This window comes from Zingiber officinale, chromosome 2B (genome assembly GCF_018446385.1).
Source record: "Zingiber officinale cultivar Zhangliang chromosome 2B, Zo_v1.1, whole genome shotgun sequence".
In the NCBI taxonomy this organism is placed as follows: domain Eukaryota; kingdom Viridiplantae; phylum Streptophyta; class Magnoliopsida; order Zingiberales; family Zingiberaceae; genus Zingiber; species Zingiber officinale.
In genome coordinates, this window is record NC_055989.1 from 10,484,976 (window position 1) to 10,557,064 (window position 72,089).

The 72,089-nt window shown below is 37.3% G+C and overlaps 2 protein-coding genes and 4 non-coding genes across 7 annotated transcripts; 4 read left to right on the plus strand and 2 right to left on the minus strand.

Moving 5' to 3' along the window:
* Positions 1-23,755: 23,755 nt before the first annotated feature.
* LOC122048984 (homeobox-leucine zipper protein HAT22-like) lies at positions 23,756-24,644 on the minus strand. Its single transcript, XM_042610490.1, has 3 exons — positions 24,291-24,644; positions 24,131-24,210; positions 23,756-24,055 (listed from the first exon to the last, which is right to left on the minus strand). Exons 1-3 carry the CDS (start codon positions 24,585-24,587, stop codon positions 23,866-23,868), a joined length of 567 nt encoding a protein of 188 aa, XP_042466424.1. The 5' UTR covers positions 24,588-24,644; the 3' UTR covers positions 23,756-23,865.
* Positions 24,645-37,557: 12,913 nt separating this feature from the next.
* LOC122050021 lies at positions 37,558-37,651 on the plus strand. Its single transcript, XR_006131241.1, has one exon. It is a non-coding gene; the product is annotated as a small nucleolar RNA U31b (small nucleolar RNA).
* Positions 37,652-37,719: 68 nt separating this feature from the next.
* Positions 37,720-37,808, plus strand: LOC122049991. The gene has a single exon (XR_006131216.1). It is a non-coding gene; the product is annotated as a small nucleolar RNA Z195/SNORD33/SNORD32 family (small nucleolar RNA).
* Positions 37,809-37,890: 82 nt separating this feature from the next.
* Positions 37,891-37,973, plus strand: LOC122049992. Its single transcript, XR_006131217.1, has one exon. It is a non-coding gene; the product is annotated as a small nucleolar RNA Z196/R39/R59 family (small nucleolar RNA).
* Positions 37,974-38,022: 49 nt separating this feature from the next.
* Positions 38,023-38,166, plus strand: LOC122050006. Its single transcript, XR_006131231.1, has one exon. It is a non-coding gene; the product is annotated as a small nucleolar RNA F1/F2/snoR5a (small nucleolar RNA).
* A 493-nt stretch (positions 38,167-38,659) lies between these two features.
* Positions 38,660-41,203, minus strand: LOC122045268 (cytochrome P450 724B1-like). Of its 2 annotated transcripts, XM_042605409.1 has the most exons (9): positions 40,981-41,203; positions 40,565-40,889; positions 40,343-40,495; positions 40,044-40,283; positions 39,897-39,980; positions 39,749-39,827; positions 39,535-39,644; positions 39,048-39,172; positions 38,660-38,960 (listed from the first exon to the last, which is right to left on the minus strand). In XM_042605409.1, the coding sequence occupies exons 1-9, from the start codon at positions 41,193-41,195 to the stop codon at positions 38,861-38,863; spliced, it is 1,431 nt and encodes a 476-aa protein (XP_042461343.1). In that variant the 5' UTR covers positions 41,196-41,203; the 3' UTR covers positions 38,660-38,860. The 2 variants fall into 2 exon arrangements, 1 of the variants encoding a protein (XP_042461343.1); XR_006129954.1 differs by lacking the exon at positions 38,660-38,960 and having other exon boundaries at positions 39,046-39,172; positions 39,444-39,644.
* Positions 41,204-72,089: the final 30,886 nt, after the last annotated feature.

Consider the following 72,089-nt stretch of genomic DNA (forward strand, 5'->3'; position numbering starts at 1 on the left):
AGCCTAAATTCAACCCTAACATGTTTATGTTCCTCCCCATGATATACTATGAAATTCATAAGGTACTCACATGCTTGTAAATTCTAGAAGAGGTATCAAGTATAAAGTTTCCACTAGATGTTGTGAATGTTCTCTTGATGTTTCATACTTGTAGGTTGCTTAGAACTAGTAGGACCCTATCACAAGGTTTCGGCCATTAAGGGATTTAATACCTTGATGAGGCTCAACCTCAAATCTAGCTTGCTTATGTTTTACCTTATGAAAAGATATGAAGATAACATTATGCACTTGAGATTTCATGTTGCTTAGGGTTATGTTTTTTTTTCACATGTTGAACATTCGGCCACCATGAAATGTAGGGCTTAGACAAGCCTAAATTCAACCCTAACATGTTTATGTCCCTCTCCATGATATGCTATGAAATTTATAGGGTACTCATATGTTTAGAATCCATGCTTTGTGGCATTCGACCACTTACACTTGGTGAACTTAGGAAGCTTGAACTTTAACCTAATATGCTCATGTGAATGCCTAGGATAAATGCATGGAAAAAATTTATTTAGATTCACATGCTTGCATGCTATTTGTAACCAAGTTTGGACCTTGTATGTTTCGTCCAAGGTGGGTTTAAAACCCTAGGAAGCATAAAACCTAAATCACATATGCTTATGATGTTCCTTATGTTAAATGTATGGAAATGAATGTGGGTTCATATGCTTGTATGATTTCATGAAATCTAAATGAGCCTATGCATGTTTCGGCCACCCTTAGTGGGTTGAGAATTTAGACCAAGTTATGACTCAATATGTACTTCCCTTGCCATGACTTGAATTGGAAGAAGTTAACTTGTGATCCATGCATGATTATGTTTTCTTTTTGTGTTAGATTGCTCATTTGAATATGTTTATGAACTATGCATGAGAATGATATCTAAATGGCTATGTGCCCAAATATGATGGCTATGTGCCCAAGACAAGTATGATGGCTATGTGCCCAAGTATGATGGCTTTGTGCCCAAGTATGCATGGCTATGTGCCCATTTATGCATACCTTATGAATGACATGAATGATATGAACATGATATGTCATGAATGACATGAATGAAATATGCTACGAATGACATGAATATGATATGCTATGAATGACATGAATATGAAATTTCATGAATGACATGAACATGATATGCTATGAATGACATGAATATGAGATGCTATGATTGACATGAATAAAATATGCTATGAACGACATGAATATGTTATGAAATGATAGAGATATGATATGGCATGTATTTTACTTTGAATGGCTTGTACCAAAAGGGTGGGCTCCTCATGCGCCCCTAGGTCGAATTACGGGCCTAGTAAAGAGTGGGCTTCTTACGTGCCCCTAGGTCGAGCTACGGGCCTAGTTTCCTAGTAGGTTCAAGACTAGCTACCTTGGGTCTACTTAGGATGCGCGCATTATGTATGTATGTGGTACTAAGCCGGGCCCCTTTCATGTTGAGATTATTTTCAAGTACTATATGATATTATTTTAAGACATCTCACACACGACATAAATCATGTTTTGAAAAGTATATTGCACATGACATTTACATTTTCCATGTTTTAAAGGACATCTTGCATCCATGCTCACGATATGATGAAAAGTAATGCTTACAAGATATGCTATGATATGATGCCTTGATGTTATGAAAAAAATTGTCATGATGTTTTTCATTATGCCATGATGTACACTTATGTTATGACATGATCTATACCATGATATGATGATTTCCTTATGTTATGATAGTACCTCCATGTTATGATATGATTTATACCATGATATAATGATTTCTTATGTTATGATGTGATTTATGCTATGATAGGATGTTACTTGTACCATGATAAGGTTTAGGCCATAATATGTTGTTTACTTTACCTTATGTCATTACTGAGATTCATGCCATGATTTGACATGTTTTAATTACATGATGATATGAGCATCAATTACTCTATAATGTATGATATGATGATGTTGCATGATACGTTGGTTTTTGTGAGTAGGAAAGGATCTCACTAAGCCTTGAGTGCTTACAGATACTTTTCCTTGTAACACAGATAAAGGTAAAGAATGGAGAAACTAGAGGCGCAGCAGGAAGGGGCAAGAGATGTGTGATGGTGACTTGGCTAAAGAAACAAAATAACCTGCTTAAGTGAACTTAGAATAATATGTTATGTTATGTGATGTCTTTTATGATTCTCTATGCATGAGTTAGAAATGAATACTATGACTATTTAAGTTGAACCATGTTATTTCTTATACATATGCTTACTATGTTACTCTATGCTTAGAAACATAGATATGCTTCCGTTGTATGTATGTATGAATGTTTAAGTTACTAAGTCTAAGAGTAAGGAAAGTAACCCCGCCCTCACTAGGCAGGAGTGTAGTAAAGGGGCGGGCGTTACAGGTTGGTATCAGAGCCATGTTAGCCATCTCACTACACACATCAAGCCTCCATCCTGCCGCTCCAAGTAAGAATTTTCTATGCTTACTTTATTTTATGTCTGATATGTTTATTTAAATATGCATGCCTATTTTATTGTGATGATTTTTAGTCTAGGGAATATATGATGGTAGGATAGGATTGACGATAACATATGCTAGGTCGTGTTAAGAATGATAACTACCTTATGTTATTCTAGTTGGGAACTATAACAACTTATGCTAGCATTGTTGTTATTTATGAAGATAATCATGGCTACTAGAAGACGCGGTGGTAGACCTGAGGAGACAGTAACTCCACCAGACCTGACTCAGGTAGTCACAGACCTCCAGCGTCAGATCACTGAACAACAACAATTGATTACTACTCTGATGGGTCAGCAAGGGAATCCGGTCACCCCGCCAGCAAATCAAAACACTATGCCAGTTATACCTGCAACTGCCCCGGTGCCACCGGTAGCCCCTATCCCAGTAGTCCGACAGGAAAATTTTCTGATACAGTGGCTGAGATTAAAGCCGGAGAATTTTACGGGCACATGTGAGCCATGGGACGCCCAGGCCTGGTTCAAGACGGTGGAAAATATCGTAGACCTACTAGATTGGCCCGTACCAGAAAAGATCAAGTGCGTGTCTTTCTATTTTTCTGGAGATGCAAGGATGTGGTGGGAAAGAGTTAAGGCCAAGAGACAAGTCAATCTGATGAACTGGGCAGATTTCGAAGCAGAATTTTTGGAGGAATATTTTCATATGCGAGTGACAAATCGGCATTATGACGAGTTCACCGAATTTCGGCAAGGCGATTTATCAGTTAGTGATGCTGTGAAGCGTTTCAACCGCCTCGCACGCCTATGTCCAGAGTTGGTCAACACGGAAAGAGAATGGGTCAGATTAATGTTGAAAATGCTCCGACTTGAAATAGCTTTGAATGTGGTCGGCGGAGTTAATAGACCGCAAACCACGGAAGAGCTAGTCAACAGTGCTTTGATCACCGAACATTATCAAAAGGTGATGAACGAAGGAAAGAATCCGGCACAGACGGAAGGACAGAAATCGCAGAGTACCAAGACGAACTGGAAAGGGAATTCCGCTGGAAAAATAAAACAATGGAGCAACAGTAAAAGTGGTCCAGGAAATAAGCAGCCGAGGTATCCTCTGTGTGCCACTTGTGGAAAGCAGCATTCCAGAGTATGCCATCAGGGTACGAGGAAGTGCTACAATTGTGGACAGGAAGGACATATGCTCAGAGATTGCCCTACTCAATTTCAGGTACCATCTCAGCAGTATGACCAGAATAGGAGTACCCCTACACAGCTACATCAGATGCAAGCAGCTTTAGAAGGGACTCTGATTAGCCAAGGGAGATTAGAAGCCCCACCAGTGACGATGAATGTCAGGGTTTTCTCTCTCACCAAAGAAGACGTGGCAAGTGCTTCTACTGTGGTCACAGGTCAGCTATCTATTTTTAGTCAGTATGCTACTGTATTATTTGATACCGGAGCAACCCACTCGTTTGTCTCCATACCCTTCATGAAAAAGTTAGAAGTACCACCACAAATCATAATGGGCAAATTCTTAACAACCTTACCTTCGGGAGAAGTGATGCCTTCCGATCAGATGTTGCGAGCCGTGCCTATCCGAATCACAGACAGAGAACTCTACTGCGATCTGATAATACTCGACATGCAGGATTTTGATATTATACTAGGCATGGATTTCCTGAGCAAGTACGGCGCTTCAATCGAGTGCCGTAAAAGAAAAGTAGTCTTCCAACCGGAAGCCGAATTGAAGTTCGAGTTTATTGGAGAACCCAAAAAAGAAATTGAGAGATTTCTATCAGTTATAAAGGCACGGAAGATGCTAGATCAAGGATGTACTGGCTTTCTAGCCCAAATGGTCGACGCAGATCAAATCAATGACCAGAAACTAGAAGATGTCCCAGTAGTATGCAAATATCCAGGGGTATTTCCCGATGAACTATCCGGATTAGCCCCTGATAGAGAGATAGAATTCGAGATTGAATTGATTCCTGGCACTAAACCGATCTCTAAAGCACCCTACCGAATGGCGCCGGCTGAGTTGAAGGAACTACAGGGACAACTATCAGAGTTACTTGACAAGGGACTTATCCGCCCTAGTCACTCCCCATGGGGAGCTCCGATACTGTTCGTAAAGAAGAAGGACGGAACCATGCGAATGTGTATAGACTACCGAGAATTAAATAAGGTGACAATCAAGAACCGGTACCCTCTTCCACGGATCGACGACTTGTTCGACCAATTGAAGGGTGCAACCGTCTTCTCAAAGATTGACTTGAGATCTGGCTATCATCAGGTGAAAGTGAAACAGGGTGATATTCCGAAGACGGCATTTCGATCAAGATACGGACACTATGAGTTTATAGTTATGCCCTTTGGCATAACTAATGCTCCTGCTACATTTATGGATCTGATGAATCGGGTGTTTACGGCGTATCTCGATAAATTTGTGATTGTCTTCATTGATGATATCCTCGTCTATTCCAGAACCCCAGAGGAACATGTTGAACACCTGAACACAGTGCTACAGATCCTTCAGGAGAAACAGCTATATGCAAAGTTTTCCAAATGTGAGTTCTGGCTTGATCGAATATCATTCTTGGGTCATGTCATCTCCAAAGACGGAGTAATGGTGGATCCAAGCAAGATCGAAGCTGTAAGTAACTGGAACAGGCCGAAGAATGCCAGCGAAGTCAGAAGCTTTCTCGGACTTGCAGGCTATTATAGGAAATTTGTAGAAGATTTTTCCAAAATTGCAGCCCCTATGACATGTCTCACCAAAAAGAACAAAAGGTATGAATGGACGGATGACTGCGAGAAGAGTTTCACGGAATTAAAAAGGAGACTGACTAGTGCGCCGATCCTTACTCTTCCGGAATGTGACAAGGGCTTCGATATGTACAGCGATGCCTCTATATTAGGATTGGGAGCTGTACTCATGCAAGACGGCAAGGTTATTGCCTACGCCTCTAGACAACTTAAGGAACATGAAAAGAATTACCCCACCCATGACCTGGAACTAGCAGCCATGGTCTTTGCGCTCAAAACATGGAGACATTATTTATATGGAGCTCAGTGTAAGATTTACACCGACCACCAGAGTCTGAAATACTTCTTCACACAGAAAGACCTGAATATGAGACAACGTAGATGGCTCGAACTAGTCAAGGACTATGACTGCGAGATCTTTTATCATCCAGGAAAGACAAACAAAGTGGCTGATGCACTCAGCAGGAAGTCTTGTGCCACCTGATGTCGCTATTCTAAAGTTCGAGGACGAACTTTTTATGAGGTATGGGGTACTGTAACACCCACGAATTCTTAAGTTAAGTAGGTGAAGTTTTCTTTTAGAATAAAAGAAGATAAGATAGAAAATATATATATATATATATAGAATTGGTCAAGGATTGAACCTTGAACCTTCTTAAGCTAAGAATTATAGAATTACCACTAGACCATCATGAGTTATTGTTAAATAGAGAATGAATATTGTAGATAAAGATAAAACCATGATTAAGAGAAGAAAGCAAGAAAACATCAAGTAGCTTTCTTCCTCCTTCTCTTGATTAAGAAAGCAAGACAAGTTGTTGTTTTTTTTTCTTCCTCACTCTTTTTCATTTTCGTGGATGACAAGAGAGAAGGAGAGGAGAGGAAGTAGGGGGATGAATGAAGACACTTCTTCATCATTAAGAGAATTAAAGATGAGTTAAGAGGAGGGGAAAGCAAAACCTCTTTTTGCTTCTTACTTCCACCTAGCATAAGAGGGAAAATCAAGAAGGGACTTCATTTTTCTTCCCTTCCCTCATCTTGCCGTGACCTAGAGCCTCCTCTCTTCTTTCCCAAAAAAATCCAACTAAGGTTTTCTCCCTAAGAAAACCAAACCACAAGAAGGAACCCTCAAGATCTACCTCTCACAAGCAAGAAAAACACAAAGGAGCACTAGGAGGAGGAGCTCTCTTCTTTCTTCTCACAAAAGGGTACCTTCTCTTAGGAAAAGACCAAGCAAGAGGATGTGAGTATCCCCTCACCTGTGGTACAAGTGGTTATTGTTGGTGCGGGTAGCACTAACGGTCTAACCCAAGTTTTGATGAATGACAAACGGGTTAAGTTAGTTGTGTTGTTGTCTGACACTTTGATCAAGTGTGCAGGAAAAGTCCAGCTAGGTCGACGGGCTGACCGGATAGTTGGCAAGAAGTCCAAGCGGGTCGACGGGCTGACCGGACGCTTGGCGAGAAGTCCAGCTAGGTCGACGGGCTGACCGGATAGCTGGCGAGAAGTCCAGACGGGTCGACGGGCTGACCGGACGTCTGGCAGGTAAGTAAGGTAAGTCACTGGAGGGGAGTGACTGCGAGGACGCGTTCCCGGGAAGGGAACATTAGGCGTCGATTCGGCTTAGATCCATTTCGGATATCTAAGTCGAGATCGTGACTAGATTCCGGTCTCGGAAAGACGGAATCTAAGTCATACTTTGCTTATCTATAAAACTGTGCTAACAATCTTTGCTGCAGGGTACATTTTGCCTCGGACTAACCTTTTCTGGCAGGAGAAGGACTTTCTGGAGAAGAGGGGTCCGGGCGCCCGGAGGGGATCCGGGCGCCCGGAGGTCCGGGCGCCCGGGAGGCAAGTTTTATCCCCAGGACGACGTTGACACTTGGAGCATGCTGGTTGGGAGTGTTACGTCACATTCCAGGCGCCCGGAGCAGCATATAAAAGAAGCCCCAGGCAGGAGCTTCAACATATCAGTCTTCTGAGAACTCTGAGTCCAATCACTCTGCTGCTCTGCGCTCCAACAACGTTCACAAAGCTCCGACGACTCACTCCGGCTCTCTTTTTAATTCATTGTTTGTCGGTTAGCTTTGTTTTCTTTCTTTTTCATTAGCAATATTTGTACGTAAATTGTAATTATCCGAATTGCTAGTGAATTGCCCAACGAAAGTACTCAAGGAGTACGGGCCTTCGAGTAGGAGTCGTCACAGGCTCCGAACGAAGTAAAAATCAACAGTGTTCATCTCTTTACTTCCTTACTTTTCCGCTGCGTTTTAACTCGAGATTTTCGAATCGATATTCACCCCCCCTCTATCGAATTCAACGGTCTTACAAGTGGTATCAGAGCAGGTACCGCTCTGATTTGGTGCAACCACCAATCAGACAAAGAGGGGGTCTTTTTAAAGAAAAATTATATATCGTTCGTTTTTAAAATAAAACCTTACGCCTTTCGTTTTTTCCCTCCAAAACTGGTTTTGAAAAATACATCGTCATCTTTTCACTATTATTTAGTATCGACAAAATATTACATTTTCAAAAATTTGAGATAATATTTTTTTAATATTTTAATAATATTTTATTATTTTTTAAAAAAAAAAATTAGTGAAATATTATTGTTTCCTGCACTGCTAATCCAAGACCAAGTCTTGGAATTTTGTCTTTGTTTCATTGTGTGCAAGAACAATGTCTTTTCAAGAAGGATGGAACCCCAATGAACCACCACCGTACGATGAAGATTTCAACTACTGGAGGCGAAGAATGGAATGCTTCTTAGGAAGCGTAGATATCGATTATATGCTAATATTGAAAAAACCTTCTCAGAACTCGGAGCTAAATAAAAACGTAAGTAAAATTATTTGTAATATTTTACCTAACAATATCATATGCAGACTAGAAAAATACAAGAATGCATATGAGCTGTGGACCCAGTTGATCAAGCTTCACGAGACGCCAATGGAGCTAGAAGATCAAGTTAAAGTCGAATCCGAACTCGAGTCAGATACAACGGAGAAGCCTGCTGAATTAGGGGTTGCGCTCAAGGTTAGTAATATTTACCAAAACACCCTTGCTAGTAGTAGTTTAAAATATGTGCATGTTAATTTGGATATATCTGAAAGTATATGTGAAAATAGTGTACATGACAATACTTGCGAAAATACCCCTGAGACATTTTCTGATAAAACAAATATAATTAATTCAGAAAATACAGAAAATACCCCTAGGATATTTTCTGATAAAACAAATATAATTAATTCAGAAAATACAGAAAATACCCCTAGGATATTTTCTGATAAAACAAATATAATTAATTTAGAAAATACAGAAAATCTGAAAATAATTAATAAATCTAAAAATTCGAATTTAAACCTAAACAAATTTGAAAATTCAAACAAAAAGGATGACAAGGTCAATATCAAATTGTTTAATAATCTAGACAATATCAATCTAGAAAATTCTATCCAAGATAATTTAATTAACAAAAAATTAAATTTTAATGATAAGACTTATTTAATAAATTCCACTAATTATATCAACTTAAAAGGTAAAGAAAATATAAGGATAAAATCAAACACTTTGATAAAATCAAAACGGAAGTTAACAAACTTAAAATTAAATGTTAAAGATAACATATTAAACAAAAATAATCTAGAAAATTCAAAATTAACAATTAATAAAAAGTTAAAAGATAAACCCTTAAAGATATATAATTCAAACAATTTAATTAACTCAAAAATAAATAAAAACCTAAACTTTAAAAATAAGCTACTAAAGAAAGATAAGTCAATTAACCCAATAAAATTAAAATTGAAAGAAAATTTAAATATTAAATATACTCTTTTAAAGAAAGATAATTTGACCAATTTAATTAATTCAAAATTAAAAACTTAAATTTAAATTACAAATTAAACATTAAAACTTAACTAAAACTAACTTTAATTATACAAGAAATCTTAAAAATCAACAATTTAGGGGAAGGCTCCAGAATAGCTGGCACCTCCAAAAATAATTTACCCGACAGGGTAACCGAAACAAACTTACCCGGTAGGGTACCCAAAAACTAACCTACCTGGCAGGGTAGTTAGGAATAGAATAAACAGGGACAAAAGTTTAACCTGACAAGTAGTACTGGTGAAGTTTTGGATGATAGTACGTTGGGGAAGCTTGGGCATCGCATGTCTAGAAAGATATGGCTTCGATCTGGTGCATTTGGCCAAGTGGAACTGACCGAAGCTACCCCTTACGGATCCTAACTAGGTAGACCAAGGTTTAGTACTAAGCTCCGTGGATAGGACTATTCGAAAAACCTCGAAGGGTTGGTTACTTCTAATGATGTCCAGGTGACTCACCAAGCTTAGAAGTTTATCCGAAGAATGCCTATTTGTTGAGACCAAAGCTAAACCTGAATCTAACACAAGTTAAACCAAACTCTGTAATTAAATCTAATTCATCTCAAAAAATTATAGAATTCCCTGATTGATAATCTAGATCGGGTGAGATGAATAAGGATCAAATTAATTTTCAAATTAAATTAAAATTAATTTTCAAATTTCAAATTAAATTAAAATTGATTAAAATTAAATTTCAAATTTCAAATTGAATTTCAAATTCAAATTATAATAACTTTAAAAACCATTTTAAAAATTCTTTAAAATCTTAAAAATTCTTTAAAAACTATTTTAAAAATTCCTTAAAAACTATTTTTCAAAATTCTTTAAAAACAATTTTTTAAAAATTTTTAAAAACTATTTTTAAAATTCTTTAAAAACTATTTTAAAAATTCTTTAAAAACTATTCTTTAAAATTTTAAAAATTCTTTAAAAACTATTTTTAAAACTCTTTAAAAACTATTTTTAAAATTCTTTAAAAACTATTTTTTAAAATTCTTTAAAAACTATTTTTAAAACTCTTTAAAAACAATTTTTAAAACTCTTTAAAAACTATTTTAAAAATTCGTTAAAAACTATTTTTAAAAATTCTTTAAAAACTATTTTTTAAAATTCTTTAAAAACTATTTTTAAAACTCTTTAAAAACTATTTTTAAAAACTCTTTAAAAACTATTTTTTAAAATTCTTTAAAAAAAGAAATTATTTTAAAAACTATTTAAAAAAATCATTTTAAAAACTTTTAAAAATTCTTTAAAAATTATTTTAAAAACTCTTTTAAAAATCATTTTAAAAACTTTAAAAAATTCTTTTAAAAATTCTTTTAAAACATTTTAAAAATTATTTTAAAAACTCTTTTAAAAATCATTTTAAAAACTTTAAAAAATTCTTTTAAAACATTTTAAAAATTATTTTAAAAACTCTTTTAAAAATCATTTTTAAAACTTTAAAAAATTCTTTTAAAAATTCTTTTAAAACATTTTAAAAATTATTTTAAAAACTCTTTTAAAAAATCATTTTAAAAACTTTTAAAAATTCTTTAAAAATTATTTTAAAAACTCTTTTAAAAATCATTTTAAAAACTTTAAAAAATTCTTTTAAAAATTCCTTTAAAACATTTTAAAAATTATTTTAAAAACTCTTTTAAAAATCATTTTAAAAACTTTAAAATTCTTTTAAAAATTCTTTTAAAACATTTTAAAAATTATTTTAAAAACTCTTTTATAAATCATTTTAAAAACTTTTAAAAATTCTTTTAAAACATTTTAAAAATTATTTTAAAAAACTCTTTTAAAAATCATTTTAAAAACTTTAAAATTCTTTTAAAAATTCATTTAAAACATTTTAAAAACTCTTTTAAAAATCATTTTAAAAACTTTAAAAATTCTTTAAAAAAAAAAAAATTTCTTTTAAAACCTTTTAAAAATTATTGTTATTTTAAAAATTATTTTAACTTAAAAATTATTTTAACTTAAAATCATTTTAATATAAAAATTATATTTTTAAAATTATTTTAACTTAAAAATTATTTCAAAAATTATTTTTTAAAAAAAAAACTTTTAAAAATCATTTAAAAATATTTGAAAAATCATTTTAAAACTATCTAAAAATTTTGTATCATTTTGAAAAATTCTTCTTATTTTTTTCACTATAATGAAATAGTAATAATAAATTGTTTCTATAGATTATTTTTTTGACTTTAAACGCATTTTTAATCTTAAACATCATTTTAACCTTAAAGTTAATTTTTAATTTGACTTAACTAAAAATTAAATCTTAAAATAAAACTTAATATTGAAATTACAATTAAAATTAAAAAATTTTAACTTAAACTTAAAATTAAACTTAAACTTAAATTAACCACTAATATTAATTTAAATATAAAATCAAAACTGAATCAAACATATGTTAATTGACATAAAACATATTATAAAAATCATTTTAAATTCCTTTTAACTGCTGTTTTAGAAATCCCTTTAAAATTTTTTTTAATAATAATAATAATTATAACTAACGCTTTCATTGACCAGCTCAATCAAGTAATATGAAATTTAAATTATTTCACTAAGTATTAAATTATTAAATCAAGTAAAAACTAATCAATAAATTATTGATAATGCTTAACTGTTATTGAATTAATAAAATCTTATCTTATTTAACCTTAAACTAAAGTTAAGCACCTGAATCTAAAATTAATTAATTAATCAAATTCAAATAAACAGTTATACCAAGGATACAGAGATAATAATATATGTATTAGACAAATGTGTTAGGGCTTTGAAATTTAACACAACCAAACTTTAGTATTAAAGGGGAGATATTAAATTAAGGGGAGTAACCAATTCAGGGGGAGGTTCAATTTCTTTTAAATCCCCTAGAAAAATTAATAAATAAGGAGGATTAATAAATTAAAGGAATATCAAATTAAAGGAATATCAAATTCAGGGGGAGGTTCATTTTTTAATTATCTCCTTAAGCGTTATTTTTTAATCTTCTCTTTAGAAAATTCTACCTCATTTAAAAAAAAAAAAATTACTTTGAACATTTTTAGCAAATATCTTCAAACTTTTAAGTATCAAGTTCAGGGGGAGAAATAAAACTAATTCAGTTTTTCAAATCGAATTTTAAACTTAATTTTGAAAATCAAAGTTTAAAAACAACTTGTTTAAAATTGTGAAATTTTTTACAAAAATTTGAAAGTTTGAAAGGTTTTGAATCTAATACTTTTAAACTTTGAAAATTTGATTTTGAAAAATAAATTTTACAAAAACATTCTAAAAATATGATCTTACTTTTACCAAACTCCTTTGAAAACTAAAAGTAAAGATTTAAATTTAATTTAACTTTACTTTGAAAATTGTCCTGAATCTAGTTCTTAAAATTTGATTTTACTTAGTTTTGACAATTTGATTTGAAGGTTAAATTTTACAAAAATTATTTTACAAACTAAGCTTCTCAAAATCATTTTCCTTGATTTTGAAAATTGAATCTTTTATAAACTTAGTGTTGAAAAATAAATTTCAATTAGTTTTGAAAAATAGATTTTTCAAACTTAGTTTTGAAATTTTGGTTTTGAAAACTTATGTTTGAAAAGCGTTTCAAAGTTGAAACTTGTTTTGAAAATTTAATCTTGAAATTTAGACCTTATACACTTATGTTTGAAAATTAAACTTATGTAATTATCCGAATTTCTTACAAACTTAGTGTTGAAAAATAAATTTCAATTTGTTTGGAAAAATAGAATTTTCAAACTTAGTTGAAACTTGTTTTGAAATTTTAATCTTGAAATTTAGACCTTATACACTTATGTTTCAAAATTAAAACTTAGCAATGTTTCTAAAAGCTAAAAGCTACTGCTTAATACAAGTTTTCAAAACTTTATACTCCCCCCAGTCAACTTGATTCTTTCTTGGATTTAAAAATTGTACTTTTGTCCTTGAATTCTGAACCAAACTCAGTTATTTTTTAACATTAAGTGTTATTATTTTCAGTAACTCTACACTATGATTGTTTCCCTTGTTTCTTTTGATGAATGCCAAAGGGGGAGGAGGGTTAGGTGGTTAAGTTAGCTAAACCAATTTGAAAACTCAAACTAACTTTAAAACCACACAAATGCATGTTGTTTCGTACATATGCTTTCACTAACTTAACCAGGTTGTCATTTCATCAAAAAGGGGGAGATTGTTGGTGCGGGTAGCACTAACGGTCTAACCCAAGTTTTGATGAATGACAAACGGGTTAAGTTAGTTGTGTTGTTGTCTGACACTTTGATCAAGTGTGCAGGAAAAGTCCAGCTAGGTCGACGGGCTGACCGGATAGTTGGCAAGAAGTCTAAGCGGGTCGACGGGCTGACCGGACGCTTGGCGAGAAGTCCAGCTAGGTCGACGGGCTGACCGGATAGCTGGCGAGAAGTCCAGACGGGTCGACGGGCTGACCGGACGTCTGGCAGGTAAGTAAGGTAAGTCACTAGAGGGGAGTGACTGCGAGGACGCGTTCCCGGGAAGGGAACATTAGGCGTCGATCCGGCTTAGATCCATTTCGGATATCTAAGTCGAGATCGTGACTAGATTCCGGTCTCGGAAAGACGGAATCTAAGTCATACTTTTTATCTATAAACTGTGCTAACAATTTGTTGCAGGTACATATTTACCTCGGACTAACCTTTTGCAGGAAAGCTACTTCTAGAGAAAGGGGTCCGGGCGCCCGGAGGCAAATTTTATCCGACGGCGTTGACACTTGGAGCATCGCTGGTTGGAGTGTTACGTCACATCCAGCGCCCGGAAGGGATCCAGCGCCCGAGCAAGATATAAAAGAAGGAGCTTCAACATATCAGTCTTCTGAGAACTCTGAGTCCAATCACTCTGCTGCTCTGCGCTCCAACAACGTTCACAAAGCTCCGACGACTCACTCTGGCTCTCTTTTTAATTCATTGTTTGTCGGTCAGCTTTGTTTTCTTTCTTTTCATTAGCAATATTTGTACGTAAATTGTAATTATCCGAATTGCTAGTGAATTGCCCAACGAAAGTACTCAAGGAGTACGGGCCTTCGAGTAGGAGTCGTCACAGGCTCCGAACGAAGTAAAAATCAACAGTGTTCATCTCTTTACTTCCTTACTTTTCCGTTGCGTTTTAACTCGAGATTTTCGAATCGATATTCACCCCCCCCTCTATCGAATTCAACGGTCTTACAGTTATATGGTTTTTGTTGAGTTTATATGAATTTTATAACCTAGAGTTTTCCCTTAGAAATTTCGGTTATGATACTTGTAAAGTTTATGGAAGCTTAAAAAAACCAAAACCAATATGTTTAAGTTTTCCTCATGATATGTTATGAATATGACTTTGATATTTCATGCTTGTATAAGGCTTGGAGTTAGGTAATACTCTACCTTAGGGTTCGGCCATGAAGAGGCTTAAAACCTAGAGAAGCTCAATTCAAAAACTAACATGTCTATGATCTCTTCTATGATGTTATATGAATATTTTCCTTGATGTTTATACTTGTATGTTGCTTAGAACTAGTAGGAACCTATCACAAAGTTTCGGCCATGAAGGGATTTAATACCTTAAGGAGGCTAAACCTCAAATCTAACTTGCTTATGTTTTACCTTATGAAAAGATATGAAAAATAACATAAAACACTTGAGATTCATGTTGCTTAGGGTTAGGTTTTTACATGGTAAACATTCGGCCACCATGAAATGTAGGGCTTAGGCAAGCCTAAATTCAACCCTAACATGTTTATGTTCCTCCCCATGATATACTATGAAATTCATAAGGTACTCACATGCTTGTAAATTCTAGAAGAGGTATCAAGTATAAAGTTTCCACTAGATGTTGTGAATGTTCTCTTGATGTTTCATACTTGTAGGTTGCTTAGAACTAGTAGGACCCTATCACAAGGTTTCGGCCATTAAGGGATTTAATACCTTGATGAGGCTCAACCTCAAATCTAGCTTGCTTATGTTTTACCTTATGAAAAGATATGAAGATAACATTATGCACTTGAGATTTCATGTTGCTTAGGGTTATGTTTTTTTTTCACATGTTGAACATTCGGCCACCATGAAATGTAGGGCTTAGACAAGCCTAAATTCAACCCTAACATGTTTATGTCCCTCTCCATGATATGCTATGAAATTTATAGGGTACTCATATGTTTAGAATCCATGCTTTGTGGCATTCGGCCACTTACACTTGGTGAACTTAGGAAGCTTGAACTTTAACCTAATATGCTCATGTGAATGCCTAGGATAAATGCATGGAAAAAATTTATTTAGATTCACATGCTTGCATGCTATTTGTAACCAAGTTTGGACCTTGTATGTTTCGGCCAAGGTGGGTTTAAAACCCTAGGAAGCATAGAACCTAAATCACATATGCTTATGATGTTCCTTATGTTAAATGTATGGAAATGAATGTGGGTTCATATGCTTGTATGATTTCATGAAATCTAAGTGAGCCTATGCATGTTTCGGCCACCCTTAGTGGGTTGAGAATTTAGACCAAGTTATGACTCAATATGTACTTCCCTTGCCATGACTTGAATTGGAAGAAGTTAACTTGTGATTCATGCATGAATATGTTTTCTTTTTGTGTTAGATTGCTCATTTGAATATGTTTATGAACTATGCATGAGAATGATATCTAAATGGCTATGTGCCCAAATATGATGGCTATGTGCCCAAGACAAGTATGATGGCTATGTGCCCAAGTATGCATGGCTATGTGCCCATTTATGCATACCTTATGAATGACATGAATGATATGAACATGATATGCCATGAATGACATGAATGAAATATGCTATGAATGATATGAACAAGTCTATGTGAAGGAGCTCAAGTATTGAGGTTGTTCTATTAAGGTTGGTTAATTTATGGTTTGCCTTAGTTTATTTACCTTGTTGACAAGCATTACAGGTTGAGTTTTCAATAAATTTTAATTTGGGCAAACCTCTAACTAGACCATTTTGACTCATTTTTGCAATGAGTCTAGCGTGAGTGTGTCCCAGTCTTCTGTGCCACAACTCAGTTTCCTCTTGTTGTGTTAGAAAACACTTTATTGAGAATGTTGGTAGGTTAATGGTGTAGACATTATCTCTCCTAGTGCCCTTAAGTATGATTTCAGGATTATCAATATTTTTAACTATACATTCAGATTTTATAAAGTTAACTGAATAACCACTATCACACAATTGACTTATACTGAGTAAATTAAAGTTAAAGTTTTCAACTAGTAACACTTTTTGAATAATAAAATCGGATTTGAGTTCGATGTTACCTCTTCCGATTACCTTAAGTTTGTCATCGTTGTCGAATGCAACAGACCCTAAATTCTTTAATTTGAGCTTTGTGAACTTTAATTTATCTCCAGTCATATGTTTGGAGCATCCACTATCCAACATCCACTGATCCAATTCTTTATGTTCCTACATATAAAGTGTTTGAATTGGACTCTATTTGAAGAAAGTGAATTGATTAAGTTTGAGTTAGTATTAGAATTTTGAAAAAAAAAAATATTTTAGGTTAATTAAATTTTTAAAAATCTTTAAATTAATTTTAATTTTGAAAAAATATTTAAAGTTAATTTTAATTTTGGAAAAAATATTAAACTAATTGAATTTTCATATCATCAAGTTAATTTAGATTTAACAGAATGTTAATTCAGTTTAGTTTTAATTTTTATTTAATTCTAGTTTAATTTTAATTTAGTTTTAATTTATAATTTAATTTTTATTTAATTTAATTTTAATTTAATTTATCCTTAGTCATCTCACCCGATCTAAATTTTCAATCAGGGAATCCTATAATCTTGTGAGATGGATTAGGTTCAATTTTAGGGTTTGGCTTAACTTTGTGTTAGATTCAAGTTTAGTTTTGGGTTCAACAAATAGACATTCTTTGGATAAACTTCTGGGCTATGGTGAGTCACAAGGACATCATTAAAGTAACCATGCCTTCGAGGTTTTTCAAATAGTCCTACCCATTGAACTTAGTACAAAACATTGGTCTAACTGGTTAGGATCCATAAAGGGTATCTTCGGTCAGTTTCACTTAGCCAAACGCACCAGGTCGAAGCCATATCTTCCTAGACATGCGATGACTAAGCTTCCCCAACGTACTATCATCCAATACTTCACCAGTACCGTGAGTCAAGCTAAACCTAACCCTTTTTATTCTAACCCTAATTACCCTACCGGGTAGTCTACTCTTGGTTACCCTTGTCGGGTAGATTAAGTTTTGGAGGTGTCAGCTATTCTGGAGTCTGCCCTTGGATTTTTAAGATTTTGTAAGAATTTAATTTATAAATTTGATTTAAATTTTGATTTAATCTGAATTACAATTTGAATTTGATTTTTGATTTAAATTTAAATTTAATTTTTAACGTTAATTTTAATTTTAGATTTTAATTTAATATTAATTTGAAGTCAAAATATTGAAATAAAATGTTTAATTAACTTTCTGGAAAATCATTAAAATTGGAATTAAATAATGTTTTAGATGGTTTTTCTTTAACATTTTTTTTAACTCAACAAAAATATTTTTAAACTTAGAAAAATATTTCTTGCATAAAATTTTTACTTAGGAAAATTCTCAAATAATATTTTTTTTGCCTAAGTTAAAATTTCTTCTGAAATTAGAACTAAATTAGAATTTTTTTTCTTTTACCTAAGTTTTAACTTAGAAAATTCTTAAATTATTTTTAACTTAGATAATCTTTCAAAAGTCTCAGAAATTTGTTTTAAAAAGACTTAGAATTTAGTTTGAACATGTTTTCTATCCCGTTTTTGCTGTGATCAAAGGGGGAGAGATAGACACAAGTTAAGGGGGAGTTAGAAATATTTTCACATTCCGTTTGAATTTTTGTAAAATGGTATTCTTTTCAAAAATTGGTGTCAGATAGACCTAAATTTGATGTTGCAATTTATTTTAATTGCAAATTTATGCTTAAATTGGTAGTTTAATAATTTCTTTAAATTATTACTTGTTTGTTTTACCCTAACTTGAACTTGGGTTGATGCACATCAAAAAGGGGGAGATTGTTGGACCCCGTGGGTGTTTTGATGTGATCAACCAAGTTAGGTTAGGTCCTGCTTGTTATTTGATTCCTGTGTCTAACACCCTGTTTGGAAATAACTTAAGTCATGGAATTGAATTTAATTCCATTATGAATTGAATTCAATTCTCATGTTTGGAATGAATTGCAACTTAAGTTATGGAATTATTATGTTTTACCATTTTATCCTTCTCTCTTTTTTCTTTTCTTTTTTTACAAAGAAGAGAGAATGAGGGCACAATGGACATAATATGGAGAATTGAATTCCCTATCTAAATCACACATAAAGAGGTGTGATTTACTTTTGCCTTGTTTGATGGAATTGGAATTGAATTCCATATCAATTCTTAGCTAAAAAATCATTCCAAAGCATGGAATTCAATTCCAATTCTAAAAGGAATTGAATTCCATATCATTCCAAACATGCTGTAAGTGTGCAGGAACTTAGGAATGCAGGAAGTTGAGTTGCGTCTACGGCACGAGAAGAGAGCTGACGGGCTCAGTGCGTCCGAAGGATGAAAGAGCTGCGGAAGAGTACAGCGGTGGACGAGAAGAATGTGTGCGGCGTTCGAGGGACAAGAAGCCGAGTCGAAAGCCTGCTCGAGGAGAAGGCCGGAAATTGGGTTCGGGTGAGCCCTATTTCGATTAGCCGAAATCACCCAAGCGATCGGAGCTTCGGAAGAAGAAGAAATAGAGAAGCTGGAAACTATTTATACCATGCAGTCCGAGGTGCCTCCATCACCTTGAAGGCGTCTCAGACTAGTCCGAGGCGCCTTCAAGGGCATTGGACGCACCTCAGACCCAGTCTTCTTGACCGTTTGCAACCGGATAGAGCTTTATCCGGTCAAACTGCTTGAAGGCGCCCTCAACCCTCTTGGAGGCGCCTTCAACACTCGAGATAAGATTTCCAGGAGCTATATAAAGGCCCCTGGAGCTAAGAAATTAATAAATCAACTCTGTAACAACTTCCTAGCAACTTCTGTGCTCTCTTATTGTGTAAAAGCCTTCTCCACCTTCAGAGAATGAGACTTTTCTAGTGCGCTTTCCCACCGCCTTGGATTAACAACCCCCTGGGTTGTAACCAAGTTAATTTCTTGTCTCCTCTTTTATTTCTGCTTTTTCTTTTATTATTGTTGCTATCTTTTTGAGTTGAAAATCTTGAGGAGGGTATACCTTGTTTTGCAGGCAATTCACCCCCCCTCCTCTTGTCGGCCTCGCTACACCAACAACTTGAATCTGTTGTTCATCGGTAAACTCATGACCAGCAGTTTAAGCTCTTGAATCATGTTCGACATCTCCCTGAGGTGTTGAACCATTGAAAGATTCGGACGCTTAATGTAGTAGTCAAAGTTAATCGTTAGCTATCGAAGCTTGCTCAGACTTCCTCCACTGTACTTTTCTCTAAGGGCTACCCAGACAACATGAGCCGATGATAATGACTCATACTCAAATATCAGGTCATCCATCATTGAACTAATCAATATATCCTTAGCAATGGAGTCCTTCTTTTTCCATGCTCTATAGGCATTGAGATCTCATCTGTTCTGTGTAGTGAGATCTACAGGTCTTCCATAACCTATTTTATAGCCTCAAGAACTTCTTTTTCCTCAAGAACATATTGTATCTTGAGTTGCCAGATTTTGTAGTTATCCTCATATAATATCTCTTTATTATTGAGTTTAGCTATGATGTTCTTATTTGTCATGATCTAACATAAATAAACATATTATTTAGTATTCAGTGCAATTCACATGCATGCAATTTATGATTGACTCAATATTAATTTGAATTGGTTTACAAAATCAAGTGATAACTACGTTTCCACTCATCATTTGTATGGTTCAATCAAATCAACATTGATCAATACTATTACATACATCCCAACAAATGAACTAATCATCGTTCTATCATGATTTCTTTAATTAAATGAACTAATCATTTTTCATGTATCATGAAGTAATCAACATATGAATGAACATATCATTTATATAAACATGCCACATATTGTTAACATATAACAAACAGACATGAATTAAATGAACTAATACTATTCATACACAATGATAGTAACAATAATAGAACTCTTATAAACTAGATAGACTTACATCACTCCCACTAGGATAGACACTAGTGCAGTGGCCAACATAATCCTCTTTAACCTGGACTCATTTGAGGCAATCTCTGATAGACCAACTTCAAGATTTTCAATTTGACCTATCATCGAAAGTTATTCAGAAGCCTCTTTAGATTCTTCAGGATCCTCCTCTAGGAATTCATGGTGAAGTAGCTCCACACTATGCATATATAAGGTTCTGATCTCTCTTTGGAGAGCCTTCATATCTAGTGTGCTACCACCTTAGGATTCTCCGACAGTGAACGAATCAACGCCTAGCTCCTGCAATTATCCATGATTAGAAACTCTTCTTATTCGAGTTTCCAGGATTGGTAATCATCCGTGCCAACTTTAAATTGAAATTAAATAAGTTAGTACAAAACCAACTAACCAGTACAAAATTGGCTTAATTTAATTTATATAGGCATGGAACCAACATTATTAATCAAGAAAAATAAATCTTCTTGATTTTCAGGAGTCTAAATCGACTGATCCATTTGATCGGTTGATTGGGAATTCAAATCCTGAGCTCTGTCCAATGTCCTCATTAGAACTAATCTAAGTGGACTAGGATTTCTTACCTATGTTCTGTTAATTTAGGCTCGTTTAAGTCAATCTCAGACTTATTGATCAAACTTAGGTCCATTTGATCAATCCAATACTTATTGGATTAAGTCTGACCTATTAGAACAAATCTAATCATTTTGGTTAAACCAACTTATGTAATCAAAATCATCCCAATTAATTCAATAAACCAAACTCGTTAAACCAATGAATGATTTGAGCTTGATCTAGATATTATTGAATTAAACTGGTCTAGTTAAATCAACCAATGATTTGAACTAGATCTGGGATCAAGTTGGTATAGTTCAATTTTCAATTAATTGAAATTTGATTAATCAATTTCAATTGATTAAATAGTGAGCAATCGGTTCACGCATGATTAGCATAATATACTGTTCATGCATGAAATCTTAATCGATTAAAATAATCGTTTTCAAACAGTGTTGACGGATGAACAGTAATTAATACTGTTCATCTTCGTTTAATCGATGATCTCAATCAATTAAAAAAAAACTATTTGAATCGATTACTCCAATTGATTACACAGATTCACTATGCTTTGTTAGTTTAATCGATTGCATAGCTTCTTCTCTTCTCTGTCACGGTCACAACACTCTCTTCTTCTGCCGCGATGAACGCGATTGTTGTTACCTTCGATTATCAGCCTCCCGACGTGGTCGCCGACACTCTCTGGCCACGGAAGGCGATAGCTAGCAACTTCTCGGGACTCGACAACTACGACAGATCGTAACCCAGTTGCGATCTTGCCTAACGACAGCGGCACAAAGATTTTTATTTTGACGAAGAGATTATTTTATGTTTAGGCATCACTCTGATATCATTATTGACAGTTCTAAGCATGAAAAATACAGAAATACGAAAACTGTAAACACTTACAGCGATCTCCCGCAGATCCGCAATCAATGAAAGAATATAATCTTCGGACTTGCTATCGAAAGAGCGATCATGAATAAATCGAAAAGCTCTTCATGGTTCACAAACCAAATCCCTCTTTCGAGATTAGACAAACCAATCTTGAATGTTCTTCATGTCTCTTTCAATCTTGTACGTATGGACAAATCTTCACAGAGACCTTTCATATGGGACGAACTCATTCTCTTTGACTTTGCCCAAAAACTCGCATATAGCAAGTCCCCTCTTCCTTTCTCTCTTGTGATCATCTCATTTTTTTCCACCTCTCACCAATTTCCTTGGACGCCTATTTTATAGAGGAAGATGACTCTTCATCTTCCTCTACCTCCATTAATGGAGGAATGATAAAGGGTTGGAAGGTGAAGGGGAAGATGCACCCTTTCACCTTCTTAACACCAACAAATCATTAGGTGCATATACTAACTGTTCTAATCCTAACACAATTGTTGATCTAGATGATAGATAAGTCTAATCACGTCCAATAAGATAGAAGGCAACAAAGACGAATGACAAAGAAATAATAGGCCTAATTGATGAATTGAATCAGACTGTGCAATAGTCAATGACACATTTAGAAGAGTATAATAACAATAAGAAAGTGGATCAACTCATCTAAGTGCATCAACTCCTCATAATGGGCACACGAGGTATGACAGATGAACAACTTCAAAATAATCTAACGATATGTGAGCAGTTGAAGGAAAAATTAAACATGTAAATCACTCTATGGTTTATTTTATCCGCTCCTTATTTATTTTATTAATTGTAGCTTGTAATTTCTATAGTTTATCATTATACGTTTTATTAATTTAATATATTTTGTACCTATGTATTTCAATTTCAAATTTATAAAATATTTGTATTCGTATTAAGTAGCATTTTTTTTAAAATTTATATGTCTTCTATTATTTTTTTTAAAATTAAATATAAATTAATAAAATAGTCGTAGGACCCATAAATATTTGATTGGTGAGATATGTGATTGTGAAATTATGTATATTTGAGAGTGGATATCTGAGATTCATAAATATTTGATTAGTGAGATATTTTATTATAAGATTCGAGATATTTAAATAATAGAGTATTTAAAAAGTGATGTAAAAATAAAGAACACAAATATTCAAAAATTTGGAAGAAATATTGTGAGAAATATCTGTAATCGCGATGGATGCCCTAATAGTTATACATCAAATGTAGGAAATCAAATGCTCTCTCCCCAAATCTCTCTATCCCCGTGTCCCACACATCGTCCCAGCTCACCGTCGGCGACCTCCGGCCGTCACCCCGATCAATACTATAACTCTTAGGGAAGGTGAACCCAATGGGATCGCCATTGACACGATCGGCGCTGGAATTCGGCCGGATCAAAGCAGGGGCTTAGATCGACGGTAGAGGAAAGTTTGCTCACATCCGGTCGGATTCTGGCGCCGATCATGCCATCGGCGACTCCCTTGGGTTCATCTTCCCCAAGGGTTATAGTATTGATTGGGGCAGCGGCCGGAGGCCGCCGGTAGTGAGTTGGGGTGATGAGTGAGACATGGGGACAGGTGTATTGAGGATAGAGAATTTGAACTCCAAATGTAGGTGGTCCTTCACTGACCAAACTGACGTGGCAAAGCCATCACGCTTCCCGGGATCAATGGATTTTGTGATAGATACTAGTTTTAGTTTCTTTGTCATCATCCATTGTTTCTGCGCGTTGAAGAATGCAAAATTTATGATTCCATTTTCAACGGCGAAAATATTGTTTTGGATTATTTCGTGTTTCCCGTTTAAATTAAAGTTGAATAAGTTTATCTCTCACGATGACAACTCACCGTTTTTGCCCCCCGGAAGACTGCAAAATCAATCGTGTAAATGCAGGCGTCATAAGCAGCAACCCAAATCATTGGCCTGACCGGGTCAAAGAGCGCATCCGAGGCAAACAAAATCTACTCACTAGATCCGCAAACCTAATTCCTTCCATCCAATCAACTTACAGATCAGACGCACTCTAAGAACGCAATCTGACATGTGTCGGTTAAAAAATTTATACCAAGGCAGCTGCATCGCCTCCGCTTATCTTCCCACAAGTCGGGCAAACTGAGAGGCCGGCCGCCGGCAGCTCCAGGGCTTTCATGTCCTGCAACTCCTTCTGCAGCATCTGGTTCTCTTTGCTCAGCTCCTCGTAACGCTTCTTGAGGAACTCACGATCTATCTCTGTCTGCTTCAGCTTTTTCCTACATGTCGCAGCCAAATTAATTAAACGCCGATGTGATGATATATATAGAGAGATAAATATGACAAGGAAGAACCTGGCTCTCCTGTTCTGGAACCATACTTCTACTTGCCGTGGCTGGAGATTCAATTTCTTAGCCAACGCTTGTTTCTGCTTCTGATCATTAATTACGAGAGCTATATATCAGTTATTTAGTTAAAGATCGATCCAAGTGGGCGGGTATTAATTGTACTTACTGAAGTAAGATTGCTTTGCAACCTGAACCTGATCTCCAACATGGCAGACTGCTCTTTGGTGAGTCTAATTTTCTTCCTCACGTCGGCGTCTTCCTCCTCATCGCCTTCTCTCGCTGCTAATTCAGCAGCTCCCTCTTGCTGCAGTACTGTGGAACAAGGCTGCCGTCGGCGGGGCGAGGGCCATGGAGGCGTAGCTAGCGCAAGAGCAAGGTGAGTGTCGCAGGCGTCTGCCATTCTGCTGCTAGGTCCTGCGCTGTGTGAGAAAAACAAAAAAGGGACAGAGAAGGGGAAAGCCATGGCGTCTATATACGATCGATTTCAGATTGACGGCAGAAGAAATTAAACAGGAAGTGGTGAGTGGGGGTTAGTAGGAACGGAACTGTGCTAGTAGCGGAATTGTTGACGACGTCCTTTTTGGCGTTCCAAATGATTGATCGACGCCTAATCTAATCGCCAAATGACCCGATTGGTGCGTCATGATTAGGTAACTAGGTATTTAATTTGTCCGGGAGGGCATGTATGCACGTTGGCTGTTTAAAGCCTTGATATTTCTTTTTTAAAAATAAGTATTATTTTCTTTGAAAAAATAAATTTTATATAAAATAATATTATTAGACAGATTTAATTTTACTAATAAAAAAAAATAAAAAGACCGTTTGATTTATTATAAAAGATTATTTTCGTAATTATAGTCAATGAATAATAATTTTATATTTCTCAAGTTATATATATATATATATATATCATGTCCGAAAACGATGAAACAGTTAGCTGGGAATATGGTTCTACTGTTGATGTGTGAAGACTCAGCTCCGCTCTGCAAAACTAAGGATTTCAATGCTGGACCAGGGAAGGGGTTCCAGCGTTGGCTCTCCAACGCTCAAGTCAGTCACTGGAATAGTAGAAGAATAGTAGAAACTATAGCAACAAGAGCTTGATCACAAAATAATGTATACCTCCTCCAGTGTATGGACCTCCCTTATGTAGTGGCCATGTAACATACATGCATGCGTCTCAGTACGTGCACGTTTCCCCATCTTTTCTATGAAAAGACAAGTTAGAAAAGTCTCTGACATCATTTCTTAACAAGGCGGGTAAATATCTGACATGATAGTAGAAGCTTCCGTCGTACAATTTATCTGTTAACCATGCACTGCTATCAGCGGTACTAACTCCCAGAAGGATACGATGAGCTAAGCAAGGGGCCCCACTGTTTGGCTGAGCAGGGGAGCCACTCGGTTGGGATTCTTCTCCCGATTGCTCTGGGTTGTTCTTCTCCACAATCACTCGGCTCGATAGGTTGTTCCTCGTACGGCTGAACGGGGCGGTCCGGTCGGACTAGCACTTATAGGGTCGTCACAGTGGCAAACATCTGTTCTCCTCTCTTTAGTCGTTCGGCTATCTGATCAATGCTTATCGCTTGCCCGGACGAGCGATCTGGTCGGACGAGCCTCCAGGCGGCATCATAATACTAGGCCCTCCTTTCGCCGAGTAGGCGGTCATGCCCGATCGCCCTGTTGCCCCCCGCTCGGCCAACTCTGATGACCTGGCGATTACATCCCTTTGACCACCTTGACTTTGAGTTCCACGTCAATTGCTTTTCCCACCTTTGACTCATCCTTGGTGGGCTCCTTTTACTACCGCATCACAAGCCTTCCCCTCAAGTCTAGTCGAAGGAGGCTATAAGTCCGACTGATTGGACAAGCAGTGTCTTCAGCAGCCTTTCTGCCCGATCGGACATTCTCAGTTTAGACCTGTCACTCGGCTTACACCTTTGCTGACCAAGAGTTTATAGTTACCGCTTGACTTAATTAGGATTTAGAGTCACTGCTTGGCTATTGTAAATACTGTAACTGCTCTCTACTATGGGTTTAGAGTTGTCGCTCACCTATTTATAATTTACAATCTAAGGGTTTATAGTCACCACTCGACTGTTAAGTTGTCATTGTGCTCGGGTTTATAGCCACCGCTCTGCTGTTAACAATTTACTATTAGCTTACGCTTGAGTTTATAACCATTGCTCGGTTGTTGACAGTTTACTCTTAGCTTATGCTTGGGTTTATAGCCACCGCTCGGCTGTTTGATTATCCATTTTCAAGGTTTTATAGTCGTCGATCGGCTTACTTATACTCTAATCTTGAACCTTGGTTTATAGTCACAGCTCGACTGTCGAATTCCATAGCCAGTGCTCGACTGTAATTCTCGTAGGCTAGGTTTTATAACTGTCGCTCTACTTTCAGTAAATTCGTAACGAGAGTTTATAGCCGCCGCTCAACTTATGCTTTTCGTCGCACCTCAATTTTATAGTCGTTGCTCTGCTGTCGACTTTACTTCAATAATTTAGTATCGAGAGTTTATAGCCGCCGCTGAGCTTTAATAGTCAATGCTCAAGGATTTATAGTCGTCACTTGACTTTCTGATTTATATTATGCAAGGGTTTAAAGTTGTCGCTCGGTTGTGATTTTCGCATGCCCAGGTTTATAGCCGTCGCTCGACTGTCGCATTTGCACTATGCTCGGGTTTATAGTCGCCGCTCAACTTTTTGATATTATTTCACAAGGGTTTAAAATCGCCGCTCGACTTTTAACTTGGCTAATCAACACAAGAGTCTGGAACACCTTGGTTTTTTCATTCATCATTTCCCTACATTCACAAAATAGGACTTTTTATATTTTATATGACTCTGACCACGCACCTCTCATCTAACTTGGTAGGGCTGGAGGTGATTCACGCTCCAAGGCCGCTCGAGATTTCACCCCGTTCTCATCTTGCAAATAATAGGATCCCGAGTTGAGCTTCTGGATGACTTTGTATGTGCCTCCCCATGGCGCCTCTAATTTTGGTGATATCGCCGACCAGCTTCACTCTCTTTCACACTAGGTTGCCGACCTGGAACAATCTGGGAATCACTCTCCGGTTGTAGCTTTGCTTTATCCTCTACTAGTAGGTCGTTAGTCGAACAGCTGCCTTTTCTCTAACTTCGTCTATCAAGTCAAGCTCCATAAGTCGTCGATCAGTGTTTTCCTCGTCATAGAGCTGCACCCGGTCAAACTCTACCCCTACTTCAATCGGCGCCACTGTCTTGCCTCCGTACACCAAGTGAAATGGGGTTATGTTGATTGCTTCTCTACGCGTGGTGCGGTAGGCCCATAGCATGCTCAGGAGTTCATCAACCCAGCTACCTCTGGCATGGTCGAGCCGAGCCCGGAGCCCTTTGAGGATCTCTCAATTGGTAACCTCCGCCTGACCATTACTCTATGAGTAGGCCACTGGTGTAAAGGCCTACAAAATGTCCTAGCCCATACACCACTCCCTGAGTCTCCACCCTGTAAACTACCTACGATTGTTCGAGACGAGCTTACGAGAGATGCCGAATATAAATTTGATAACAATGTGCTCGGTTATCTTGGCGAGCGATTCGACTTCCACCCATTTTGAGAAATAATCGACTGCCACCAGTAAAAATCTTCTTTGCCTGGTCGCCAAGGGAAATAGTCCAATGATGTCCATACGCCACTAGTCGAACGGACAAGACACAATGGACGCCTTCAACTCTTTAGTAGGTTGGTGCGATATGTTCTGATACTTCTCGCTGGGCATGCTTGTGGTCACCATCCAAACGACATCTGCCTGCAATATTGGCCAGAAATACTCTGTTAGTAGGATCTTACGTGCCAATGACCTGCCACCCGAATGACTACCACAGGAGTCTTGGTGCACTTCTTACAATATATATTAAACATCATTCAATTCGATACATTTAAGCAACGGCCTTGAGAAAGCCCTCTTATATAAGTGATCTCCAATTAGAGTGAACCGGTTGACCCTCCTTTTTAATGACCAAGCTTCCTCCCGATCGTCCGGTGTGACACCCGATCGGAGGAACTCGACCAGTGGCATCCTCTAGTCACTTTGTATGCCTATTCCATCCGTCCTATTGATATGTGTCACCAGCAGAACCTGCTCGATCGGCTTATCTACAATGATTGGATATAAAACACTTGCTAACTTGGCCATTTCGTCCGCATACTAGTTGTCTGACCGGGGTACTTTCTGTATGATCACTTCTTGAAAACCTGCCTTCAGTTTCTTAAAAGCTTCAACATACAACTTAAGCTGGGCGTTCTTTATTTCAAACACTCCCGATAGTTGCTGAGCCGCTAGCTGAGAATCTGAGTGGATAGGGACTCTTTTGGCTCCAACATGCTGGGCTACTTGCGGGCTAGTTATTAAGGCCTCATATTTTGCCTCATTATTTATGGCCCGATAGTCCAATCGCACAAATAGTTGCATTCTATCCTTGCATGGTGATATTAAGAGGATACATATTCCACTACCTTGTCAGGTGGACGAGTCTCCACATATATCACCTAAGTCGTGTCTGGCTTGGAGTTCTGTACCTCCATGACGAAATCAGCTAAGGCTTGAGTCTTGATCGCCATTTGGGCTTGATACTATATGTCAAACTTACTTAGCTCGGTGGTCCATTTGATCAGTTATCCGAATACTTCTGGGTTAAGGAGGACTTTTTTTAGCATACTGTTAGTCAGCACCACTATGGGATGTGAGAGAAAGTATGGACGAAGTCTCCGAGTGGCGAGGACTAACCCGTACGCTAATTTTTTGGGGCAGATGTAGCGAGATTCTGTATCTTTCAATATATGACTTAAAAAATACACCGACTATTGTTTAGTGTCATTCTACCACACCAGCGTTGAGCAAACCATTCGCTCTGTGGATGACAAGTATATCTAGAGCGGCTCACCGACGATAGGCTTAGCCAGTACATGTAAGGAGGTTAGGTATTTCTTAAGCTCTTCCAGCGCCTTATCGCATTCCGAGTCCCACTAGAACTTTGTTGCTCGATGAAGAATATTGAGGAAAGGGTGACTCCAATCAAATTATTTGGATATAAATCTCGACAGTAGTAATCCATCTGGTCAAAACTGGGCCTCCTTTAAGTTACAGGGCGAGGGCATGTCTTGCAGCGCCTTCACCTTACTTAGATTTGTTTCTAGCCCTCGTTCGGTCACAATGTAGCCAAGGAAGCACCCGCTCTTATCCCCGAACAAACACTTACTCGAGTTAAACTTGATCCTGTATGTCCGCAAGGTCCAGCAGGTCTCTTCAACGTCTGCACAAAGGTTAGTTGTTCAGAGAGATTTTATTAATATGTCGTCGACATATACCTCCATATTATGATCGATCTGCTGTCGGAGCACCTTGTTTATCAGCCCTTGGTAAGTGGTGCCGATGTTCTTCAATTCGAACGACATCACAGTGTAGTAGTAGGTCCCATTGGTCGTGATGAAGCTAACCTTTTCTTGATCCTCCTTGGCGAACAGAACTTGATGGTAACCCTGGTACACATCAAGCATACAAATCAGCTCGCAGCCTATCGTGGAGTCCACTATTTGATCGATGTGTGGTAGGGGATAGAAATCCTTCGAGCAGGCTTTGTTCAGGTCCCAGAAGTCAATGCAGACCCACCACTTGTTGTCTGCCTTGGAGATCAGCATCACGTTGGCCAACCAACTTAGGAATTGGACTTCCCGAATGTGGTCTGCTTCTAGTAATTTTTCTATTTTCGCTCGGATAATTTTGTTCCGCTCCGAGTTGAAGTCCCTCTTCCTCTGTTTCACCGGTCAGGCATCCGGTCGGACATCCAACTCGTGCTCCACCACACTCGACGAGATGCCCAGCAGCTTGTGTGTCGACCAAGCAAACACGTCATGGTTTTTCCTAAGGCAAGCCACCATCTCAGCCTCCTTTGCATCGGCAAGATGGGTCGTAACGAAAGTTGTGGCTTTCGGTTGGCTGAGGTGTATCTGGACCTCCTCTTTTATATCGTAGACCAACAAGAGGTTCTTCTATAATCGTGTTTACTGCCAATCACTATGTCTTCCAAGCGGCCTTTGTCTTGGGCTTGACCATCTCAATGTAACACCGTCGAGCAGCCAGTTGGTCACCTTTGACTTGACCTACCTTATTATCCACTGGGAACTTGATCTTCTAGCAGAAGGTGGACACTATTGCTCGGAACTCATTCAGGGTTGGTCAGCCCAATATAACGTTGTAGGCAAGCGACGCATCCACCACGATGAAGTTTGTGGTCCTTGTCCGCTTGAATGGCTCCTCTCTGAGTGATATGGCTAGCCGAGTCTAACCGATTGGCAATACTTCATTACTCGTGAATTCGTACAGCGGGATTGTCATGGCCTGCAAGTTGTTCCGATCGATTTACAGCTGGTTGAACGCCTTCTTAAAGATGATATTTACCGAGCTACCTATATCTACAAAAATTTGGTGAATATTATAATTAGCTATTACCGCTCGGATGATCAGGGCATCGTCATGTGGGGCCTCTACCCTCTATAAGTCTTGAGGACCAAATCTGATCTCCGATCACTCGACCTTCTCCTTGTTACACTCGACAACGTGTATCTCTAATCGTCGAGCGTGTGATTTCCTCACCCTGTTAGAATCACCGTCGGTTGGCCCTCAAGGGATCATCCCGATATCGCCCCCATGCGGTGTTGCTCCTATTCTCCTCCTCCCGAGCTGAAAGTCGAGCTCGCTCGGCTGACACCCGGACGAGACTTGCATTGCTTCTACATTGATGTTGGTGTTGACGCTACTTGGCCGTCAACTTTTCTTCTTCCCATCGTCCACCTGATCGACGTTGATGATGTAGATCGGGAGAGTGTGACCAGCGATGATATCCTGGAGGAGTAGGTTGGCTTGAAACTATCCTCAAGTGGTAGTAGTCCCGGGTATTATGTGTCATCGAGCGATGGTAGGAGAAGATAATGATGTCCATGGTAGGAGCAGAATAGCAATGGTAGTAGCTTCTACGTGTTGCACGGCATGGGCTCAGAGCTCCTAGTGCGGTTGAGTCGCTCCCACTAGGGGCTCTTTGGTGGTTGATGGGTTAGAGTCGACCGACGCTCAGGTGCGCCTGCCGGCTCAGGAATGGTCTTCTTTTTTCGAGTTGCTTAGGCCTCCTCCATGTTGATGTATTCGCTAGCCCTCCGGAGCATCCGGTCAAAGTCCTTTGGTGGTTTTCAGACGAGTGAGCGAAAAAACTCACCCTTTGTAAGTCCTTACGAAAAGGCACTTACCAGGATTTCCAGGGTGGCCGATGGGATTAGGGGTGTAATCGAGCTGAACCAAGCTGAATTCTTGAATGTTTGAGTTTGACTCATTTATAATCGAATTGAGCTCGAGCTTTATTTAACGAGTATATTTATAGTTCATAAGCTTTTATCGAGCCTAAACGAGGTTAATAAATATAAATTATAAATTTAAATATTCATTAAAACTAAATTATATATTTGGAGAAAATTATAATATTCTTATTAAAATTTATAATTTTAGTCTAATAAATAAATTTAATATATTTATCTATATGTTTCATAAATAAAGTGTAAAATCTATAAATTAAATATCAAAACTATTTTTTTTTAATTTAAAAGTTGATTCATGAGTTTAACGAATATGTTCATGAGCTAAGAGCCAAATATTGTGAAGCTTGACCTTGTTTTGTCTATCTTAACAAGCCTCGTTAAACAAACTCAAACGAGCTTTTATCGAATCGAGCTTTGAATAGCTCATGAGCGGTTTGGTTCATTTACACTCCTAGATGGGATATCCATGGCTACCTGGTTGAACCTCTTGATGTAGCTTCCTTGGGCCCTTGCTTTACAACGAACAAATTAATGTTCGTCTTCTGATAACAGCGAATGCTAGCGAAATAGTGTAGAAACGAGACTCAGAAGTCCTTGAAGTAGTGGATTGATCCGATTGGCAGGCATTAAATCACCTTTGTGCAGATCCAGAAAGCGTTGTGAGGAAGACTTAGCACTTCACTCTATCAATGTATTGATGGAGTGTGGCTGTGTTGTCGAATCCGATCAAATAGTCCTCTGAGAGGTTGTTCCATTGTACTCTCCGATCGTCAATGATGTGTAATGTCGTGGTATTGGGTGTTCCAAGATCATCTGAGAGAGCAGTCTATTTATCTGCTCAGGGGAGTCATCTAGCCTAGGTGCTTTACCCTTCTGTGTGTCCCGGATAAGTGTGTCATCTAAGGAGGATCTTTATTCTCTATCCGCTCAGTCTTGTTTCTCTGAAAGGGTGTGGAACAACACCTGGTAAAAGGGGATCAATGAATTTGGTGCATCTTCAAATGTGTCGATCGGCTTGTTGTTTATCTTGTGAGCGGCGGTGTTTTCCGCTCAACCTAGACAGACGACTTGCTAGGCCGTTGCTGACACCGTGAGTTCATTAGCTTGGCGATCGGCTAACGCCTGTTGCTTCTGCTCCAACATCTTTGTCGTTTGTGCTTGTATAAGCATATCCAATTCTTCTTTCGACAATGTCATGGTCGTAAGTCATCCAACGTCCTCTATCTTCACATCGCAGATACAGGTTAAGTTCCACAGACTGCATTAATATGATCCTATCCGAAAAACCGTGAAGACAGTTGGCTGGGGATGTGGCTCTGCAGTTGACTGTGTCTGCCCTACAAAACTAAGGATGTTAGTTTTGGGCCAGGGAAGGGGTCCCGACGTTGGTCCTCTGACACTTAAGTCAGTCACCAGAATAGTAGAACTGTAGCAACAAGAGCTTGATCGCAGAAAAGACAGATCAGAAATGTATTTATGACACCATTCATTAACAAGATGTGCAAATCCCTGACTTGACAATAGAAGCTTCCATTGTACGATTTGTTTGTTGACCATGCCCTAGTGGCAACGACACTAGCTTCCAGAAGGATTTAATGAGCTAAGCAAGAGGTCACACTGTTTGCCCGAGCAGGGGAGCCGCTCGGCCGGGATTCCCCGCCCAGTCGCTCTGGGTTATTCTTCTCCACGATTGCTCGACTCGGTAGGTTGTTCCTCGTATGACCGGACGGGTAGTCCGGTCAAACTAGCACTTGTAGGGTCGTCACAGTTGCGAACATATGTTCTCCTCTCTTTAGTCGTTGTGCTATCAGGTCGATGTTTATCTCTCGGCTAGACGAGCGATCTGGTCGGACGAGCCTTCGGCGCGGGTATCATGATACTAGGCCCTCCTTTCACTGAGTAGGCGGGCATGCCCGATCGCCCTGTTGCCCCCAGCTTGACTAACTTTGATGACCTGACGATTATATACCTTTGAGCACTTTGACTTTGACATCCACGTCGACTACTTTTCTCACTTCTGACTGTGGGCTCTTTTTACCACCATACTAATATATTTTAATTGTTATTTATAAAAAAGAAATCAATTTTAATTTTGATGTAGAAAGTCTAGATGCATTTATAAAATTATTATTATTATGTGACTCATAGAAGACGTTAAAGTCGCTGATTTATAATTAATAAATATTTTTAATTTATTAATTAAACTTAATTTTGGTGGATAAATTAAATTCATATCAATAAGAGATAAAAAAAATTACGGATCTTAATAAAAATTAAAAATAATTTACAAATCAAATCTAATTTTAACTTTAACGATAAAAATTAAAATTATCAATTAAATTAAATTTAATAAATAAAAAATTAATAATAAATGAGGTGTGCTATGTAAATCCTTATATATAATTGTATTCTATCTCTTATTATAATATTATTTATATTTAAATATTTTTTAATTTTATTTTTTTATGATTAATTTCGTTTTTTTTACTTTAACGAGTAAAAAACAAATTTAATTTTAATATATTAAAAATTAAAAACTAATGATCAAATTTAAAATTTAAAAATTATTGATAAATCTAATTTAACTAATAAAAAATTATAATTATCGATAAAAAAATGATTTAAATATTGTAATCATAATTCAAATATTTACCATTTAAACTTTTATATATATTATATGGCCTAAGCATAGCTTCCTTAGAGCCGGCCCTGCTGGCTGTGTTGGCTCCTCCTCGCCATCAGCATCACGCCCAGCGACCTGTGGAACACAAGCCTCTGAATTCGAGTCATTGATGATTCATTTTGTCACTGGTAGTCAAAATCTTATCCGGACGGTTCGACAGAGACCTTCGATAGAAAAATCTTGTGGGAGATTTTCAATGATTGTGTTCATATTTGGCTAGACCTCCATATGGATTTGGCTAATTTATTTTTCACTAAATTAAGTAATCTTTCATAATAAATAATCATTAATTTGACATATGTTGGATGATCATTTTGTGAAAACGGTTTATTTGTGGGAAAATTTAATGGATTGATCGAAATAATCAATAAAATTAATTAAGATTATTATTTTTTTTACTCATATTAATGAAGAGCGTTAGTTATTATTTAGATATTCATGATTTAATTCTCAATTATAAATTATTTATATAGATTTTTTTTTCTAAATGAAAGGTACAATTATACGATGATAAATTTCTAGATTATTAAAAATGAGTATTTTTTTATTTATCCTAACGTCCATTAGAAAATATCTATGAAACTGATAAATCGTCTTAAATTCCATATTATTTGATTTATAATTTTTTTTAAACTCCCATTAACTTTGTGAAAGGGAATTAGATTTTCTAAAACATAAATTTAGTTTTTATTTTATCCCTTCTACTAATCACTGTAATTATATTTTACAAATTAATATTGATTTGTAAAATATAGTATCAAAGCAAGTATCATAGCAGTGTTAATATTTAAAATGCATTAACACAATAGTATTATTTTTTAAAATTCAATGCACCATTATGATTTACGGGAGAGATAAATTAAAAAAACAAATAAAAATTTTAAAAATTAGATGCACATTTTAAAAATTCCATAATTTTAATTGCGCCAGCTAACTTTAAGAGAAATGGTACACATAGTTTGTAGAATCGCGATCCTACGTAGAATCGATTTAGGGTCAGGATCGGATCGGTCAGGATCGGATCGTAGAATCGTACGATCCTACCAAAAACCCTTAAAATCTTATCATACATGATTAATAATTAGAAAAAATACTTAAAAAAACTCATTTACATATAAATAGATAACTAATTTTGCATATATATGCAATCATTTACACTCAACACCTTAGATTACATTACTACATGTACAAATTTAAATTAACTAGTAATTTAACTACTATTCTCATATAGTAATAATATTTATATTTTCATATCATAAAATGAAAGAATATAAAATTTCTATTAACACAATAATAATAACACATTCAACGTCAAAAATATTTCCTTGGTTTATAAGATGATCCAATTTAAAGGCCAATAAAGCACCTAACGTACATAACAAAAGTTATTGGATCCTTTGATTCAAATATGAACGTCGAAAATAATCTTCTAAAGATTTGTTGATGTCACACAATACTAGACAATAGACATCCAAAAATTCATCATTTTGGGGGGAAAATGACAGAATATTATTGATAAAAAAACTAACTCAAAAATAATTAAATATATGTTTAAATAATTTAAAACCCTAACAAGATGAAAAAATATAATAATAAAAAATAAAATCTTCTAGGCATCCGAAAAGGATTTAAATAATATTTTTTGGGTTTGAAATAGGGTGGTTAAGGATAAACTTTGAAATTTATTAAAGATCTCTGAACGAGCTTTGATTTGATATATTATAGGCCCTGTGGTTCAATCCGAGTCAAAAGTTATGACCTCTCAAAGCTTCCACCGATTCTGCTCCGATTCTGCTCCGATCCTGTTACGATCCTACCGATCCTGTTCCGATCCTACCGATCCTGCTGCGATCCTGCTGCAAAACTCGATTCTGCACGATCCTGGATCGATTTTGGGTCTTAGGATCGTAGGATCGTACGATCCTACGATCCGGATGGCGATTTTGCAAACTATGATGGTACGTAGAGTTAGAACCGTCAATTTGGATTGAGCCCGTCGAATTGGTCTACTCCGTCAAACAATTTAAACAGATTGGATTGGAATTTTATTAACTCAAGTCCGTCGTGAGCCGATCCGCTTAGGCCCACGACCCGCTCGGATCGATCTACGATGGACTTGGGTTGACCCGCGGGTTGAAAAACACATGTAAGCAGTTTAGATCAGTAGTCAATACTGCAACTACGAGAGTACCAGGGGTTAAATTGTAGCATTTCATTATCTTCTTCGTAGAGAGGAATACTAATTAGGAAAAGTTTATACTTGTGAAGTTAAGTGTGATAGATAAAAGTTATAGAAATATATATACACACTTTAAAGTCGATTAATCTTAAACGTAGATGATCTTCTTATTTGATTCGTTTATGGGATAAATCTGAAACATACATTATGCTCAATGAAGAGCTTGGTGTGCGTACCCAAACTAGATGACCTTCTTAAAAGTAGATGACCTTCTTATTTGATTAGTTTACGCACGCATAGTCAGGGTACCACTGATCTAAATAGCTCGACGCACAGCCAAGAGTCCTAATTACTATTTCTCTTCGTTGCACAATTTTATATCAATTTATTATCTTTCTTTATTATAATTTTAAAATAAAAATAGTACTTTTGATCCAACATAAGTACTTGTTTGTGTTTATTTATATTTAAAATACATATTTATGAATATATTTGATTGATGAATCATTGTGAAGTAAAATATTGAAGTTATAAATTATTTTTTAATTTTTTTAAAAAGTTTGATAGGCTCGCGGGTTGGCCCGACAAACCCACGATCCGCCTTGGATTGGGTTGGATTGAAAATTTTCTAACCCGCCAAGTTGCCGGGTTGACTCGTCCTATCCCGTCAAATGATTGGCTCGTCACGGATCGACCCGTTTTGTCATGTGTTGGTCTGTCTGATAGCTCTATGTAGAGTAATTTTTTTTTTTAAAAAAATTCAAGAATAGATAAATAAATTTATAATCCATTATTTTTATTTTTATAGACTTATTATTTTAGGTGTCTCCTCTTGAATTTTTTTTTGAGATTTTTTTCTCTGCAACTAAGACTAGTCTGATTTTATTGATTTTATTTTATTTTTGTTTTTTTAGAATTTTTTTTACGCATTTATTTTTAACACAATCAATTGGATCACCCCATAAAAGGGGTGAGCAGCCCCGCCGGATCCGATCCAACCCGTTCGATTGTCTTTTCGGCCCGGTTGGCGGGGGACCCGGTAAAATTGGATCCGCCAGCCTTATCAAAAAACCCTAACCCTCCTCTTTAAATACCGCTTCCTTCCCTTCTCTCTCTCTCTCTCTCTCTCTCGTTACTATCGGAGCAGCGCCACCACCGTCTTCCGTCTGTAGTCGTTTATTTGGGTTCCTTTGCTCCGATCTGAGATCGTTTTGTTTTGAGCGTGATGATTGTGTAAATGTCGCCCCAGTCTTACGAATCCTGTCGTTCTTCGATCGGATTGTTTATGGTGATGGACATTTCTATCTGATTCCTTCTCAAGCTTCTCTTTGATTATATTCGTTTGATTCTTCGTTTTATTGCTTGTGTCTCTTGTTTTATTGGAGAACTGATGATTCCAGATCCATAGACTTCGTTCTGCAATCCAGATGATGAATCATCATTATACATGCACTACCATCTGATCTCCCTTTCAAGTAATATTTTTTTTTTTGTAATTTGGGTTTTGTTTAAAGCTGAATCTGATTTTTGTTTGATTTGGTAAATACGATATGCAATCAAGGATGAAGTTATTATGATGCTGATTTCCATGATTATTTCTAACAAATTATCACCATCTTTCGGCTGAGATTGCACGAACTCGTTTTTTTCAAGTTTTATTGAGAATTTTGACCTTTAATATGTTGATGCCACGAGGTATCTGGTGCTCTGTTAATTTATGGCTGAGCACCTCGTAAAAATGGCAGAGATGGAAGGGGGGACAGGCATTGCGACACTGGTTGCTCATTTTGTAAGTGTGCTTTCTGTTACTAAATCCTGTTCACATCTTAAAACTAATATTGCATTTTGAGATTGTTTCATGGGATATGAGATTGATAATTGTTGTGCATTTGGAAAGGAAGAACGGAAGAGAAGAATTATCCATGTTTACATGCGAAGAAAAGTGACTGTCTAGTTGAAAATGGTTAAATTATTGAATGTTGTACTTAACTTTGATATGATTGTAAATCAACTAAATTTATTAGTAAGATTGTGTTTGGTTTGATAAGATTTTTTTTTTTTTTTTTTCTTTATAATGGTTGGTTTTATTGTGAGTGTATCGACTTTTCTTACTTTATAGAGGTCTTGTTAGACTTTTAAATAAAATAAGCTACCAAGTTCATTAACAATTCAAATAAATTTAAAAATATACATATTATAAATTATTAAATAAGCTAAATTTTGGTTTTGATAACATAGTTTAAGATATAAGTAGTTTTTGGCTTTTTAAACAAGCTTGACTTGCTTATATAGCCATAATTATCCTCAAAGAACTTGAATATAATTTATAAATGAAGCTTTATTCATCTTACAATGTCAAGACTGAAATTAAGAGGCAGAGCTTTATCTTTTCTTTCTCACTTCCTTTGCTCTGTTTTTAATCTAACTACTGCTACGTCAATGTAAACAACTAATCCTTGGAAGTTCTAGAACTGACAAAAATTACAGTTCATTGAAATGTTTTGTCCCTCTTATAGCTAGTTCAATATTTTGATGATATTGGTATAATCTGCAGGGGCAGCTGCCTTTTGAACTCCACATATGGATAGGCCATGGGGATGTCTCCACACTCTACCTTCCACCTGAAGACAAATCCCATGCCGCAAATCACCATTTACATGAATTCATTTTTATGTAGTGTTTAGGCCAAAAAATGGCTTTTAGCATACCTGAAGTTGAGTACCATGTAGTGGAGGAAGAAAGCAGCCTCTACCTTGGCAAGTTCTGATCCTGGGCAAAGCCTTGGACCACCACCAAATGGTGTAAATCTCTTGCTTGTTGTTTGTTTCTGATCCTATTCACCATTTACATGAAAAAAAGCTGGACTTTAGATTACCAATATTAGTTTGACTTTACAAGAAAAAATGTTCAACTTGTTTTGAGGTCTTAATATCATAAGTAAAATTATTTGGATGCATGGCATTTCATACTCCCAAAGTGAAACTGATAATACAGCATAATGTAACTACTACATGATCTATGATTCAGGTCTGGAAGATGAGGGTTCTCATAGAAGATATGTGAAATCAATGTAAGAATGCAACAAAATTCTTGTGACAAATTACCTTCTTCCATCTCCAAGGGAAAAATGAGGGTTCTCATAGAATATAAGTGAAATCAATGTAAGAATGCACCAAAATTCTTGTGACAAATTACCTTCTTCCATCTCCAAGGGAAAAATTCATGAGGATTTTTGTAGAGAGAGGAATCTAAATGTGCTGCACTAAACACTGGAAGGACTTTCCAGCCACATGGGATAAAGTAATCTGGTTAAAGAACATAGAAATTAAATATTCTATATAATTACAAACTATGTGTATGAAAAAGATTCATCTAATGCATCCATGCTTCAGAGCAAGTGGAAGTACACCTTTGTATCTGACATCCTTCAGAGCTTTCCTGTGAACAAACTTGACAATGTTTCCACATCTTAAAGTCTCATTGATGACCTAAAAGAGAACCTATCTTATTAATCCACATTGTGTATAAGGCTTCATGTAATTCATCCTCTGACCTACATGCTGAGTAAATTCCATTCTCTTGTAGTCTTCTGGTGTTAAATCCTCTTCTTTTTTGTTGGCTCTAATGGTCTCATGCTCCGACTGAAACATTGCAGGAATAGTTTCAATAATTAACCAATACAGATGGAGAGATAGAGATCTTACCTTGAGCTGCTCTAGAGCTGATGGACATTGCCCAAGAAAGTATACAGCCATGGAGATCAGAAGAGAGGTTGTCTCATAGCCTCCCAACAAAGCATCCAGAACAAAACTGACCTTTTCCTCCTCAGATAGGTTGCTAGCTGACAGCAATTCATCTAGGAAGTCACCCTTCTTGCTGGAATCTCCTCCATTTTGTCTTGTAGCAAGTATGTTTTTGACAGTGAATGATATCCTAGCTCTTGCCTGTAAAATTGTGTTAGGATATGGAGATTATCTCCAATCAAATAAGAAACTAAATTTACCTGTACAGCTTTGGCATAGGAGGTCCCTGGAATGTAAATGGGGAAGGAGATGAGCCCCTTCATGAAGGTAAGGAAGTCTTCAAGAATTCTTTCAGTCTGTGACTCACCTTGCGACATCCCAAGCACTTGTTTCACTATAACTCTGAAAGTGAACTATCAACAAGGTAAAGCATTAGATTTAGCATGCAACACTAATTACTGTCGTAATATCTTGAAGTAAACCTTTCTGGCCTCTTCACAGAGGAAGATCCTTTGCTTGCCCTTCCACGCGGCGATGACTTCAAGAGCGATCCTGCCTATGTCAATAAGATATCCAGTTCTTGACTTGGTGGTAGTCAGCAGTGTCAGAGCCAAGCTTCTTAGCTTCCTGTGAGTGTCTCCAACCACCACAATCATGGAAGATTTGCCAAGTATGCCATGGATAGGACGGGGATAGCTACACTGGAAGAGTTTCTCCTCGTTGTGAAGAATGAAATGGTTCAGTTCCTGGTCGCATGAGACGATCGTCGGTGTGCAGAAGAGATGTGACTTGAACACCTTCCCGTACCTGCTTATACTCAAAACAAACTTCAACAAACTTTTACTTCCTTTCACTGCTGGACATGTTGAAACAATTGTGCAGGAGGAAAAATCATTACCTGGCACAATGTTCTTCCAGGAAACGTCCAAGAGTGTAAGAGGCATGTGGAACCAAAAATCTTAAGGTCTCACCAATAAAAGGCCAGCCAAAGTTCCCTCCTGGAGCAACTCCATGATTCAGTAACAGGGGAAGCAAATGGTTCAACACCAGAATCAACATCACCACGAACAACCCGGCCATGAGAAGAACACAGAGCAGTTCTCCCTCCATCATATTCTGTTCACTCTTGGAGAGAACTGATGAAGCTTCTTCTTTATAAAGTAAGCCTGCTCTTGTTGACCTGTCAATAACAATTCATCTGCTATAACTCACTTAATAACTGAGGAGATTTTTCAGGATTGCAGTCACATCACTGTCTAAACTATTCATCATTCCTCTTGTTTTGGCGGGGGGCAATTAGATTCTTGACTTGAATAGCCACTGACAAGCTGTGGTCGTTGGCTTCCTATTTTATGGTCCCAATGCAACATTGAAGCATTCGTTTCCCTCTTTGGAGGGCTACGTAATTAAGGGCCGCACGAGTTGCAGTGATTGTAGCACAGATAGGTCCAACGTATACCCATCGAGGCTGCACGCCGAACGATGATACTTCTGAGATCTTCATTAACTCTGCCTTTAGCTTCTTTCATGTTCATCCAACGTAGACCCATCGAGGCGGTCCCTAAGTGCACGCCTACCATACTGATCAATTGCCGGCCGGTGGATAAGTCGGACTTCCGGCGGATCTCCGGCTATGCCTCCCAGATGAATACTCTGTTAATCGTTTTTACTTCTATTTTTCGCCCCCTCGAAATCGGGCAGAAGTGAGTGGACGGAAGCAAGTGGCGAGACAGTCTCCTCCATGCCACCCGTGCATACATCGATGAGGACCATAAGGTCGTCGAGGACATTGTCCTCTGTGAGAGACGCTCCAACCACGAACCCGATGACGAGGATAACTCCAATGTCGAAGTCGACTTCTCCTTTGCCCCCCTGAACTACAGCTCTGTTGCCGATGCCGTCGCAGCTCTCTCTACCTTCATGTCCAAGTTCACCATAGGACCCAAGATCTCGGACTGGGACGAGCATCGGCGAAGGTGGCTGGACAAGAACCCGGGGTTCCCGAGCTGGCGCCCTGACGGAAAGCCACGGATCCTCCTCGTCACTGGATCGATGCCCAATCCCAACAAAAACCCCATGGGCGACCACTACTTTCTGAAAGGGACCAAGAACCAAATCGACTATTGCAGCCTCCACGGGATCGAATCGTCTACAACACGATGCACCTCGACCACAAGCTCGCCGAGGATTGGGCCAAGCTCTCATTGATTCGGTGGTTGATGTTGTCCCACCAAGAGGTGGAATGGTTCTGGTGGATGGATAGCGACGCCTTCTTCATCGAAATGGCCTTCGAAATCCCTCTCTGACGCTACGCCGCCCACAATCTCGTCATCCTCGATCGGCTAACCACACCTAATTTTCGAGAAGCATTCTTGGATCGCCCTCAGCGCGACATCTTCTTTCAGCGCAATTGCTAGTGGAGTATGGAACTGCTGGATGTGTGGGTCCTAAGTCGATTTGGTGGACAGGTACGAAGAGATATGGAGAAGCATCACACTGGCTTGGAGGTGGAATGGAAGCCAAGGAGACTACCTGGTGGAGGGTTGCTTCAACAAAATTTTGGGTCTCGAAGGATTCCTCTTATTGTTTCTTTCCTATTATATGTTTTCCATACCCTTTCCCTTCCCTCCTCTACAGTGTTATTTTCCACCGTGGGTCACATTCCATTCCTTATCCACGCTTTGGAGTTTACAGAACATTAGATTTTGATGAGATACGGAGGTAGATTGACAAGTCAAAGCAACGGGGTGGGTGTTGAAGGAGCTCAGATCTTCTTAACAAAGGGATGAATCAGTTGTATTATGAAATTTCATTAGTGGAGATGGAGGATATCATCCTTTATTTTTTGTAAAAATTGTCCCTCTATTCTTAAATTCTTGGATCTGTCATTGGTCGGATCATGATCGTTTTTGGTTGTGATCCCTTCTTAAATTTACCGTCCTTTTTTGATTATAGTTTAGATTAAAACGGGCGATCGGAGGCCACCCGAAGGCTGCCGATGGTGGCCAAATGGTCAGGTAGTCTGACTCCTAACGGGAGGCGGCCTTCGATCGTCCGTCCTGACCCAAACTATATCCTGAGAAAGGCGGTGAGCCATGGAGGGATCACAATCAATTACGATCTGATCACGATCACGATCTAATCGTAATTGTAAGTAGTTCATCTACTGATTTTTTTTTTTTTTTGGATGGATTAGAGGATCCCAAACTAAGGATATCACAAAATTTTTAAAAGATTTATATAATTAAAAAAAATGAATAAAAAAATTTAAACGTTGAGATAAAGTCTGAGGTCTGTAATTTAGGGCGTCCGTAACAAAAAAAAAAATGGAAAAAGAGACTAAAAAACTGAGTTAATTTTTAATGACATAAAGAAAAAGAGAAATCTAAAAAAAAAACAAAAGAAAAAATCTCCGTTAGAACAGTCATAGTTTAAATCTATGTTTTTCTTTCAAAGATAGAGTCTTTAATTAATGGAAAAGTAATCATTCCTTCTTCCTTTTGTAATAATATAAATTCTTAATAAATTATTATTTTAAAAATAAATACATTCTATAAGTTAAAAAAATACAAATAACTATAATTAAATTAAAATTTATAAATTAATTAAATATTAACTAAAATTACAAATTAAATTAAATTTAAAATTAAATTAAATTAAAAATCATAAGTTAATTAATATATTAATTATAAATTAAATTAAAAACCACAATTAATTAAATTATTAATTAAAAATTATATAGAGACATTAAATAAAACAATAAAAAAATAAAAGAAATATGATTTATAATGTAGGGTCTAAAAAAATTATAGGAAATTTTTTTGATGGTAAATTTTTATATTTTTGAGATGATAATGACATGACATATTGGGAATAAAAAAATCTTATTCAGAGTTTTAACCCTACCATATATGTGAGTTCATCTATGATTTAGTCCAAGTTGTTCAATTGACTAAATGTAAATGTTAGGTGTACAAAATATTTATTTTGAATAAAAGGTGAAAGAATAATTCATACTTCAGCGATAAGTTGATATTCACAGTTTGATTCTCAGTTATAGTATATTGTAGAGTATTTTTCTTTAGTGGAATGACAAATTTAGGAAATTAAGCTATTGAACCATCCGTTATGAGTATTTTTTAATTTATCTTGATAATCGATGAAAATTTTCGTGGAATCGAATTGGTCATCACAGTATTAATCGACTTGAAAGACATCTGGTGCTAGTTAAAAAAAAAAAGATTAAGGGCTTGAAGAAAGACTAAATCATAAAGGTTTAAATTTCTTGATAATTTAGGGTTTAGCTAAGGGAAATCTACAAAGACAGTAGGTAATTCAAGATTCAATGAACACAAATGTTACAAAGAGAGTAGGTGCCATTATTCTAATTGTGATATCTTTTGAATTATGTTTTCCTCCACATATACACATTAATAATTGTTTAGTGTAATTTAAGATTTTTATGTTCTAAAATAACAACATCTGAAACAAAAATAGAGTTCATTAATAGATTTTAAAGCTTAATTCCTAAGATAGTTATATAGGAAACTAATTAACAACCAAAGGGAATGTAAATCTAACATTAGAAGTCAAATTAATTGATACTTATATGGATAAAAAGAGAATATATTGCTTCCAGGGCAATGGTGCAATAGCTGAATACCTTCTTAATTTCTCAGACGTCTAAAGATTGAATCCAAACTTCGACGAATTAATGAATGAATTTCTTTTAATAGGTGGTTGATCTAATAATATTGGGTTGATGAACCACCCGTAATAGTGGTTGGTGAGAAACTTCTATGAAGCCGAATAAGTATTAAAAAGCCTAAGCTGAATATTTAGTATCAACTTACAAAAAAAAAAAAAAAAAGAAGAAGAATATATCACATTGTAATTATTTTTTTTGTTCAAAAAAGTGATTATGAAGGTTATAAATGATCGAAATATCTCATTATGTCATGTCTTAACAAACCTCCCTTTAATCTAAGCCATCTTGATTTGCCTAACTTTGTTTCCTCGCATATTTTTAAATAAATAATTTCTAACTTGAAATTGGATAATTCTGTATTAACAAATAATTATACATTCCAATTAGAATTTCATTATTTGATCATGATTAAATTTTAGCATTAATTCAAAATCAATGATCATAATCAAGCCTTAATGGTACATTATGTTACCTTAATGACTCTTTATAAATAATCTATAGACCTTGGCATCTCTCTTTATATTTGTTTTATCTTTGAATCCTCATGGAAAACTCTTCCAAGACATTTAGTCTAGTCGATTGTTCCTTGGTTGAAAGGCTTTGGATGAACTCGGAAGAAGAAGTGCGAGCAAAAGTGTCCATGCCCTACTATCCCTACCGGTGCAAGAAGTGTCACAAAAGATTTTCAACAAAGCAAGCATTAGGGGGACACCAAAATGGCCACAACTACGAGAAGAAATTGATGATGTCCACCTTCCCGCATCGTGCCACTTCAACTATTCCCGAAAACTTCTCGGTGATCAACTCTATACACAAACCAACGGCTTCTATAAACGCAATGAATCACTCGGTGGTTTGGTCGTTACGAGATCATCAAAATCATTATCAGAAGGCTCTTGAAGAAGATCATCGGCCTCACCATTTCCGGTTTGTTTCACCGGTTCAAGAGGCTGCAAGAAAAGATGACGAGAAGGTTAAAGTAGTGACCATTAACTTTCTCGATGCTGATTTATCTCAGAAAGATTGGATGTGTGCCAATGATATGGATCGTGATTACGATAAAGCTAATCTCGATGTTGGCTTAGACTTGAGCTTGCACCTCTAGCTAGTAGGTTCAAGCTTCCTCTTCATTTTACGATCACTTCATGTCTCTTGTTTGTAATACCTTTGTAATGGAGTAGATCCTCCGATTCTTAGGATGTAAGAAGTATTTGTGATGCAATGTTGATGTATGAATTATGTACTTGTTTATTCTCTTATTCAAGGAAGTATTTACGACTTATTATTGCAATCGAAAAAGATGAGAATGGAAGATCCAAATGGTCTTCAGCTTCACGTGATAGTGTTTTCTTTCAAAAGAACATTAATATTCATAAAACAAACAAAATACATTACTTGTTTTGGTTAAAACTTTATTGTTGATGATCTTGATCATGCTTCAACAAATTAAATAGCTTCTTCTTTTCTTCTCTTCTACGTGAAGGTCTTCAAAGGCTAGAAGAGAAGCTGCGATAATGCCAATTCTAAAGTCATTGAACTGAAGGTCATGCCGGTGCACTGTTGGTTCTTATAAAAACCCAGGTCCTATGGATTCTAAACAATGAATAAAAACTCGAATATAAGAAATAAGAATAAGAAAGATATAGTTTCATCATGATCGCATGACATAAGAAAGTAAATATATAAGTTATAGGATTGAAAGCGCTAGAGGAGGGGTGAATAACGCTCGTGACTTTACGCATTTTAGAAAATGTTCGCATAAAAAGTAAGCACAGCAGAATAAAGAAAGAGATAAAAAGACAATGGCTAATACGACCGAGATTTACTTGGTTCAAAATCTATGACAACTCCTACTCCAAGGCCAACATGTGAGAATATTTTCGTTGGATAAATTCTAATCAATAAAAAAGTTACAATAATGATTACAATTTGAGTACAAGTAACTTGAATAAAAATAATACCGACTGTGGGATCGATGACGTGCTAGAGGGAGGGGGGGGGGGGGGGGAAATAGCACTCGTGGCTAATTCGTTCGTTTATCGGAAAACACAAAGTAAGAACGCAGTGGAATAGAGAAAGACACAAAAGCAATCACTAACACGATTTCTTTTACTTGGTTCAGAGTCTGTGACGACTCCTACTCCAAGGCCTACGATCGTTGATCGCTTACGTTGGGCAATCACTATAGATCCGAAATTCTTTACAAATATATAAGTACAAGTAATGAACTTAAAAACATATTATAGCAACAATAAATGATTAGGAATTGGTTTGTCGATTGTCGGAATAGCAGCTGAGCATTATTGAGTTATTTTGGCGTAGTGCGCAACTTAGAAGATCACTGTGAATGATGATCTTCGAAGTAGTTGGCTGAGCCCCCTTTTTATAGTCTTTTCAGACCTGATCCAGATCCTCTAATCTCGGGATCAGGTTTAACTCGACCCGGATCGATCGACCGATACCCAAGTTTGGTCGACCGAACCTACTGAATCCACTTGGGCTTCCGTCCAGATGCAATCTCTCTGGATGAGCCTTCGTTCGGTTGACTGATCCCTCCGTTCGGTCGACCGATTAGCTGATGGTCTCCGCCTTATCCGATCAGATCAACCTGGCTCGATCCAGTCATCACTTATCCTCGATTCGGTCGACTGATCCCGATGACCCGGTCTGACCTCTGGAAATATGATCCTACTATACTGGGGTTCGGTCGATCGATCCAGACGTTTGGTCGACCGATCAAGGCTAAGTCCAACCCTGCAAAACTGTTAGTTTCCTACAAAACAAAGTTAGACAAAATAGCAAATAATATATAAATCAATAACTTGATAGCTTTCGAACTGTCCGGTTTTGACTTCAGATTTCCTCCGGAAATCCTAGGTCAAATCGACGCCTATTGTTTCCTTAGCAGGGAACATATACTCACATACTTCTCTCAGGAGAAGTTACCTATTGTCAAACCGATCCTCCAGACCGATTGGATTTTTACTCAGCGCTCGAGACTTCAGGTCTTTATACTGGATGTTCACTCCACGACCCGTCCAGACTTCCACCTGGTATGCGACCACCAGGATTTTCACCTAGAGTCCCTGACTTTAGGATTTTGCCCAAAGCGCTCAACCCGCCAAGACTTTCCGCCTAGGGTTACCACCCCCTAGGGGTTTCCACCTGCCTAACTGCAGCTAGGACTTTCCATCACCTAGGGTTATCACCCCTTAGGATCAAGGATTACCACCCCTTAGGGTTTTCCACCTGCCTAGAATCCACTAGGAGTTTTGCCTAAGACAACTTAAGACTTTCCTACAAGCTCAATCAACCTTGTTAGATCACAAGACAACTTAACTTTGAACCCTTTGACATAATCAAAACTTAGGTTCGATCGCATGGTACTTCCTGCACAAATAATCTCCTCCTTTTTAATTATGGCAACCTGGTTCAAAGTTAAGTAAAACATAACAGTAATTAAAGGATTTTAACATGAGCATAAATGCAATAATTTGGAAAAAAAAAAACTCCCTTATGCTCCCTCTTTCACAAAAACTATATTTAACTCTTAACTTTGACTTTTCTATCCCCTTTTGACATAAATCAAAAATAAAATAAGTAGAGAGAAAGTTGTTTAACATGTAAAGATAGTACAAAATAAATTTACTCTGTTAAAGGGGAGCACTTAGAAAAAAACTTAGCTAATTTTAAGTTTCGAAACTGTCTTAGCTTTTAAAAAAAAAAACTTAGTTAAATTTTAGCATTGAAAATAATTGTTTTGACAAACACTTAGCTAAACTATTTGAAAAAAAAAACTTTGTTAAGTACTTAGCTTTCTGAAATTTTGATAAAAACATGGCTTTAAAAACACCTTGATAAAAACTTAGCTTTAATAATTAGTTTTATAAAGGTTTTGAAAAAAGCTTAGTTAGAAGTACTCAACTTAAAAAAGATTTTGATAAAAGCTCAGTTTAAAAAATTTGATATAAACTGAGTTAAGCACTTAGCTTTAAAAAGAAGTTGATAAAAAGTTAATGAAGTACTTAGCTTAAAAAAAATTTTCATAAAAGCTTAGCCTTTAAAAAGATTTTGATAAAAATACTTAGCTAAGTAAATGATTTCTTTGAAAAATATTTAAAAATACTTTATCAAATACTTAATTTCTATCTTTTCAAAAATAATTTATTTTTATTTTCAAAAATAGTTTAAAAAAATTAAACTTCCTTTTTCAGAAGTATTTTGAACTTTTAAAAAGTTTAATTTTAAAAAAACAATGCTTTAACAAAATAAAAATTAATATCTTAACCTTCCTTTCACTCCCCCTTAATTAATGCCACAAATGTTTAAGGGTCCTAGAGTCTAAGTATGTAAATCAAAAACATAAAATTTATTATTTATTTTCCTGATTTTTCATCTCACATATTCTAGGTTATCAAACATGTACAACTTATGAATTTGTGTGAGATAGAGTTAAGTTAATCTTGAAGTTGATTTTATCTATGAAGATATTAAAGAATATTTTAAAAAAAATAATTTAAGTTAAATTTGGATTTTAAAAACATTAAATTTTAAAATATAAGTTTAATTAGATTTAAACATTTGACAATATTAAAATTGTGAAGATTGATTATAATTTGAAAATTAATTAACATTAACATATTAAAAATTAATTAAGTTTGAAATTTAGAATTTGAAATTAATCAATTAATTGAAATTAATTATATTTTTACAAATTGATCATGATTTGAAAATTAATTATGATTTGAAGATTAATTATTATTTAAAAATAATTAAGATTTTGAAAATTAATTAAACTTTTGCAATTAATTAGATTTTGAAATTAATTACGATTTTGTAATTAATTAGATTTTGAAATTAATTAAACTTTTGTAATTACTTAGATTTTAAAATTAATTATGATTTTGTAATTAATTAGATTTTAAAATTAATTATGAATTTTAATTGAGTTAGCTTTAATTTAATTAATTTAAGTTTGGTTAACTACTTTAAACCTAGGTTCATCTCATATTTTTCTAGATTTTCAATCAGGGAACTTTTAATAGTTTTGTGAGATGGTTAACTTAATCTTCAATTTAAATTCCAATCTAAGGATTGATCAACATTTGAGTTAGACTAAGGTTTAACAGTTAGTCAATTAAATATTTATTTCAATAATTGACTTCTAGGCTATGACAAGGTACTATGCCTTCTTGGGTATTGGATCATCAACCACTTCTAAACAAAGCCTTTTAAAGAAATTAAATATTTAATTTTTTTTCTGAAAAATCCTAGGTCTAATTAGTCAAGCGTAGATCAAGCCTAAGTCCTTATCTACCTTAGTCTAAGCATGAATAATAAAAAGCAATAAATCAAACATCAGATAATTCTATTTTATGATAAAAATGGTCCTTTTATTGGCTCCCTTTGGATCATAGTCTCGATAAGGTCTATCAAGGTAATAGATTTGATCCTTGGGGATTCAATATTGGCCAAGTTCAGCTTGATTAGTTAAGTTAGACTTGGGTGTTGGTGCGGGAAGCATCTGATGATCGAACCAGTGTTTTGATAATGACAAAGGATTCAAAGTTAAAGTTATGTTGTGATCTAATAGTTTGAATAAGCTTGCAGGGAAGTCCTAAGTGTACTTAGGCAAAAGTCCTAACCGAGGTTAGGCAGGTAGAAAACCCTAGGGTGTGGTAACCCTAGGTCATAGGGGGTAGTAACCCTATGCAGAAAGTCTTGGTGGGTCGAGGGCTTCAGGCAAAAGTCCTAGGGGGTGGTAACCCTAGGAGGAAAGTCCTGGTGTCGCGAACTAGGTGGAAGACTGGACGGGTTGGAGAGCGGGTGTCCAGCAGAAAGTCCGGAAGCATCGAGCACTGAGCAAAAGTCCAGTTGATCTGGAGGATCGCATTGGCAACAGGTAACTCTCCTGAAAGGAGTAGGTAAGGACACGTTCCCCGCAGAGGGAACAGTAGGCGTCGGGTCGACCTAGGATTTCCGATTGGAAATCCGAAGTCAGACCCGGACAGTCAAGTTACTATCAAACACCTTTCTTAACATATTTATGTGTGCTAACCTTGTCTTGCAGGGTATATGTGTATTTTGTGGACTAATACATTGTGCAGGGACAAAAAGAGCACACTTCACCTCGGATGAACAGTGTCCGAGGCGCCTCCATGGAGCTTGGAGGCGCCTCGGGTGCAAGCCAAAGCCAGCTGTGTAGAAGAGCTGGAGGCGCCTTCATGGGGACTGAAGGCGCCTTGGACCGCGGCTTGGAGGCGCCTTGGAGTGGCGTTGAAGGTACCTCCAGGCGGATAAGAGGCAGTGATCTGAAGCTCATCTCAGTGTTCTATTCGGGATAAAAATTGGATTTGAGGCGCCTTGGGCTAGCATTGAGGCGCCTTAAACGTCCAATAAAAGGACATCTCGAGCAGTGACCATCACATCTTCCACCAAGTGACCTTTGTGCTACAAACTGCTAACAAGACGATCCCGAAGTGCTACAACGAGATCCAGACGACCCGAAGCTTCGAAATTGCTCATTCTTGTTGTCGGTATACTCTGTCAGTTTAATAGATTGTAATAATTCTATAACCGTTATTCGAGCTTATAGGTGTTGCCCACAGAAAGCGATCAACGATCGTGAGCCTTGGAGTAGGAGTCGCCACAGGCTCCGAACCAAGTAAACCCTTGGTGTCTTTCTGTGTTTGTCATTTATTTTATTTTCCGCTGCGTATTTACTCGACACGTTTTAGATCGAATGAAATAGCCACAAGCGCTATTCACCCCCCCTCTAGCGCTTCTCGATCCAACATTGGGGACCCATGCTTGGACTATGTTTCTATTTGATCGATTTACAAGAGACAAATAAGATCTGAATTTATATTTAGCCTTATATCTAAGCCCGAATCGATTGTATACAACCCTTTGTTTTCCAAGAATTAGGTCATGGTTCTTGGAACCTAAAGTGAACCGTTCCAATGAGTCTTTGAGTTCTTTGACCTGAGTTTTTAAATTGGAATTCTCTTCTTGAACTTGCTCAGTCAAAGAGCTCGAGTTAGTCACTTCCTTAAGGGCTATTACCTCCTTTTAGAGTGACTTTACCCGGACGTTGAATTTGGCCAGCTTTCTTAATAAATGTGCAACTAAATTTTGTAAGTCATCTATCTGAATACCAAAAATTAGGAAACTTACAATGTTGTTTGACCCTTCGGAAATGGATACGGATCCGTGACTTCTCTCAGACTTAGTTTTCGATTCGCTCTCGGTTTCGGACTCGGACTAAGTTTCAACAATGTACGCTTGTATCGGTAAAGAGAGGAAGCTTGTTCGCTTGTGTTCTTCTTCGTTCGACTCTTCCGATGACTCAGACCATGTTGTCTTCAGCGCCTTCCTTTTTCCTTGCTTCTAGTTTAGACAGTCAAACTTGTAGTATCGATTCTTGTTGCAGCCATAGCAGGTAACTCTAGACTTGACATTCATGTTCGATTGAGTCACATTCTTCTTCTTAAGTGCTTTCTGAACTAGTTTGACTAGTTCAGTGGTGATATCATCTTCGTCTGAGTCCAATTCATCTCCGGACTCGGGTTCGATCTGGTACTTCTTCCTGGTTTCCTTCATCTTGCTTGTACCTGCAACCAACGCAATACTTTTCTTGGCCGAGCGTGCATTAATTTGTTCGTGTAACTCAAAATCAGAAAATAATTAATCTAATCTAATAATTGAAAGATCCTTGGATACTTTGTAAGCATCTATCATCGATGCCCACAAGGTATTCCTCGGAAAAGCATTCAGTGCGTACTTGATGACATCGCGATTCTCTAATTTTTGTCCGATCGCATGGAGGCCGTTTAGCAGATCTTGGATCCGGGCATGTAGTTGACTTACTGATTCTCCTTTCTACATTTTGATATTATGTAATTTATTTAACAACAAATCTTTCTTACATACCTTAGCATCAGAGGTTCCTTCCTGAAGTTTGATCAACTTTTGCTAGAGATCCTTTGCATTGCTGAATGGTCCAACTCAATTCAGCTCATCTTTGGTTAGTCTGCATTGTAGGGCTTGAGTTGCCTTTGCATCAGCCTCTATCTTTTTCGTCAGGGATGTGCCCCAGATTTCGCATGACACAAGTGCTCCGGTGCTGTCGACTGGTAGGGAGAAATTCGTTTGAATGATGATCCATATCTCTACCTCTGTTTTCATATAGTATTCCATTCGACTCTTCCAGTAGCCGAAGTCTTCACCGGAGAAAAGAGACGGACGAGTTGTGTTGTAGCCTTCTTGGTGGGCCATTAAAAAGGAGAAATCTCGCACACAATAAAAAAATAACGATTGTTCCAAGACTTGGTCTTGGATTAGGAGTGCTAAAGAAAATGAAATATTTCACTAATTTTGAAAAATAATAAAATAAAAAAAATATTATTATAAATTTTGTTAAATGCGATATTTTGCTAATACTGACCAATGGTGAGAAGATAAAAATAGATTTTTCAAAAATAATTTTGGAGGAAAAAAAAGAATGGCGTAAGAATCTTTTTTAAGCAAAAATGGTATATAATTTTGTTTTTCAAAGAAGAACCCTCTGCTCGATTGGTGGTTTCACCAATTCAGAGCAGCCTATCTATGATATTAATTGTAGGATCGATGACGTGCTAGAGGGGAGGTGGGGGGTGAATAGCACTCGTTGCTAATTTGTTCATTTATTAGAAAACACAAAGTAAGAACGCAACGGAATAAAGAAATACACAAAAGCAATCGCTAACACGATTTTTTTAGTTGGTTCGGAGCCTGTGACGACTCCTACTCCAAGGCCTGCGATAGTTGATCGCTTACGTTCGACAATCACTATAGATCCAAAATTCTTTATAAATATATAAGTACAAGTACTGAAGTTAAAAACAAATTATAGCAACAATAAATGATTAGGAATTGGTTTGTCGATTGTCACAACAGTAGCTGAGCGTTGTTGAGTCGTTTTGGTGTAGCACATAGCTTAGAAGATCGATGTGAATGATGATGTTCAAATTAGCTGGTCGAGACTCCTTTTATAGCCTCTTCAAACCTGATCCAGATCCTCTAGTCTCGGGATCAAGTTTAACTCGACCCGGATCCCCAGGTTCAGTTGACCGAACTTGCTGAATCCACCTGGCCTTCTGTCCAAATACAATATCTCTGGATGAGCCTTCGTTCGGTCGACTGATCAGCTGATGGTCTCCACCTTATCTGATCTGATCAACCTGGCTCGATCCGGTCACCGCTTATCCCCGGTTTGGTTGATCGATCTCGAGGTTCGGTCGACCGATCCCTTGATCGAACCCTGTCTGATCTCTGGAAATTTGATCCTGCTGTACTGGGTTTGGTCTACCGATCCAAATGTTCGGTTGACCGATCAAGGCTAAGTCCAATCCTACAAAACGACTAGTTTCTTGCAAAACAAAGTTATATAAAATAGCAAATAATATATAAATCAATAACTTGACAGCTTTTGAACTGTCCGGTTCTGACTTCGGATTTTCTCAGGAAACCCTAGGTCGAACTGATGCCTACTATTCCCTCAGCGGGGAATGTGCCATCACCTACTCCTCTCAAGAGAAGTTACCTGTGTTGGTTGCTACTCGGAATATCGTACTGGTTCCCCTGTACAAAAATTTTGTACAAGTCCCGAACCTTTCCTAACAACCTATTGTGTTCTTTAGAAATTAAATTTGGAATCGCAAATAGAACTTAACATTATTAATTCCAAATTCAACTTATCTGTTCTTAGAGGTTTTGACTTGGATCGAAAATGATGCTTAACATTATTGATCCAAATCCACTCATGTTACAAAGTTGATTAAATATTTATTTCAAAGATCGGCTTCCAGGTTAAACATGGCGAGGCACTAGGCCTTCTTGGGTATGAGATCATCCACCACTTCCTAGACAAAGCCTTTCAATGAAATTCAATATTTAATCTCCTTATAGCAACCCTAGGTTTAACCATTAAGAACAATCGAATCACAAGATCGAAAAACAAAAGAAACACAAAATCAAAACATAAATTCGATTGCCTAGAATCGTTAGCCTCTTGTGTTTGGTATTTCAAAATCCATACAAAGAAAACTAGCATGATGCGGAATAAGACAACTAGTTATACCTTTCTTTGTAGCTAAAGACCTCTTGATCTTCTGTTGTATTCCTCACCTCCTCTTGGACGTCGTGTGGGCGATGATCTACCAAGATGAATTCCACCGGGACCACTTCTTCTTCTCCAAGACTCTTAAGTCATCAAGGGATGCCAAAATAGGAAATATTCTTCTCTTTTTCTTCCTCTCCAAGCAAACGACCACCAAGATGCTGAAGCTTGAAGAACCATCGGCTCAAAGGAAGAAAACAAAAGAGAAGAACATGGAAGAGATTCGGCCACCAAGGAATCAAGGCTTGTGTGCCTCCAGCCCTTAAAGAAACAATAAGGGTGTCGGCCACACAATGAAGAGAGGAGAAAGCCTAGGTTATGTTCTATCATGAGGCATTCTCTCCCTCTCTTTTATAATCCTTGATCTTGGCAAAAAAAGAAAAGTCTAATTAAAACTTCCTTTTCTTCTTCCTATGGCCGGCTACATCATGGAGTCTAAAAAGGAAAAAAAAAAATTAAAGCTTCCTTTTAAACCATGATGTCTACAAAAAGGAAATTTTTAAACATAATTAAAACTTCCTTATTTGTGGCCTCCCGCTAAAAGAGGAAATTTTGATAACAATTAAAATCTCTCTTTTTAAATTTCCTATTGTACATGGCAATAAAGGAAAGTTTTAAAATTAATCTCTCTCTTTTAAAATATGTAGACAACTACAAAAAAAAGAAAGATTAATTAAAACTTCTCCTTTTAAAATCATGGTTACAAAAAGAGAAAGTTTTATCAAAAATTAAAATCTCTCTTTTAAATATTATAGATAACTACAAATAAGGAAAGATTTTAACAAAATTAAAATTTCTCTTTAATCTATTGTAGATAGCTATAAAAGGAAATATTTTAAAATTTTAAAACTCTCTTTTAAAATCATGAGAATGTCTATAAAAGGAAATTAAAATTTCTCTTTTAAATCCCTTCACAAATGGCTACTTAAGGAAAGATTTAAAAAAATTAAAATCCTTTTATCTTCATGTGGCCGGCCCTTAGCTTGGGCACCAAGCTTTGGCCGACCACTACTTGGCTCCAAATAAATACTTGGCCGACCCCCTTGCTCCAAGCAAGGTTGTGTCCGACCCATTACTTGGATAAGAAGTGGACTTAGTGGATACAAGGTTTTATAAAGACTACAACAGGAACCGAGATTAGAAATTAGTTTTGGTCTCCCGATGAGCTTGAACATCCTGTATTCGCCCCGAACACCCAACTCAAGTTCATCAATAATAACTCATATCACTAAAGAGTTATTATTGAACTACCGCACCAATCTCAAATTACATTATGGGTTCCTTCTTATTATGAGTGCATTAATCTCCCTGTGTTTAAGATATAGAATGCCCACTAATTAAATGAGTTACTGACAACTCGCTTAATTAATATCTAGCTCCAAGAGTAGTACCACTCAACCTTATTATCATGTCGGACTAAGTCCACCTGCAGGGTTTACATGACAATCCTTATGAGCTCCTCAAGGGGACATCATCAACATAGATTACTAGGACACAGTTTCATTCTATAATCAACAACGCACCATATAAATAATATCATTTCTCAACTTATCGGGCCTATTGATTTATCGAACTAAATCACACCCTTTGATAAATTAAAGAAATAAATATTAAGTATACGTGCTTGTTATTATATCATGATTAAGAGCACGCACTTCCATAATAACAGAGGTCTTGTTCTTTTAAAGAGTCAGTATAAAAAGAAACTACCTCAAATGGTTCTGCTCAATATACTCATAGTGTACTAGTGTAATTTATTAGTCAAAATAAACTAATACCTAATTACACTACAACCACTCCAATGGTTTGTCCCATTCCATCTTGGTTGTAAGTAACTATTTATAATTTAGAATGAACTGATAACATGATCTTCTGTGTGTCTCCTCACACCATGTTATCTACAATATAAATTAAATGGACAACTACACTTAACATAAATGTAGGCATTTGACCAATGCGATTCTTATTTCTAAATAAATGTTTATACAAAAAGCTAGGCTTTTAGTATACATTCCAACAATCTCCCACTTATACTAAAAGACTATGCTGGCATATGCCCTGCCATACATCTTATTCTCATCCCCTCAACATGCCCATCAAAAGCTTTTGCCTTAAGGGCCTTAGTGAAAAGATCCAGGTTATCCGCTGATGCAATCTAGGTGACAACAACTTCTCCTCGTTATACGATGTCTCGTATTGGGTGGTACTTGCGCTCTATGTGTTTACTTGCCTTATGGGCTCGTGTTTCCTTCGAGTTTTCTACTGCACCACATATTATCACAATACACTATAATAATTTTTTTTGGGGCAAACCAGGAATCACATCTAAGTCCATCATGAAGTTTCTAAGCCATACAACTTCTATGGCTGCCTCAGAGGCTGCCACATACTCAGCTTCTATGGTGGAGTCCGAAAAGCATCTATGCTTAACACTCTTCCATTGTTATGGCTTTACCTCCTAAAGTAAACACAAAACCCCGAGGTCGAGTTACTATTGTTCCTATCTGATTGGAAGTCAGAATCCGTGTAACTCACAGGGAGTAAACCATCTGCTTGGTAAACCAGCATATAATCTCTTGTCCTTATATGCTTTACGACAGTCCAATGTCCCTGTCATGGATTACTTTGATATATTCTAACCATGCCCATGGAAAAACAGATATCCGATCTCGTGCATAGCATACATTAGACTTTCTACAGCTGAAGCATAAAGAACTGCCTTCATTTCTTCTTTCTCTTTTGATGTCTTCAGAGACATCTCTTTAGATAAAGATACTCCATGCTTAAAAGGTAGAAAACCTTTCTTGGAGTCTTGCATGCTAAAACGAGCTAGGATTGTATCGATATATGAAGCTTGGGATAAGCACAACATTCTTTTCTTGCGATCCCTTATTACTTTGATCCTGAGAATATGTGCACATTCTCCCAAGTCCTTCATATCGAATTGCTTGGACAACCATACCCTTACTTCTGACAACACTTTGATATTGTTTCCAACTAACAAAATGTCATCTACGTATAGTACAAGAAATACCACCATTTTTTCATCACACTTCTTGTATACACAAGACTCATCCGGACGCTGAATAAATCCATATGACTGGATTACTTCATTGAACCGGATGTTCCAAGATCTTGAAGCTTGCTTTAGTCCATAAATCGACCGATTGAGCTTACACACTAGATGCTCTTTGCCCTTTGAAATAAACCCCTCTGGTTGCTTCATATGGATGTTTTCTTCAAGACTTCCATTAAGGAAAGCTGTCTTGACATCCATTTGCCAAACCTCATAATCCATATGAGCGGCAATAGATAAGAGTATCCAGATAGACTTAAGCATGACTACCGGCGAAAAAGTTTCCTCATAATTGATTCCCTCTTTCTGAGTGTACCCCTTCGCAACAAGCCTTGCTTTGAAGGTTTCCACCTTCCCATCTATCCCTCTTTTCCTTTTGTAGATCCACTTACATCCAACGGCTTTTACACCATTTAGTGGTTCTACAAGCTCCCAGACCTTATTAGAATACATAGATTCTATTTCAGAATTTATCGCTCTTTGCCAAGATACTGCATCTTTATCTTGGAGTGCTTCGTCAAATGTCTGGGGATTAGGTTCATGTTCACCAGGGATCAAGTCCGAAGACTCTCCCAAAAACATGAATCTTTCAGGTTGCCTCACAACCCTCCCACTACGACGAGGCACTGTCTATAATTATGCATTATTTGTGACACGTGTTGCAGTTTCTTGTGATATTTCATCTTGTACTGTTGGTACTAGACTAGACGTGTCCTCTTTAATTTCTTGTAGAACAATTTCACTCATGGGCTTATGGTTCATTACATAATCTTCCTCTAAAAATCGAGCATTGGTGCTAACAATAATCTTCTGATTTTTAGGATTATAAAACAAACCACCTTTCGTTCCTTTAGGATATCCTACAAACAGATAAACTTCTTTACGTGATTCCAACTTGTCAGTGTCTCCCTTCAGCACATGTGCTGGACTACCCAAATCTGAATATGTTTCAGACTAGACTTACGCCCATTCCACAATTCTATGGGAGTAAAGGGTACTGATTTAGAAGGTACCATATTCAGAATATACATTGCTGTTTCCAGAGCATATCCCCAAAACAAATTTGGTAATTCTGAATTACTCATCATCAATCTAATCATTTCTATAAGATTCCTATTCATTTGTTCTGCCACACCATTCTGTTGGGGTGTACCAGGTGCAGACAATTGGGATTGAATCCCGACCTTTGATAAATAATTTCTAAACTCTCCAAAGAGGTATTTGCCACCACGATCAGACCGTAGTGTCTTGATACTTTTACCATGACGTTTCTCCACATCAGCCTTGTACTCTTTGAACTTATCAAAGCATTCAGACTTGCGGCACATCAAGTAAATGTACCCATATCTCGAATAATCTTCTATAAAAGAGATAAAATATTTGAAACCACCTCTTGCCTGGATAGACATAGGACCACACAAATCAGAATGAACCAGTTCTAACATATCTTTGGCTCTATACCCCTTGGCCTTAAAAGGTCTCTTGGTCATTTTTCCTTCCAAGTAAAACTCGCAGGTTTGAAAGTTTTCCACCACCAATGAACCCAAAAGTTCATCGGCTATTATCCTTTGAATCCTACTCAAGTTAATATGACCCAGCCTTAGATGCTAAAGATATGATTGGTTCATTTCCGAAGGTTGCTTTCTCTTATTAGAGTTAGAAGATGTGTTATTAATTTTCATTTGTTGCATTGTGGGAGTTATTGGATTTAGAATATATAAATTGCCGACCAACATACCAGAATAGATAACTTCCCTATTTTTCTTGATAACAACTTTGTTATCAAAAGAGATAGAATATCAAGTTCTTTGAATAGTTTAGAAACTGAAATCAAGTTCTTTCTAAAACTTGGTACGTAAAGACAATTTCTCAAAATCCATGTTTTATTCCTATCAGAGGATAAACATCTCCCACTGCAATAGCTGCTACTTTTGGAGCAGTTGTTGGTTGCTACTCGGAAAACCTAGAGGTTCCACTCTACAAAAATTTTGTACAAAGATCTGAACCTTTTCCTAGCTACCATGTGTTCTTTTAAATTAAATTTTGGATCGCCTGCGGAACTTAACACGTTTGATCCAAAACTTAATATATTTGTTCTTTTAGGTTTTGACTTGGATCTCCTGCGGAACTTAACACGTTCGACCCAAGTCACCTTAAGTTATTAATTCCATTAAATATTAATTTCCATAATTGGTTCCCAGTACTGACGTGGCAAGGCACATGACCTTCTTGGATATGGGAGCAACCACCACCGACTAGACAAAACCTTTTATGGAAAGCTAATATTTAATTTCCTAAAATAACTTTAGGTTAACCGAAAAGAACAATCAAATCACAAGGAAAAGAAAAAAAAACAAAAGAACACTATATCGAAAACAAATTCAAAACTCTAGAATCGTATGCCTCTTGTATTTAGTATTATTTCCAAAAATAACTAGTATGATGCGGAAAGAAAAAATACTAGTTATACCTTTTAGAAAAACCTCTTGATCTTCTACCGTATTCCTCTTCTAACCTCAGATGTTGTGTGGGCAATGATCTTCCGAGATGAGAACCACCAAGCACATTCTTCTTCCTTGCAAGTTTCGGCCATCAAAACTTCTTCTAGGATGAAGAGGTTCGGCCACCACCACCATGCTCCAAGGGATGCTAGAAACAAAGCTTTCTTTCTCTCCTTCTTCTTCTTCTCTAAACTTGATCCGGCCACCATATGAGTCTCCACAAGAAGGATGAGGTTCGGCCATCAAAGAGAAGAAAGAAGGAGAGGATGGCCGGCCACACCAAGGAAGAAAAAGAGAGAGGAAAAATAATAGAGTTCTTAGCCATGAAGGCACCTCTACCCTCTCTTTTATAATCCTTGGTCTTGGCAAATAAGGAAATTTAAATAAAAATTTCCTTAATTCTTTTGCCATTGATAAGGAAAATTTATTTAATTAAAAATAATTTTTTTCTCATCAACAATGTGGCCGGCCACTTTAAACCAAGCAAAGAAAATTTAATTCAATCAATAATTAAAACTTTCCTAATTTGTTTCCGGAAATTTTATAAAAAATTTCTCTAATAATTTTCCCCTTCATGATGGTCAATAAAAAGGAAATTTTATAAATTAAAATATTTCTTTTAAACATGTGGATAAAAAGAAAGTTATCTTTAAAAATTAAAATCTCTTCCAATCTACAAATAAGGAAAGATATCTATGTTAGGATCGGTTGAGCTAGAGGGGGGGGGGGGGGGTGAATGACTCACTTCTTTTGCTGACCAACTTTGTTTTGCACAGCGGAAATCTGAAGGCAATGCTAACACCGGTATTTACTTGGTATCCACCTCCTCAAGGAGGTGACTAATCTAAGGATCCACACCACTCACACTCTTTCACTATCGAAAACCCTCCTTCTCGGAATCACACCGAAGGTGGAGAAACCTTAACAGAAATACACCTCTCCCTTTTCTTCAAAATAAATATCACAAACGCTACAAAGAAGAAGTAGAGAAGGATTACAAGATTTAACCAGCTTCTTCTTTGCAGGTGAGATTTCAGTACGTAGTAGAGAAGAGCTTGAACCCTTTGCTTTGAATCTTTATCACTTGAGAGCTTTCAAAAGGCTTGGAGAGCAATGGAACAGTATATGTTTTGTTGTGTGTGTTTTCCCGTTTCTTTCCGTGCTTTATACGTTGAGAAAACTAGCCGTTTCTCACGCCGCCGTCGCCGTGGATCGATTGAGGTCATATTCCAATCGATTCACAACTATCCGTTGGAAGCCATCGCGTCAAGATCGACGGTGCAGATTCTTTCATTTGACTTGGATCGATTGGAGGCAGCGTTTGAATCGATTCAAGCGCTTGCTCATGAAATTCGCAGCTGCGTGAATCGATCGGCCGATCGATTCAATACCTTGAATCGATCGGCTGATCGATTGTGCTTCACACAGAATGTTCACGGATCGATCGGCCGATCGATTCAATCCCTTGAATCGATCGGCTGATCGATTCAGAACGATTCTGTGCTTCGCACAGAATGTTCACGGATCGATCGGCCGATCGATCCAGACGCATTCTGTGCTGCGCAGAACTTTACCAATCGATCAGCCAATCGATTGCCTTACCTTCAATCGATCGGCTGATCGATTCAGAGGCAATTTGCCGCACAGCCATGTCTGAATCGATTTTCCAGTCGTTCTCTGACAGTGAGCCTATCACACACATAATCTTGTGACTTGCAGGAGCTTCTCTTGCCAAGAATCCGGTCCCCGACCTTCTTGGACTTCTCTTGCCTTGCATCTGGTCTTCTGACCTGCAAGAACTCTTTTTGCCAAGAATCCAGTCCTCGACCTTCTTGGTCTTCTCTTGCATCTGGTCTTCTGACCTGCAAGAAACTCCTCCTGCAAACTCACAATGCATGTTAGTTCCACCGTATTAACCTAAACTTAAATAATTGTCAACACATTGAAACTTCCAGGGCATGATTGCACCAACAATCTCCCCTTTTTTGATGTTTGACAATCTATTTAAGTTTAGTCTAATTTCCAATACAATGATAAATATGATTGTAGCTTGCTGAAATAATAATTTCATAATTGCAGTAAGCTTGATTTTAATTTACTAAGATAGTCATAAGCAATAAGCATAAACTTCAACATAGATCTCCCCCTTTGTCAAAAATCAAAAGCAAATAACTCCCCCTCAATAAGTGCACAAAGCAAATACGATAAATCCAAGGAATGCTCCCCCCTAAAACACACATATATCAACAGAACAGAACAACACTGAAATGTAGAATCAAAAGGAGAGGGTAGCATAAAAGTATATCATACATTCAAAATAAAAGAGAGTTCACAAAAAGGACCCCAGAACAACCATCCATACAACAAGATAAAAATACATCATATAGGAACATAAAACTCGATAAGCTCGTCTCCAGAAGGAGGGGGATCAGGATCAGCAGCTGGAGCAGACGTAGTAGCCGGAGCAGGAATCGCCGCAGAGTCAGGATCAAGGGCATCCTCAGCAGGAGGAACAGGGGCGGGGGATGGACCAGACTGAGACGGATGAACCGTCACCCACGAGCCCACTAAGTCCACCAGTGTATCCAGAGTCCGCTGCATCGAAGTCTGTTGCTGGACCACGGTGTCCAACGTGGTACGTAGGCTGGCTACCTCCGGGGTCAGCTCCTCAAGGCGAGTGGAAACCGTCTCCTCAAGAGTCGGAGAAGCTGGCCCGGGGAACTCCTCCTCAGCCTCATCCTCCGCAGGAGCCAAGGCCTGTGCATCCCCCCTGTGGCGAGCTCGGGGTCCCTCCCCAAAAGCACGGCCATCGATCCATCTAACTCCAGCTGGACCACCAATCAGACCCGACTTCTTGAAAGAGCGTGAAGAAATCCGAGAATAAGCCACGGTCATGTGCTCCAAACGTCCCCTGGAGACATCAACCTTCTGGGACGCCAGCCAATCTGTGATAAGATGCCCGAAAGGCATATGTATCGTCTGCTGCACGGGCTGGGTGAAATGGATGATGCAATGAAAGATATTCAGAGTGATGTTGATGTCAAGGGAATGACGAATGGCGTAGAGAGCAAACATATGAGGCGGTCGTAAAGTGGCTAGGGCGCGAGAGGCAATGGGGAAGAGACAGTTGATGATCACTTTAAACAAAGCGGCATTTTCAGCCGATAACTCAAGAGAAGAGAATTTGGTGACATGAGCATCTGGCCCATCCGGACGCGGACGACCAAAGAGAAATTGATGCATGGATGCGATGCTAATACGCTCAAAAGGTGGAGGGAGCTCATCGGGAAGAGTGGGATAAAAGACAAAATCATTTTCTGAAGGTAGACATTTAAGATAAGATTGAAGAATCTCATAGGAGAAGTCTAGGCTCCATTTTGCTACACGAGTACGATAATGTACACCATCTGTAGTGTGTAAATTATTATAAAATTCGGAGACTAGACCTATATTGATATCCCTCTCACAAGTCAACAAGGAGTCAAGTTTATAATGTTTGAACCTATTATAGGTATCAAAGCAAGATGATCTATAATATTGCAAATTCACTGATCTAGGGGATATAAGTTTGAAAGCATTTTTGGTGAAAGCTTGTTGCATTGCAGCATTTGGAAACCTAGGGTCAGTGGGAGGTTGAGGACGTGAGGAAGGGACAGACGACCCTTCGCCCGATTCATGGACCTTTTGTTTCTTTCTGTGGGATAGAAAACAAATGCACGAGATGCCCAGGGTTGACAGGGAACGGGAAGGAATACAAAGTGCGTGAGGAAGGGACAGTGAATGGTTTGACAGTAATGCAAAGATTCAAGGGTAATGCAAGTAATGCAATGCATGAGGGATAATGCAATGCACAAAGACACACAAAAATACAGATTAGGTCAAGAATAGGAGCAAAAAGGAACAACAAGGAGTAGAGCAACGAGTTTTACCTAGGTTTAGGGTTTTGAGTCCGCATTTTGTGTGAGGACGCGGAGAAGAGGAAAGGAGCTGTCCAGTGTGTCGAGAGAGAACTGGAAGAGAAGTGGAATAGCTCCTCTTCGCCGGAGAGGAACGCCGGAGTGACGATCGAGACAGGCAGACCCGTCGCCTGGGAAGTCGCCTAGGGCAAAAGCCGCGTCGAGAGAGAGAACGAGAAAATAAAAAGTTAAGGGATCGATTCGGATCCACGGGTTTAAGACGGGTTTTAGGGCTTCGATCGATCGACCGATCGATTGAGAGTAATTGAATCGATCGGTCGATCGATTCAAAATGCTTCTGTGAAAGTCGAACAAAAGTCTGAATCGATCCATGGATCGATTCAGACGCCTTCTGTGGAAAAACGAAAGGGTGTCTCAATCGATCCATTGATCGATTGAGGTTCTCTGAATCGATCCATTGATCGATTCATATGCCTTTTGTGGAAAACCGACGAGCGTCTCAATCGATCCATTGATCGATCGAGGTACTCTGAATCGATCCATTGATCGATTCAGATGCCTTCTGTGGCCAAGTGCGAGCCTCCCAATCGATTGACCAATCGATTGGGAAGCCTGATAGTTCTGCATGTCTGAAAAACTTTCAGAACCAAGATTTGGAAAAGCACAACTAATTGTACACAACTCCAAAAATCACGAAATTTTGCATAGATACTATATATGTCCCATATTATCAAGGAAAAATAAAGTTTAATAAAAATAACCTCATCTTAATGAAAACTTACACAAAACCACAAATTATTGAAAACTTCAAAGATATGAGAAAGTTTGTATCTTTCTTTTTCATAATAATCCCCATCCAATAACACACTTCAACCAATGTTTCAGAAGTGAGTTGTGACATGATCAATTGGAAATTTTCAATCATAATCGTAGGGCAACGGGCACATGAGTTGTACACTTACTTTCCCTATGATTGGACAAATGAATGTTTCATGTGAAAATCATTTTTCTTGGCCAACTTAATGCATCATAACAAGCATTATGACCAAGATAAATGTTCCTAACCTCTCACCCCCATCTAAATCACACAAAGAAGATAACCCTATGTGTTTGTGAGAGGCAAAAATTAAAGGGAAGAACCCAAAGCCTCTACCTATAAAGTGACCATGGAGGATTTGATTTAATCAATACAACACATTCCCAATTCTCTTCTAAGAAAGCTAAATTCAACTTCGGGAAGAGGTTTGGTAAAGATATCGGCTAAGTTAGATTTTGATCCAACATAATTTAAAATGATATCACCTCGAGTTACATGATCACGGATAAAATGATGCTTAACCTCTATGTGTTTCGTTCTTGAATGATGAACGAGATTTTTTGTTAGATTGATTGTACTCACATTATCACAAAGTACTTGAACATTGTTATAGGTAAGTTTATAGTCTTCTAGAGTATGAGTCATCCACAATAATTGCGATACACACTCTCCCATGGCAATATATTCCGCTTCGGTTGTGGAGAGAGCTACACAATGTTGTTTTCTACTTGACCAACTTACTAAAGAGGACCCTAGAAATTGACAACTACCACTAGTGCTTTTGCGATCCAACTTGCATCCGGCATAATCGGAATCGGTATAGCCCACTAGGTCAAAAGTTTCGGTTCTAGGATACCAAAGACCAACATTTTGAGTCCCCTTGAGATAACGAAGAATTCGCTTAACGGCACTCAAATGTGACTCCTTGGCACAAGATTGATACCTAGCACATATACCTACGGTGAAAAGTATATCCGGTCTACTAGCCGTGAGATAGAGAAGACTTCCTATAGCACTACGATACACTTTGAGTCAACTTCTTTCCCCTCAATGTCTTTATCCAACTTAGTATTTGTGGCCATGGGGGTAGATATTTCCTTTGCATTTTTCATTCCAAATTTCTTAAATAGCTCTTTGACATATTTGGATTGATGAATGTAAATGCCCTCTTTTGTTTGCTTAATTTGTAATCCTAGGAAAAATGTCAACTCACCAACCAAACTCATTTCGAATTCACTCTCCATGTGATTAATGAATTCATTTAAAAAATCTTTATTTGTGGAACCACAAATAATGTCATCTACATATACTTGGGCCACAAACAAATCATTACCATTATTTTTCAAGAATAAAGTAGGATCAATTTTTCCTCTATGAAACCCTTTTGATACTAGAAATGTTGACAATCGTTCATACCAAGCCCGAGGAGCTTGTTTTAGTCCATATAAGGCCTTTTTAAGTTTATATACATGGGTTGGACACTCCAAATTTTCAAATCCCGGTGGTTGCTCAACATATACTTCTTCCTTTATTACACCATTTAAAAATGCTGATTTTACATCCATTTGGTACAATTTGAAGCCCTTGTGGGCGGCAAAGGCCAACATCATTCTAATTGACTCCAATCTTGCTACGGGTGCATAAGTTTCATCATAGTCCAACCCTTCTACTTGATTGAAACCCCTAGCGACCAATCTAGCTTTGTTTCTCACCACTATCCCTTTATCATCAAGTTTGTTCCTAAAAACCCATTTTGTATCAATAATTGATTTGTTGTTAGGCCTAGGAACTAAATCCCAAACTTGACTTCTCTCAAATTGAGATAATTCATCTTGCATTGCTAAAATCCAATCCGGATCAAACAAGGCATCATCAATGGTTTTTGGTTCTATTTGAGATATTATGGCAACTTGACTTCCTTCATTTCTAAAGTAAGATCGAGTTCTCACTCCTTGAGTAATGTCTCCTACTACTTGATCTAAGGGATGATTTACATGAGTCCTAATAGGTCTTGAGTCTTGATTTGTTATAATTTCGGGTTCAAGTGGCAAAGGTTCATTTTTCTCACCATCACTTTCTTGATTTTCTTCTCCTTGATGATTTACCTCATTTAGTGTTAGTTTCTCTAACTCAAATTGTAATTCTTCATTGTTTGTTCTTATAGCGTTTAAAGAGGGATTTTCTTCAAATACAACATTTAGTGATTCTTCAACTAGTTTTGATCTTTTGTTGTAAATTCGGTATGCCTTGCTATGACTTGAGTATCCTACAAGAATCCCCTCATCCGCCTTAGCGGAAAACTTTCCCAAGTGATCCTTGGTGTTTAGAATATAGACCTTACACCCAAATACTCTAAGATGCTTAATTGTAGGTTGTTTACCAAACCACAATTCATGAGGTGTTTTTCCTAGAAACCTATGTATTAAAGTTCGATTTTGGACATAACAAGTCATATTGATTGCTTCGGCCCATAGGAAACTATGTAGTGAATATTCATTTAACATGCTCCTAGCGGCCTCTTGTAACACCCTATTTTTCCTCTCAACAACTCCATTTTGTTGAGGTGTTCTAGGGGTTGAAAACTCATGTTTGTAGCCTTTTTCCATACAAAAACTTGTGAATCTATCATTTTCAAACTCACCTCCATGATCACTTCTTATTTTGTTTATCTTATGAGCCTTTTCATTTTCTACTCTATTACAAAAAGCAATCAAGGTATCTAGAGTTTGATCCTTATGTTTCAAGAAAAACACCCATGTATATCTAGTGTAATCATCCACAATTACAAAGCAATATCTACTACCATTTAAAGAACTATATTTGCTACTATCAAATAAATCCATGTGAATGAGCTCTAAAGCATTTGAAGTACTTACAACATTTTTACCTTTATGAGTAGCTTTGGTTTGCTTACCCATTTGACATGCATCACATATTTTGTCCTTTTGAAACTTCAACTTTGGCAATCCTTGCACCAACTCCTTCCTTGAGAGTTTTTGATATTCTTCATGTTGGTGTGAGCGAGTCTCCGGTGCCAAAGCCACGTCTCCTCTTCTTTGGACATGAGACACTTAGCAAACACATTAGTAGCACCAAATAGTTCAACTTGATAAATATTTTCTTTTCTATGGCCTATGAGAACATTGGTGTTTAGTTCACTATGTTTGACTAGGCATTGAGATGAGTTGAACTCAACTCTATAACCCGAGTCACATAGTTGGCTAACACTCAAGAGATTAAAAGCCATGCCTTTACTAGTAACACATTTTTATTACAAATTTCTCGGAAATTCTAATATCTCCAATTCCTATAACTTTTAGCTCACCACTATTACCAAAAGAAACGGTACCTTTACTTTTGTATCTAAATGATGAAAATTTTGATGAGTCTCCGTCATATGCTTAGAGCATCCACTATCTACGAACCATGTTGTTGGATGCTCCCCCTCAGCGCATGCCTGTTTAAACACGATGAACCAAATGTTTTGGTACCCACACTTTGGGTCCGGTAGCATCAATAGCAAATTGCTTGGGTACCCAAGCTTGAACAACCTTAACCCTTGAAGCATGGTTTCTACTAATTAGGGACATGAATTTAACTTCCTTATCTTGAGATTTGAAACCTAGTCCCGCTTTATTGTACACGCCTCTTTGAGCTCCTAGAATCATGTCTAAGTATTTTGAGCTTGAAGTAAATTTTACTAGAGCACATCTAAGATCATCAACTTGTGATTTCAATGATACATTTTCTTTTTCAAGATCATCAACATCATTTTTGTCATTTTCATGAAGCATGCAACTTTCACATGGCACAGTTTCATTTTTGAGTGATTTCAATTCATTTTGCAATCTTTTGACCTTCCCTTTTGATTTTGCTAGTGCATTGGTTAAGCATGCAATGGTGGCATACATCTTATCAAGCTTGGGAGAAATTACCTCATCATCACTAGAAGATGACTCACTTGAAGACTCCACATCTTCTTCATGACTATCTTCTTCATGACTTAAGGCCATGAGAGCCATGTGCTTTGAGCTCTTCCTTTCATCTTCTTCCGATGAGCTTGATGATGAGTCATCCCATGTGGCTTTCAACGCCTTCTTCTTTTTCTTGATCTTTTCCTCTTGCTTCTTCAACTTTGGACACTCCGTTTTGTAGTGCCCCTTTTTCTTACATTTATAGCAAATTACATCAGTTTTATTCTTAGAATACACAAGAGATTTACCTTTTCTTTTCTCATCATTGAAGATTTTCTTAACATCCTTTTTGTCAAACTTCCTTGAATGTCTCATCATTCTTCGAACGAAGTTTGCCATTTCACTTGATGATAGCTCTTCATCACTATCACTATCACTATCTTGTTCGGATTCTGAAGATGACTCCTTCTTCTCCTTTTTCTTTTCCTTGTGCTTCTTTTTGCTCTTTTCACCTGCAACCAATGCTATACCTTTCTCCTTATGGCTTGTGTTAGCTTGCTCATGCAATTCAAGTTCACAAAATAATTCATCCAATTTCACTATTGACAAATCCCTTGAAACCTTATAGGCATCCACCATGGATGACCATAAAGAGTTTCTTGGGAAAGATTTTAAAGCATACCTTATGAGATCTCGGTTCTCCACACTCTCTCCAACTGAATGAAGACCATTTAGGAGTTCCTTGAATCTCCCATGTAGTGAGCTTACCGTTTCTCCATCCTTCATGGTGAAGTTTTGAAGTTGATTTATCAACAAATCCCTCTTTGCAATTCTTGAATCCTTGGTGCCTTCATTTAGTTCAATAAGCTTATCCCATAAATCCTTGGCACTCTTAAAGGGTCCAACTTTGTTGAGTTGTTCCGAGCTTAATCCACATTGAAGAGTCACAATCGCCTTTGCATTTGCTTGAGCCTTCATTTTTTGTTCAACAGTCCACTTGGATGACTCAAGCATTTTTCCATTTTCAGTTGGCGCCGTGAATCCCTCCGTGATTGAGAACCACATATCAATTTCGGTCATGAGATAGTGTTCCATGCGGCTCTTCCAATAAGCAAAATTGCTGCCTTCATAGAATGGTGGTCGTGAAGTACTATGTCCCTCCTTCATTGACATCTTGTAGCTCTTTAACTTGTGCTTTCTTGACGATGAATCCTCAAAAGCAAACCAATGCTCTGATACCACTTGTTAGGATCAGTTGAGCTAGAGGGGGGGGGGGTGAATGGCTCACTTCTTTTGCTGACCAACTTTGTTTTGCACAGCGGAAATCTGAAGGCAATGCTAACACCGGTATTTACTTGGTATCCACCTCCTCAAGGAGGTGACTAATCTAAGGATCCACACCACTCACACTCTTTCACTATCGAAAACCCTCCTTCTCGGAATCACACCGAAGGTGGAGAAACCTTAACAGAAATACACCTCTCCCTTTTCTTCAAAATAAATATCACAAACGCTACAAAGAAGAAGTAGAGAAGGATTACAAGATTTAACCAGCTTCTTCTTTACAGGTGAGATTTCAGTACGTAGTAGAGAAGAGCTTGAACCCTTTGCTTTGAATCTTTATCACTTGAGAGCTTTCAAAAGGCTTGGAGAGCAATGGAACAGTATATGTTTTGTTGTGTGTGTTTTCCCGTTTCTTTCCGTGCTTTATACGTTGAGAAAACTAGCCGTTTCTCACGCCGCCGTCGCCGTGGATCGATTGAGGTCATATTCCAATCGATTCACAACTATCCGTTGGAAGCCATCGCGTCAAGATCGACGGTGCAGATTCTTTCATTTGACTTGGATCGATTGGAGGCAGCGTTTGAATCGATTCAGCCGCTTGCTCATGAAATCGCAGCTGCTTGAATCGATCGGCCGATCGATTCAATACATTGAATCGATCGGCTGATCGATTCGGAGTGATTCTGTGCTTCGCACAGAATGTTCACGGATCGATCGGTCGATTCGCACAGAATGTTCACGGATCGATCGGCCGATCGATTCAGTACGTTGAATCGATCGGTTGATCGATCCAGACGCATTCTGTGCTACGCAGAACTTTACCAATCGATCAGCCAATCGATTGCCTTACCTTCAATCGATCGGCTGATCGATTCAGAGGCAATTTGCCGCACAGCCATGTCTGAATCGATTTTCCAGTCGTTCTCTGACAGTGAGCCTATCACACACATAATCTTGTGACTTGCAGGAGCTTCTCTTGCCAAGAATCCGGTCCCCGACCTTCTTGGACTTCTCTTGCCTTGCATCTGGTCTTCTGACCTGCAAGAACTCTTTTTGCCAAGAATCCAGTCCTCGACCTTCTTGGTCTTCTCTTGCATCTGGTCTTCTGACCTGCAAGAACTCTTTTTGCCAAGAATCCAGTCCTCGACCTTCTTGGTCTTCTCTTGCATCTGGTCTTCTGACCTGCAAGAAACTCCTCCTGCAAACTCACAATGCATGTTAGTTCCACCGTATTAACCTAAACTTAAATAATTGTCAACACATTGAAACTTCCAGGGCATGATTGCACCAACAATCTAATCTTTTCTTAATCTTTGTAGAAGCTTTATAAAAGAGATATTTAATTTTTAAACTCTCTTTTAAATCATGAACATGATTAAAAGGAAAGTTTTTACCAAAATTAAAATCAACCTTTTAATCTACAAATAAGGAAAGAGATTTAACTCTTCTCTTAATCTTTTGTAGAATCTTATAAAAGGAAAGATTTAAATTTTTAAACTCTCTTTTAAATCATGTTATCCACATAAGAAAATTTTAAAAAATAAAATTCCTTTTTATTTTAATAGGGCCGGCCACCTAAGATTGAGTTCAAGCTAGGGCCGGCCACATGAATTCACCCATGAACCAAAACA

Coding starts and splice junctions, on each gene's coding strand:
- LOC122045268 (XM_042605409.1), bottom strand. CDS start 41,195: ATGATGGAGGGAGAACTGCTCTGTGTTCTTCTCATGGCCGGGTTGTTC. Junction 40,496..40,564: donor TCTGTGAAGAGGCCAGAAAG/GTTTACTTCAAG, acceptor CCTTGTTGATAG/TTCACTTTCAGAGTTATAGT. Junction 39,173..39,534: donor TCCCTTGGAGATGGAAGAAG/GTAATTTGTCAC, acceptor AATGGTGAATAG/GATCAGAAACAAACAACAAG.
- LOC122048984 (XM_042610490.1), bottom strand. CDS start 24,587: ATGGCTTTCCCCTTCTCTGTCCCTTTTTTGTTTTTCTCACACAGCGCA. Junction 24,211..24,290: donor TGCAAAGCAATCTTACTTCA/GTAAGTACAATT, acceptor ATTAATGATCAG/AAGCAGAAACAAGCGTTGGC. Junction 24,056..24,130: donor TTCCAGAACAGGAGAGCCAG/GTTCTTCCTTGT, acceptor TGCGACATGTAG/GAAAAAGCTGAAGCAGACAG.